This window comes from Patella vulgata, chromosome 8 (genome assembly GCF_932274485.2).
Source record: "Patella vulgata chromosome 8, xgPatVulg1.2, whole genome shotgun sequence".
Lineage (NCBI taxonomy): Eukaryota > Metazoa > Mollusca > Gastropoda > Patellidae > Patella > Patella vulgata.
Genome location: NC_065886.2, coordinates 4,620,325 through 4,692,413, shown reverse-complemented (window position 1 = coordinate 4,692,413; position 72,089 = coordinate 4,620,325). Strand labels below are relative to the sequence as shown.

The 72,089-nt window shown below is 37.1% G+C and overlaps 3 protein-coding genes and 2 long non-coding RNA genes across 7 annotated transcripts in view; all 5 read right to left on the bottom strand.

The window, feature by feature from the left end:
• LOC126830588 (progesterone-induced-blocking factor 1) overlaps positions 1-1,799 on the bottom strand; it is an 8,342-nt gene extending 6,543 nt beyond the window's left edge. Inside the window, exons 1-2 of the mRNA XM_050560987.2 lie at positions 1,148-1,799; positions 69-188 (exon numbers count right to left, since the gene is read on the bottom strand). Coding sequence (XP_050416944.1) covers positions 69-188; positions 1,148-1,693 — 666 coding nt within the window. The 5' untranslated portion in view covers positions 1,694-1,799. The remainder of the gene's footprint in view (positions 1-68; positions 189-1,147) is intronic.
• Positions 1,800-33,474: 31,675 nt separating this feature from the next.
• Positions 33,475-36,598, bottom strand: LOC126829930 (uncharacterized). The gene is made up of 4 exons (XR_007683591.2): positions 36,496-36,598; positions 35,121-35,239; positions 34,342-34,514; positions 33,475-33,692 (listed from the first exon to the last, which is right to left on the bottom strand). It is a non-coding gene; the product is annotated as an uncharacterized LOC126829930 (long non-coding RNA).
• Positions 36,599-37,441: 843 nt separating this feature from the next.
• Positions 37,442-44,497, bottom strand: LOC126829913 (zinc finger protein 30). Of its 2 annotated transcripts, XR_008789019.1 has the most exons (3): positions 44,458-44,497; positions 39,299-43,256; positions 37,442-39,257 (listed from the first exon to the last, which is right to left on the bottom strand). XR_008789019.1 is itself a non-coding variant. In XM_050560083.2 (2 exons), exon 2 carries the CDS (start codon positions 43,096-43,098, stop codon positions 40,135-40,137), a length of 2,964 nt encoding a protein of 987 aa, XP_050416040.1. In that variant the 5' UTR covers positions 43,099-43,256; positions 44,458-44,497; the 3' UTR covers positions 37,442-40,134. The 2 variants fall into 2 exon arrangements, 1 of the variants encoding a protein (XP_050416040.1); XM_050560083.2 differs by having other exon boundaries at positions 37,442-43,256.
• A 1,716-nt stretch (positions 44,498-46,213) lies between these two features.
• On the bottom strand, positions 46,214-51,890 carry LOC126829911 (uncharacterized). 2 transcript variants are annotated; one of them, XM_050560077.2, is made up of 2 exons: positions 51,779-51,890; positions 46,214-51,004 (listed from the first exon to the last, which is right to left on the bottom strand). In XM_050560077.2, exon 2 carries the CDS (start codon positions 50,639-50,641, stop codon positions 46,877-46,879), a length of 3,765 nt encoding a protein of 1,254 aa, XP_050416034.1. In that variant the 5' UTR covers positions 50,642-51,004; positions 51,779-51,890; the 3' UTR covers positions 46,214-46,876. The 2 variants fall into 2 exon arrangements, with proteins under 2 accessions (XP_050416034.1, XP_050416035.1); XM_050560078.2 differs by having other exon boundaries at positions 51,769-51,873.
• A 7,776-nt stretch (positions 51,891-59,666) lies between these two features.
• LOC126829932 (uncharacterized) overlaps positions 59,667-72,089 on the bottom strand; it is a 15,338-nt gene continuing 2,915 nt past the window's right edge. Inside the window, exons 2-4 of the long non-coding RNA XR_007683596.2 lie at positions 62,385-62,606; positions 61,312-61,488; positions 59,667-59,806 (exon numbers count right to left, since the gene is read on the bottom strand). This is a non-coding gene — a long non-coding RNA (uncharacterized LOC126829932). The remainder of the gene's footprint in view (positions 59,807-61,311; positions 61,489-62,384; positions 62,607-72,089) is intronic.

Below are 72,089 nucleotides of genomic sequence, written 5' to 3'. Positions count from 1 at the left end.
TTTCATTTAATTTCATGCCTCTGTCACCTGTTAGGACCGTATGTCACATGGTAACTTTGTTATCTTACCTCCTGTAAATCTATTGTTTGTTTAGATGAAGATTTTTCTCCATCGTCCAGCGTTTTATTTCTCATACGTAGCTGATCAATTTCTGTTTGAAGAGGTTTTGTTTGTTCAAATAATTGGACCTAAAAATAAAAATGGATTTAAATCTACGTGTATATAATTATAAATCACTTCAAAATATTATTGCAGTACCAGTTAACAAACAGACGATATCCTCTGTAGGCCATATGCAAGGTTCCAGTAAAAAAGTTACCGGTATTGAAAAGTTTAATCCCAGACATTAGTTTGAATTTACAGTTTAAATAATTGTCCAATAATAATATCAGTTTTAAAAATCTAAGAATTGAGATTCAGTTAGGTTTTAAAAAAGTCTCGAAATTGATCAATATTCATCTAACTAATTTTTCTATTACTGCTTATAATTTATAAACTAGAATGGCTGCTTTACATCAATTAAGAACATGGCAGTGGATATTTTGCCGTCCGACGGTGGCTTGGCTCTTTCAGCTTGTGGGCTATTTTACCGTCTCACATTAACACATAACCTAACCACCAGACCGTTCTATTCGTCCTTTAACATTGCTTCTTTCTCCGTTTCTTATAGTTATAAGGAAGCAAATAGCCATACTTAATTTCTGATGGTAGAAACTGGAGAATTATTGTTAAAAGAAAATAAGATAATAAATATAAATTGCAGAAAAGCATTTAGAATATTATTCTATTTTGGTCGAGGTTTATGTTTTTCCCGTAAAATCGTGCTTCTGGACCGAACTTGAAAGACTAGTTGTTTTTAATGTTCTAAAATGGTGGAATATATCAGGAATCGACAACTGCACATGTCGAACGGAAGTACGGCTAAATAGTAAATAAAGTAAAGAACTGTCGGACGGCAAAATATACACTTCGTAAGAACATATTCCATATCATTCAAAACATGTCCAAACATGTTCAACAGTTCTGAACCTGGGATGGTCACATTAAAACTTTTCACCTAATATAAGCTTTGGCATAATTTAAATAAATGTCATTTATTTTGTTGTTTTTTGATCTCATACAATAATATATTTAGCCCTAGACTTACAGCAACATAGTCTCTGAGAGAAAGTTCATCTTCTTTCATGGCTCGTAGTTCATAGAACTTCTCTTCTGATAAATTCAGATCTTTCAGACTTCTCATCACATCCCCTGCTTTTTCTCGCAACCTGTTATTGGCCGATTCTAACTGTTGTTGTCTCTGTCGGACATCTAATAACTCATGTTTTATCATATCCTGACGTTTCTTGGCATCCTCTTCTTGAATTGCCAGCTGAGATTCCAGTCTCGCTTGTAAAATTTGTTTTTGATGCAATGTATCGTTCAATTTCTCTTCCAATTCATCTACTCGTTGTATACTTTCCGCTTTCATATTTTCAATGGCAAGATTTTTTTGTGATAATTCTATTCTGAGTAATTGTAAATCATGAATTAATTGTTTTCTTTCGATTAAATGTTTCGTGATTTGACGTTTATTCTGTTTACTTTCGCTCGGTTCGGGCGACATGGTAAAATCAGTTGGAACAGACGTCTCTAAGCTAAAGTCTTCCGACTCAAACTCTTCAAACGTTTTCGATAAATCCCTGGCTGCCATTTTCAAACACGTCAGATATTTCTATACATATGAAATTGTGAATTCTTTCAATAAACAATGACTCAACTTTTACAACTCATCGTTATTTTCAAAATGCTATGGAAGCCACATCCGGGTACTCTTGGAATTTATTTAGAGTTACTTCCCTTGAATATTTTTTTCACGGATTGACTACGTATATCTGGATCGACGGGTCTTCACCAGGTCCGGTTTTTGGCACATTTGACCATTTTCCCCAAATGGGCCCCGCACTAGAAAGGGACGCAGAAGCTCACCAACATAAAAAATTTCCGGGCAATTCTGACAGCAGGACTGCCAGTTGTGGCTATTTTTACATGCTGTAACATCGGGCCTCATAGGTCAGCTCTGAACGTAAGCCCCATTACACTCGGCCTGTACGTTCAGGAACTCTCCCATTGAATCCTGAGTTTCGAAACTGATCGAGATCCGCCCAGTTAATCGTACTGGTTAACTTTTTACTGCTAAACGGTCGCGTGTCAGTCCCTGTGAACGCCCGAATAATATAAATACGTACGTATAATTTCACACACCGTCTTCTTTATATTATATATTATCAATGGCATACGTATTCAACAAGGACGTTACTCAAATACCCGGTTGTACGTGACAAGGAGTAGGGTCGCCTGTCCAACCTCGTGGGTTTTCTCCGGGACCTCCGGTTTCCCTCCCACTGCTAAAGACCCCTACGCGCAAGCGAATAATTGAAATAAAATTAAACCAATGTTAGTCCCGAAATGACCTAGTTTGTGGACGTTAAACCCCATTTCTCTCTCTCTCTCTCTCTGTTACTCAAATATCTATTTTATTTTTACACATGTGGCGGCGTTAAGGAGCATAAACGGTCTGACTATTCATTTTATTCGTGCAAATCAGTGAGGTGTTACATAGAAATAGAAGATGTAAATACAACAGTCTAAACGCTAGGTTCCCACTATCACGATTCGCGCCATGAAAACGCGTTTGCGGCCATCAAATTTTCCACATTTTCTTTTGGGGGTGGGGTGGGGGTAAGGTCCTACTATACGGCAAGCTCCGCGGAATTGTTTCGGGCATTTCAGGTTCTGCCCCCCTAACATTCATCGAACCTGTACGCCTATGCATGTGGTGTGGGATGGCAAACAGCCATGTTACGGGCCATTCTCCAATGTTGTACAAAATGATTTCCAGATAAACACAAACGATCGAAAAAAAAAATAAAAGAATATTTAAATTATGTGTTCAAATGTTATTTGTCAAAACTTTATGATTTTATTTGTTTGTAACAGAATATGAAAGAAAAACAAAGGTCAGACGGGACCCTGCTTTTGGCGGGTGTCTAGGCTTCAGCGTTTAGGATAATATGCCGGTCGGGAAAATAATTATACAACTGGCGGTAGTTTTCCCTTTGATGTGCATGGAAGTTATATCTCATGCCAACCTGTCATGACGTCATCATAATTTGGTTCATATCAACCGCTGATGACATCATGACAGGTTGATATTTCTTTCATATCAACTAGTCATGACGTCATCTCAGGTTGATACGAACCGGCTCATATCAAACGCTGATAACGTTGATGATCGGAATCATACAAAGCACACAGAAATCAATTTTTATTCTTTTTACAATTAAAATTTTTATGGTACAGTTTGTAGCATTCAGCACCGAAATAGACGGCGTACTTTATCGGCATATTTAGATCAATTCTCCATGTCTATTATATCTTTCAGAATTTTCTTTTCGTCCACATTTCGATTATTTCTGCACATACTCCAAGACTTATAGCCCCCTAGTTTGTTTGTAAAGTATTTTTAGGCACAGCCCATTTAACATACGGGCATATGGAAAACCCTCAAGGGTCACTGTCAGAATTATCGGAAAAGATTGTCCTGAAGGCTCGGGTAGGTTAATATCCTATACTTGTAACGGAGAAAATCTGTGGTGGAAAATCGTGATGAGGAAGTCTAAAGTAGGCTATATAGAAAGTCGAGTCAAAAGTTGACAGCAGAAATTCTGTCAATAAAAATATAATTCTGACGATTTAAAGTTAAATTGTTTAGGACGATTTAATATATATATTATATATATTGTCTTCGGGAGTGTTTGATTGAAGCTAATCCGGTCGAATCTGAATCCGGTTTAATTTATTCTCATTTGATTTCAGGTCTGATTGAAAACCCAGTTCCGGATTCTTCACTATTTGAATGTAACCCTGCAACTTCAAATTTGTTGAGTTTTTATTAGTAGCTCGTACCGTGGGAAATGAAATGAAATGGGGTTTAACGTCCTACTGTTCTGCTCCTATACTGGGCTAATGAAGACGGGCATACGCCATACAGTGTGCTATGAGGGAAATTTTGCCCGGGCAGCGGCACTATCGCCTACTCTTATATCGAATTCCAACTGCATTCCAATGTTTACACGGGACCTCGGTTTTTCGTCTCATCCGAAGGACTAGACAGCCGTCCTTGTCAGGCCCTCCGTCCTGCATCACTGACAAGGGGAAACCACGTCGGAAAATCGGGATGAACTTTCTCGGCCAATGCAGGAATCGAACACCCGACCTCCAGGCTAGCGAGCCAGCGCCTTACCCACCCAGCCACCGTGGCTCCCTCATACCGCGGGATGTTTTAAAGTAGACCTAATGTATCATTCCCAATTCTCTCCACGTCTTAAATGACAAATCACGTTTCATTGACGAAGCACGGTTTCCGAAACGTACGGAACTATCGATGGAACTAATGATAGCTAATTCTCGGTAGGTAGCGCGACTCTTGCAGGGCCGTAACTAGCCCAGAGCAACAAGGGGGGGGGGGGGGAGTGTGCTCAGGGGTGCTGTTGGCGGACAATGTACATGTATATTTATTTTTTTATGGTCGAAAATTTTTTCACGGGGGGGGGGGGGCAAACTTTTTGCTGTCAGGCATTTTTATGCAAAATACTAAACTGTTGAAACATAAAGCGAAAGTGAAACGGCATCATGAGACTGGAAGTCAAACGGTGATCCTAATGATTACTGATGGCGCATCTTTCAATTTCCTCAAATAATCTTCTCAGATTCTCACGGTACATACAATTTTATTAAAGCACGGATTTCTGATTTTCAATGCATAGTTTTTCAGATGTTCAACGCATGGCTTTTTCATAAGACCCGTATAAATTAACCCCACACCCCTGTACTCTAAAATTACAGACAAGATGATATTTAATTATCCAATATTGTATTTATTTTAAAATTTATTCAGTCTTCACCATAATTTACAAATAAAACAACGACCATTAAAGGGACATACTGTCGTCGTTTTCTTTCTTCATTCTAGTTTAATTAGAAAGCCCATTCAAGAAAACTCAAACTAAAATATTTTAGGGTTTCCGGACTTCTACTGATTGCGTGTTGAAACCTGATCCATGAATTTCAAAGATCAGCAAATGAACAGATAGTAACCATAAAATATTATAGTTAAAGGTTTCCTTAATAAGGGTGCTGGTTCTTCCTAATTTCTAATACTGTTTTTTATAATTTACATGAACCAAAGCGCTTCATTAGTTGCTGAGGACAATATTTGAATCACCATGGATATCAGGCTTCAGTCGCCTTGATCATAACATGCTGGATATCCTGTGACGTCGACTAACTTATTGACCGAATCCCGCTGGAAATGTTTTACCGTTGATTCCAACACCAGTTGGATCCAGTAACACGAACATGAACAGGATTCTGTAAAAAAACACACCTAAGTTAATAGTTTATATAACATTTCAGGCCTAAAGAAAGACCCGCAATAGGTAGGTTTAGCTCTTGCATAATGTACATGTTAACTGATTTTTAAAAACAACTGGTTTTTAAAGGTAAAATGTATGTTTAACTAATTTTTAGAAACAACTGTTTTTTTAAAGGTAAAATTTTATAGTCGATGCAGATGCTAAACATATTTCATTAGTTGTTTATGGTAAATAGAAAACGATATGAAATGGGGGTTTAACGTCCTACTGTTCTGCTCCGAACTCGGCTAATGAAGACGGGCATATGCCATACAGTGTGCTATGAGGAAACTGTTGCCCGAACAGCGGCACTACGACGAACAGCGGCACTACGGCAAACTCTTATTTCGAATTCTAGCTGTGTCAAGGGTTCTTTTACATGCAAGTTAATGTGAAAACGGAACCTCGGCTTTTTGTCTCATCCGAACGACGATACATTATCTCTAGCCCGCATTGCTACCAGGGCTCCGATCTCGAGAAGGCTGAGTTCATATGGGACTAACAAGAAGCCCGCCGCGTGTTTAAGTCGGTTGTTAGAGAAAATGCGGTTGGATTTGAAGGGGATAAATAAACCCAGGTTATTCCCCCTACTGTACATCGTTCCATCCACCTATTTTATACGTACCGTTCAGCTGGTATCCTCGATGATTTTCATCACAACGGGGGTAATTTCAGCATTTTTTATCTGGGTTTAATGCACTGAGACTCTCTATAACAACTTGAACAAATGGAATGGGTTTACCGCCAGTAAACATCAACTGATCGGGTACCATTCGGACTTTCACGCACAGAAATAAAATAAAACTTGGGTTTAATGTCCTACTGTTCTGCTCCTACTGGGTTAATGAAGACGGGCATACTCCATGCAGTGTGATGCGAGGGGAAATTTTGCCCGGACAGCGGCACCGAAAACCTACTCTTATTTTGAATTCCAACTGTCAGAGTTTTTTTTTATTTTACTTGCATGCCAATGTGTACATGGGTCCCCGGCTTTTAGTCCCATCCGAACGACTAGACATTGTTTCTTGTCAGGACCTCCGTCCTGCACCACTGAAGTACTGAACATAAACGGTAAAGGTCTGTCTCTATAACTGTCTTTCTAATCGATCCCGGTGTTGCACGAGACCGTTCCCGTGTCAGTGGTACAGGACGGAGGGCCTGACAATCACAGTAGTGTCTAGAGTCGTTCGGATGGGACTCAAAACCCAGGTTCAGTGTACATATTGACTTGTACGTAAAATATCTGTTGAAAGTTTGAAATTCCCTCACATCACTGTATGGCGTATGTCCATCTTTATTACCCCCCACGGCTCCCTACCTACTGTTCAATGGCCGACATGTATAGCCTAATTATATCGGAGATATTGAAATGCAAATACCTATTCAGGTTGTGATATGATAAATAGTCATGAACACTTGACATGCTTTGAAAGTATGTTCACAGATGAAGAACTTATCGCCCCAGCAGAACCATTGAGCTGCACATTCGACACGCAATAGCGCCATACACGTGGGAGGGGTTCATTGTCAAATTTGACACTTCAAGGAAGGGTTGATGAAAACTGCCGCGTGCTGGTTTATCTATCCATGTTTGCTTTCCTATCGGTTCTTGCATAAGATTTACTGTTTAGCGTATCTTTACTTTAGTGTGTTACGTTTAATTTGATCGGGAGAGGTGTTCGTCGACGTCGACGTCAACCGACAACACTGCAAAAATTGGCCGTGGCACTGCAAGAGGAGTGGGCAGATTGCCACAAATCGTGATTGGACGCTTGATTAGGAGCATGCCACGACGAATTGCTGAATGACTGAGGATTGGTGGAGCAATTATGACATCTTTCTTGTTTAAGAGTTTGTCATTATTTTCAAAATAACTGAAAAAAAGAAACATCTATTCAAATCCATCCTCATATTATTACAAAACTTTTATATAAGTACTTTGATGCAATATATAGGTATATTTCTACACAAAATGATCAAGTCAGTTAAGTAACAGATATAGCCTTTATAGGTCAAAACAAAAATTTTCAAAATATAGAAACTTTAAAAACTTTCATTTCAGTTTATTTTGTCGAAAAGTTGAGTGATACTGCAAAAACCATTAAGCATATTATAGTATAGGAAGGATGGGACAAATTTACCTTTGATTAAATTTTGTGAACTGATTGCTATACACATACTTCTGCATTTCAGAATCTAAAATTAAGCCAATGACAAAACTGACTAAATTGGTTGTTAAGGATGAATCGCCGACAGGTATTCACGGTTGACTTGATGAACTCTGCTGTATGGTCAGATATTATATAATTTGAGAATCTGCTATAGTCATTAAAATCTAACTACCAAGATACCTACCAGCCAGGCTGTATTCATAATAAATTTTAGTAAAAACCGGTCCTGATTTCTTTGACTTTTTTTTTAAAAGAATAATGTATTACGATTCTTTTGCTTTAAAGCTCTAGAAAGACTGGCATTTATTTTGAATGGTAGAGTGAAGTACATATTTCTTACAATGAAAATAAGTATCAGAATTTGATTCATAAACAAACTCTATTTTTTATTCATGGTAAACTTATTATAGTCTGTGATAAGGAGAATTCTGTTGTAATCTGTTTACTCTCTGCAAAGTACATAATAGTGCATCATAATTCTATAGTAAGCTATAATATTAATAAAAGATCTCCAAATTGTTTGGATTTTAATTTTATTTAAAATATATAACAAATTTCAGTACGGTAGTAGAATAAATCATCTACCTAAGGAGTACCTATTTATATTGCGCGTAAAGGCGTTAACAGCTTTGCAAGTATGGCTTCATAATATAATATACGTTTTGAAAATTAATCTAGGTGATCGAATTTAGGACAAGTTTACAATAAAATAGATAAATCCAACAGTTGTTACTGGTTTATTTCTGACCCAATGCGATATTTCTACTGTTAATTTGTGATGGCCTACTGGAAAATGTATGAGCAAATGCGATATAATTCGCTTGAATTAAATGCTACCATGCGAAGTGATAAGTTTGTTCAATATCGTCAACAACCAGGTCTTGCATAAAGATATAGTAGTCAATTACAAATTCTACATATCTTATAACGATACAGGACACTGTAGTCAATAATACATTCTACATATCTTATAACGATACAGGACACTGTAGTCAATAATACATTCTACATATCTTATAACGATACAGGACACTGTAGTCAATAATACATTCTACATATCTTATAACGATACAGGACACTGTAGTCAATAATAAATTCTACATATCTTATAAAGATACAGGACACTGTAGTCAATAATAAATTCTACATATCTTAAAACGATACAGTACACTGTAGTCAATAATACATTCTACATATCTTATAACGATACAGGACACTGTAGTCAATAATACATTCTAAATATCTTATAACGATACAGGACACTGTAGTCAATAATAAATTCTACATATCTTATAAAGAACCAAACGCTCAAATGTGGTGTGACCCCAAACAAATTACAAAAGAAACCAACGCAGTTTGGTTCAATCATACTTATATTAGACCACATCATACTCAAATTCGGCCAAAGTCTGCCAAGGCGAAATGACGTAATTAACATAATTCAATATGGCGGTGTCGAGGATATTTTTGAGAGTGATATCTTTAACTAGTGCGTTTCAGTGGTGGGACAATAAATAGATTTTTATTATAACCTTACAATACAAAGTGGTAATAGAGGCGAAATGTTCCGGTAATAACAAATTGGACCAAACCAATTTTAAAAAATTTCTTTCACATTTTTCAAAATGACTGCCCAAATTGGTAATAAAATGGCATTGTTCCCGTATATAACCAGTCATTATCTCGTAAGATATGACCTTTACTATGTCTTTTATATGGTTTTCAATGTCTCTGGATTTAAAAATGAATTTTGAAAATCCAACATGGTAGAAATTCAAAATGGCTGCCAAAATGGAATCCGAATTAATCGGTTTTTTTTCCTTTTTGGATACGACATGTAACATGTCCTTCACGTGGTTTTAGATATCATTTGGTTGAATTCTGATGTCAAAAAATTAATTTCGAAATCCAAAATGGCCGCTAAAATGAAGTCTAAAATAGCAGATTTTTAATTAATAATCATTTTCGTCCGTTGTATATGGCTTGTAATATGTCTTATATTGAGGTTACTGGATTCATTTCCGACTCCTAAATCTAACTTTGAATAGTCCAGATGGTAAAAATTTAAAACGGCAATCAAAATGGAAGTCATAATGGCGATGGTTTTTTTCTATGTGGATATTGCTTATAAAATATATTTAATAAGGTTTTCAGGGTTACTGAATTCTACTTTGGGTTCAAAATTAAATTTAAGTATTCCAAACATCTGTTTAGCGTTCCGTTTTCAAGTGCAGTTTTCTTCATTTGGTATGTCTTTGCACCATCGTCACCGGGGTCAGAAATGGTTATGCGATCCGTGTTTACAGCTCTTGTGGTATCAATTTAAGGGATGGACTGAAAAGGGGTATGGTAGTTTCAAGTGTCTCTAAACTGGTTAATGTTCTTGCGTAGTTTAGGCCCCCTGTCAGTCATGAATTTACGTTGTTGTGGATGAATTGTTAAAAATGTCACACATTAAATATGTGCATAAGCCCGAAACACAATGATATACCATAGAAAGTATCATTTCCATACAGTTTTTCAAAAACATTTCGAGCCCGTTTGGAGCAAGGGCCAGGACCCCTAGTCCGCCCCTGGTATCTTATAGACCGATGGTAACCACAGGTTTATTTAAGAAAAAACGCATTGAAACCACATTTAAATTTGGCCTACCACCTATAGGATTTTCCCCTCGAACTAAAAATAAGTTATTTATTGGTCTGTTCCGTATAGGAATTAGCTGAGGCGGGACAAATATAATTTACAGAACGAGATATTTGATATTTTTGAACCCATCTGTTTTCAGGACACCTGTTTCACACAAAATCTTATTTTCTATCCAGGCGCACCTTCCGCATAATAATCTATCTGCATACAAAGGTTATGAAAATACACATTTAAATAGCTTTTAATATGTCCTACCACTTGTAGGACTCACCTTCAACCTAAAAATAAATTGTTTATTGGAATTTTCGATTAAACGTAAACTTTCTTGCAGCTATAAAATACTCGACTAATATACCAGTTGTTAATTGGTAACACGTTTAACACCATATCTTTCTACTCGAATTAACAATAAATATATCTTTCTACATGATCTAACAATAAATTGTTCATTGGATAACACCATATCTTTCTATTCGAATTAACAATAAATATATCTTTCTACTCGAATTAACAATAAATATATCTTTCTACATGATCTAACAATAAATTGTTCATTGGATAAAACGGAAACATTTTGTATACCTGTAAAATAATATACCAATTGTTAATTTATATGATAAGATAAGTCATTCTTGCTATAATAATTCAAAAATAGATAATGAAAAAATACTCGACTAATATACCAGTTGTTAATTGGTAACACGTTTAACACCATATCTTTCTACTCGAATTAACAATAAATATATCTTTCTACATGATCTAACAATAAATTGTTCATTGGATAAAACGGAAACATTTTGTATACCTGTAAAATAATATACCAATTGTTAATTTATATGATAAGATAAGTCATTCTTGCTATAATAATTCAAAAATAGATAATGAAAAAAGAAAATATTGAAAATTTCATTCAAATTACTTCATTCTCAGCCAAGTTATCATTGTTAGTAGTTTTAACAAGATGTGTGTACAGTGGTAACCAGGGCACTGGTATAATCGGGACTTAGCCTCGTTTTCCCATTTTTAAATTAAATTTTTAAATGGCGAACCGTTTTAATCTAGTTAAAATCTCTAGTATCCGATGCCATCGAGAGTCGATTATGGTCTTGTTTTGTTAATAAATGTCTAATTAATAGTTTATATAACATCTCATGCCTAAATAAAGACCTGCAATAGGCAGATTAAGCTCTCGCATAATGTATGTTTAAAGTAATCAAGTAATGCGGGAATTTGAAACACGTTTAACATCCTTTCCTTTTTCATGGACAGACTAAAGATGAGTAGCCTATGGTAGTTTCAGGGGCCCCTAAACGAATTGATAGTCATGATTTTACGTCGTTTTTCATGAATGGTTAAGATATATGCATAAGCTAAAAAAACACCAGGATATACTCGAGAAAGCGCCCTTTATTACAGTCAGGTTTTTTTCAAAAGAAATCCTCCGCCCCCCTTGAAAATCTTTGAGAAATAACATGGTCTCTATGGTCATTTTGGCGTGCAATTGGGGTAACTAGAGCTCACTTTGACAAAACACAGAAACTGGGATTTTACATAAAAACATACTATCCAACATCACGTTTCACGTCAATTTGTGTTATGAATTAATACGATGACATTGTGATTCAATTTCATTGATACAATTTACACCTTTTTTATATAGCTGGGGTTATCCAGTTATCCATGCATAAGAATGACTGAACTGTTATTTAACTAAAAATGCCAAAAAAGAAGGGAAAATCACAAAAATTCCTTTAGTCGCTGATGCATGATTTTGCGAACGACAGCAGTTACTTTGCGACCGTCTAATTGTTGACTAAACAATCCCCCCCCCTTTTTAGTTATGTTATCTCCCTTGCCTGGGATGGGGGGGGGGGGTACATATTTAGGAGGTTAGTGGGGGTGGGGAGGAGTTTATATGTTCACATAATTGTATAATACTAATTGAATGATAAGGGTATGCGACCAGTCTAGTTCTACATTAATGTGTTGCTTTCTACATATTTCCATTTATTTAGGGAGTAGATATTTGATTTAAAAACTTCCAATTCCAATGATATTTTGCTCATTAGAAAACCATTATTTCGGGATAGTGATGGCTTAACGTTTTCTAATTTAGATCTAAATGTATAGTATTTGGTTACGAATATTAAATGGTTTGTAGTCCCATTCACATAAATTATTGAAACTTGTTTTTTTCTGGATACCCGAAATGGATACTTTTATTTGTTAATGTTATATTTATGTTACTTTTAAGGGTAATTTCTAGAATTTTGCTACAGATTTGTTGGGCATAACTGTAGAAAATGAATAAGTGGTTTACTGTCTCAATATCGGATTGACAGAAGGTGCAGAGAGTGGATTCGGTTAACTTTAATTTACATAGTAATTCTTTTGTATATATTATTTTATGAATATATTTGTATTGGAAGTTTTGAAGTTTGCTGTCTATATTTATATTATGTGCAAGATTAAAGATCTCTTTCATTAGTTGTTCGATGTTAAGTCATGCTTATACCAAGATATTAGGTTAGCGTTTATTTCTTCTAAATAAGTGATACTCTTACAGTTCCGTGTTCGTTGTCTGGGGTAGTTTTCAGATATCTTCTGACAGCTAACGATGTAATTTTTATAGAATTTTTACAATATTCGTCAGTTACCTGTTCATTTAAATTATTGTCAAAAAAATCATGCATATACAATGTATTTTTATTTTTAATTTTTTCTCTAAAAATATTATTATATAATCCTATATATCTATTATTCCAGAAAATTTGATTTTTCGGGTGTATCAAATTATCAATAGTTTGGTATATATAGCGTACCAATTTTGAAATAATTCGTGATAAAAGGGAGATAAGTTTTTAAGTTTAGGATCATAGTTGCACGCGGGAAGTATATCGCCCCCATACATGTCAAGAATAAAATTATATGTTGTTTTCCAAGTCTGTGTTGCACTAGTATAAATTTTCTTTATCCAAAAAAATGCTGCGAGCTATCATCATTTTATTCAAATTTATCATATTTAATCCCCCCCCCCCCCCCATATTATTCATTTGACTGATTACATTTCGTTTAAGTTTATCTGGTCCATTCCATAAAAACGCAAATATCTTAATATTAAATCTTTTAATACCATACTCTGGCATTGTTCAAGCTGACGCTGGATACAGTATTTTTGATATACAGTAAGTTTTAATTATTTTAATCTTGCCGATTAATGTATTTAATATTTTATCTATCTCAATCAATCTATTTTCATAGTTTAATTTCTCAGCCGTTTTTGTGTCTTAGGAGAATACTATACCTAAGATTTTTATATTCAAATTTTGATATACAAAACCAAACTGATGTATTTCAGATGACAGATTAGGTATTCCACTATTTAGATCAATGGCTTCAGTTTTTATAACATTAATTTCTAATCCTGAGACTTTACTAAAATTTTTAAATACTTCATATAAATGTCTAGCTGATTTATAATCTTTTTAAAAAAACATGTTACGTCATCAGCAAAAGCTATTAGTTTTAGTGTGACCCCTATAATATTAAAATCATTTCTTATAAAATTACAATTACAAGGGGGGTGGGGGTGGATGGATGACCGATTGGTTAGCACGCGCGCGCTGTATCATACGGTCTGTCATTGAGTCATCTGGCGGGGTTTCGATTCCCCGGTTGTACGTGACAAGGAGTAGTGTCGCCTGTCCAACCAAGTGGGTTTTCTTCCGGTCCTCCGGTTTCCTCCCACTGCTAAAGACCCCTACGCGCAAGCGAATTAATGAAATAAAAATTAAACCATATGTTAGTCCCGAAATGACCTAGTTTGTGTCGAGTCGACGTTAAACACCATCTCTCTCTCTCTCTCAATTACAAGATTGAATAAGTTGTTGCTGATCGGATCACTCTAACGAACCCCCCTTTCTATTGGAAAATGTGGCGTAGTGAAATGAAATGAGATGGTGTTTAACGTCCTACTGTTCTGCTCCTATACTGGGCTAATGAAGACGAGCATACGCCATACAGTGTGCTATGAGGGAATTTTTGCCCAGGCAGCGGCACTACGGCCTTCTCTTATATCGAATTCCAACTGCCAAGGGATATTTTACGTGCATGCCAATGTATACACGGGACCTCGGTTGTTCGTCCCATCCGAACGACTAGACAGCTGTCCTTGTCAGGCCCTCCATCCTGCATCACTGACAAGGGGAAACCACGCCGGAAAATCTGAATGAACTTTCTCGGCCAATGCAGGGATCGAACACCCGACCTCCAGGCTAGCGAGCCAGCCATGCAAGACGTACATTGTGCTATATAAGGTATGTAACAACAGGTGTAACAGTGCATGAATGTGTATTATATAAAATAAATGTATAATATGACGTACGCGCAGAAATAAATCATATATACCATACAGACTACAGACCAACAGGTGTAACAGTGGATATTATACAACATAATGGACGGGAAAAGTATTTTGTTATTGGCACTGATATATACTGCTGTAATTCAAGGTAACATTACATCCATTGGTTTATTGTTTAATTAGTTCCATCAAATAAAATGAGGTTGAACGTCCAACTTTTCTGCACTGACTGGGCTAATAGTATGCTACGGTATACTCTTATATCAAATGCCAACTGTGTATTTCTTCCCATCCAAACGACCAGATAGTTGTCTCTTGCCAGGGCCCCGACAACCCCGCCGGCAAATCCCAATCAATAATCCCGGCCAAGTCCCGGATCGAACACGGGACCTCCAGGTTACTCACTGAGTCACCGCGGCACCCAACTACCAAAGGATTAGTGTTTAATTAGTCCAATCCTGGTAACTCATCCGGGGGATTAGCACGTCCGTTCTGTATCATAAGGTCTGTCATTGAGTCAACTGGCGTGGTTTCTATTTCCCGATTGTACGTGACAAGGAGTTGGGCCTCCTGTCAAACCTCGTGGGTTTTCTCCAGGTCCTAGGGTTCCCTCCCACTGCTAAAAGAAATTGAACCACATGTTAGTCCCGAAATGACCTAGTTTGTGTCGAGTGGACGTTAAACATCTCTCTCTCTCCCCCCCCCCCTCTCTCTCTCTCTCTCTCTACAAATATAAAATCAGTTCGTCCAGATGTAACACCTTCACAGACCATTATAGACTATACAGTTATACACGTGTTCTAATAATTTAAAAAAAAATTATGTTCTGAAGACTGTAATAGTGTCAATATTATTCACATTATGTATCAGATTCATAAATGACGTATTTACAACCCAATCCGTACAACCTATTACCTACACTATACTGTAGTTGATATATATTTTCAGATGTCAAGACTGCTAAGCTTACAATAACACCATCCCAGAATCTACAGGCAGGTGCTACATCTTTGACATTACGGTGTTCAGCTGATGCTAACTCAAATTATACTAAACTACGCTCTGTGGAGATACAGAAAGAGGAAAAGGTGTCATCATTATCAATGGCGTACACAACACTTGATTCGACTGGGCCGTTTACGCGTGCAGTTGGAATAGCAGCACCTAAATATGTAGTGAATTTTGTTTCAAGCCCAAAACTAACCAACAACGCCCTACAGGTTATCATACATCATCCAGATTGTCACGATGCTGCTAAATATTCATGTGAAACAAGTGGAGAAACTGATACACCATTGCATATATCTCTTTCGGACGACTATAAATATGTGACAGTTCAAAGTAAGTATTTTATGTGTATAATGTGGGGCAGTGTGAAGTTAGCTCGATTTTCGTTTTTCGTTTTTCGATAATGGCGAATAAAGAAAAACAACTAGCTCGTTTTCGATATTGGGGAATGTCGAAAAAAGGGCGACTCGTTTTTCGACATTCGCCAATATCCAAAAACAAGGAGAAGGAGCATTTTTTATGTGAATCCACTGCTCAGGCATCCTCATTTATGATATTTTTAGAAAACTTATCTAATCAAATGTGTTTGGAGGTATTCTGAGATATAAATCCATCAAATCTGCTTTTTTGATATTCAAGTTTAAATATAAAAAAAAACCGAGTAGCTCGTTTTTCGACATTCGTCAATATCGAAAAACCGCTAATGAACCGCTAATGACGTCATCTCAGGTCAATATATTCGGCTCATATCAACCGCTGATGACGTAGATGATCGAAATAATACAAAAAAAACCACAGAAATAAATTTTTATTCTTTTGACAATTAAAATTTGTTATGGTACAGTTTCTAACATTCAGGACCGAAATAGACGGCGTTCTTATCGACATACATGTATTTAGATCGGTTATCCATGTCTAAGACATCTTTCAGAATTTTCTTTTCGTCCACATTGCGATTATTTCTCCACACACTACAAGACTTGAAAGTATTTATCGCCCAAGAGTTCCTTTGTAAAGTATTTTTGGGTACAGTCCACTTAAAACAGTCGGTCAAATCCTTCTCTGAACATACTGAAAACCTTCAAATTCAATCATGGTTCACTGTCAGAATTCTGGGAAAAGAATGCCTTTTGGTCCAAATTTTCTGCAGGCTTTGGATTGATCCTCGTCGATATTTGCATTCACATCTATTCCATCGTTAATATGTTGGCTAAAAAGGATTGATTATTCGTCTGACTTCGTATTACTATCCATTTTGTTTTTTCTTTCAATTCAATAGTCCAAAATGGCGACGTATAAACAAAAACATGCACGTAATTGCACGTGATTACTTCGGTAATTTTCGCTATTTGGCGGAAACTAACGAGCAATTATCCAATCGTTGTTGCCTTTTACTGGAACAGCCCATTAAATTTAAGGGTGAAATGGCGTTGTATATGTCGGATATAAACCTACTCTCCCTCGGATTGATATGGTAGAGAACGCGTTCTCTACCATATCAACCTCGGGTAGGTGAATATCCTATACATATCCGTATCATGTTGCGAAGATATTTGTTAATTTCCTTTTATATATACTCTTAAAAAAAGTAGGAGATATTCAGAAACAATACAAAACTGCGGAAATGCACTGCTGTTTTATTAGAGGTAACCAGTGTATGTTAATAACAGGCCAATTGCCTACACATGAACATAAACAGTTCATATGGGCGGCTTATCTAACGACCCCATTTCACTCACAAAGAGATACACTGTCAAAAGTGAAAATGGACGTTTTTGATTTTTGTCAGTAATTGCTCCACCAATCCTCAGACATTCAGCAATTCGTCGTGACATGCTCCTAATCAACCGTCCAATCACGATTTGGGGCAATCTGACCCAGTCCTCTTGCAGTGCCACGGTCAATTCTTGCAGTGTTGTCGGTTGACGTCGACGAACACGTCTCCCGGTCAAATTAAACGTAACACACTAACGTAAAGATACGCTAAACAGTAAATCTTATGCAAGAACCGATAGGAAAGCAAACATGGATAGGATAAACCAGCAAGCGGCAGTTTTCATCAACCCTTCCTTGAAGTGTCAAATTTGACAATGAACCCCTCCCACGTGTATTGTCGCACATGCAGCTCAGTGGTTCTGTTGGGGCGATAAGTTTTTCATCTGTGAACATACTCGCAAAGCATATGTCAAGTGTTCATGACTATTTATCATATCACAACCTGCATAGGTATTTGCATTTCAATATCCCCTACCTTTTTTGAAGAGTATATTATCTTTGCTCGAACTAGAGACGCAATAGAATTGTAATATTTGTACGTAAGTTTCATTAATCAGAACATTAATCTATTTATAAAAAAAAACTTGAAAAGAAGGTCTGTCTTCAGATACAGACCTTCAATGACCAGGAATAAGTTTATTCACAAGTTCGTTCCACTTCGTCTGCAATACACAAGGCCGTGTTGACAAGTTAAACCGAAATGTATTTTATTTTAATTCGGTCCGCACGACTGCCTTTCGTTTCTTATTTGTAGGGATAACTGACATTTTGATAAGTGGGCTAATATCAAGAAGCAAGTTAGAACTACAATGACTTGGAACTTGGACTGTGTAAACTATTTATAAAACTACAGACAAGACTGTGTGATATATAGATTGAATGAGAATTAAGGATAATATACGGGTTGTATATCGACATGTAACAATATAAGATACTACTTATAATATCTATATTGTTACGTTTAGATTAATGTTAAGGGCAAGGTAAAGTGACACCATCTTGTTGCATAGTAGTCTCAAGACCAACAAGGCTGAAGATATTATTTCCCAACACAGAATAGTGGCCCTTGGATACAAACGTCCAAAATAAACTCTATTACTCACAATACACTATTTCACTGTCAATACCCCTTTAATTCGTACATTCGTGTGATATCACGTAAACGAAAATTTCAGTTTCATCACATTCTTGCCCAATCGCGGTTACACCTACAGACAAAACGATAAAACTTGGGGACAGCTATTATCTCTCTATTTATACTCTGATCTATGTAGTACAGTAGTCGAGTCTTAGATTTTCGAGTTGCTTTCCTATTTCCTTGTAGTGTGAGATTTCCACGTCTTGCTACCTCGGGTTTGGGATCCGCCATTTTCTTTTTCAATCTTGAAAATGACCCTTCATATCTTTAGACGAGTGATGCGAATAATCGTTAAACTGACAACGCTTAGCGGAACATTGTATAGATATGCAAAGGTTTCATTTACATCACAATACATATAATTATGCCGTATCCCCTTTAGTAATAACACATTTCGCCGTTGTATAAATGTAAACAATGTTTCGTAGATAGCTTTCGTGTCCGAATATCTGGTATGTCCTTGACCTTATGCTAATATCAATGAGCAAAGTGTTAATTTTAAATACAAATTGTTAATTTTTTAATTTAAGTAACTACGGAATACGATTAATTCATGTCAAAATACAAATGAGGTGTCATTTACAGGATTTGATATTAAAAAAAAAGTCATGCATGAACTCATTGATGCGAGCAAGGTAAATAAAAATGCAGTAAATACGTTTTGACTTATACTATCACAAGTATCCTTACATCAGGTGGTAAATCGTAATATTGTAGACTGTTGCGCTTCATTTGCAAGACATGTCACATCTTTTAATATCAACATTATTCATATCGACCGTTCTGTAAATTGATGAAAACAGAACTGTCAAAATCTAAGCTATCATGGCTGCCGTTGTCAAGTGTTGGTAAATGTTAGCAAAAAGGCTTGTTTCTAAGTTTTGGATAGATTATTATTCATTTATGTTAGAATAATAATCATTTTGAGAGTCTGGTATAGAATTTGTTACCTAGATATAATTTTTGTGGGGCAAATACATTTCTATGGAGTACCATTTGAAACACATCATATTTTCCAATCAATCATTCAGCTGGACCTTTCCACATTCAATAGTGGACTATTAGTGTACAATCTAAGATTAAACATTGTGTTGAGTGTGAATAAATATTGAATAAAGTTTATAACAAATTATTTTACTGTAAAACTTAGTAAAAATGTTCAATCTTTAATTGTCAGTGCATCTTTATGCTTCTTGGCATAAAGATTCAAGGGGTGAATTAAGAATTAATTCAAATGATAACAATGTGTATTCATTATAAAAAATATTGCTGAAAACCAAAATCAGTTTCAAGGAAATTGTGATGCAGTATTTACAATATTCCACACAGACCCGAAACATTTAATCCAAATGTTTATGATGGTACTCCATACACAAAGTCTGAAAGTAGTCCCTTGGAAAAATGGAGGATATTTGAAAATTAAAAGTTTAATTATATGGACGTGGTGTGCTAAAACAAAGATAGTTTTCAAACTTTGAAGTCTTGATGGTTGTAGGTTATATGCAGGTATCTCTGCGAGACTTTTTGATTTCCCATGTTGAGTTGTTTACCCTGTAGCTGCGCAGTACTGAATGGTATATTTGCTTAATATTTTCCAAAGTTACAAATTCCAAAGTCATTATTTTTGATTTTCATCCATTTTTTATTGTTCGGTATCATCTCAAGCACGTCTAGACACCAAAAAAGGCACTAAAGATGTTGTGAATGATTTTTTGAGGACGCCCCATTTCAGGTGTTGTGACAATTTTTGTCACTTTACCTTGCCCTTAAAGGAGATACAACATTATCCATAATATTCGAATAAGAATTCAATTTTGGCCCATTTCACTCAATATTGATGTTCATATCTTACCGTAACAATATGGGATCCTCATATCAGCATTTTAAAATCACTACACGAGTCGTGTATTCTATATAATGGTTTCGAGTGCCATTTGTGATGGCTGATTCACAATCGACAAAATGATTTAAAAAACGTGTAGTATGGATTAACCAGGCGCAAATGACTATCGTTAAATTTTGACTGTTGCTTTTTTTCAGCGAACGTAATTGATTTGAAATTACAATAACAATTTTTAAAATTACATAAATATTAGCTTATAAGACCCCTTTAATGAATATAATTTCAAAATTACACCTTCTATCAAATGAATGTCTCCGTATAGAATCAAACCTGATTAAGCCGCTTACCAATCATTTTATTCATAATGTGGACGTTTTATGCCGTCGCCCCTGTCTGTCGCCCATTTCTTGTATTTGTTTGTTTGTCGTCTACAGGCGGCATTTCTTAACGTATTATCTTGAAACTTTGCGTACTTATTCTTTGTACCCTAAGGAATACCCCTATTGTTTGGGGCGCATGCCCAAACCCCAGGGGCAGAGCCACGCCCATTTTCTTTTTGTGTATCTATGTGTCGTCTACAGGCCACAAATCTTAAGTGATCATCTTGAAAATTTACATACGTATTCATTATACTCTAAGGATGATCCCTATGATTCTTGGTGCATGCCCAACCCCCAGGTACAGAGCTACACCCATTTCTTGTATTTGTTTGTTTATCGTCTATAGGTAGGCCGCATTTCGTAACGTATCATCTTGAAGCTTTGCATACTTATTCGTTGCATCCTAAGGAACATCCCTAGCGTTTAGGGTGCATGTCTAACCCCCAGTCACAGTACCACACAAATTTTCTTTTTGTGTGTCTGTGTGTCGCCCGACCCCCTGGGACAGAGCCACGCCCAATGTTTGTGTGTCTTTTGTTTCGCCTACAGGCCGCAATTCTTAATAGATCCTTTTGAAACTTTGCATACTTATTCCTTATACCCTAAGGATTGCCCAACCCCCAGAGGCAGAACCATACCTATTGTTTCTTTGTGCCTGTGTGTGTTGCCTACAGGCCACGATTCTTAATGGGTCGTCTTTGAACTTGGTATATGTATTCCGTATAGCCTAAGGAGGACAACTGCTTGTTCCGACCCCCAGGGACAGAGCCACGCCCAATTTTTGTTTTTGTCGTTTACAGGCCGCAATTCTGAATGGATCAGCTTGGTACTTGGCATATGTATTCCTTATAAGCTAAGGGTGTCAACTAATGATTTTGGTGAATGCCCCGACCCCCAGGGGCAGAGAAACGCCCAATTTTTGCCTTTAGCGCCCGAAAGTCACAATTCTGAATGAATTATCTGGGTATACTTACTTATTCCTTATAGTCTAAGGACGGCAACTATTGGTGTTGATGCACGACCACCTCCTCCACCCCCTGCCCTTTCGGTCGTGCCACACCCACATTTTGTTGATATTTTATCTGTAAATGATATACAGATTCCAATTAATAACAGATTTGGATCCAATTCGGAATGATCCAGCATAGGGTTGTACCTATATATATTGGTTCATGTGAAACCCCGAGGGGCAGAGCCACGTCCAATTTTTGTGTTTTTTGTCTACTAGCTGGAATTCTAAATGGATTATCTTGGAACTTGGCATATATATTCCTTATACTGTAAGGATAGCAACTATTTATTTTGGTACATGTCCCGAGCCCCCAGGTTTGTGGTACCACAACCACTTTTTTGTTAGTTTTTATCTGTAAATACTCTACAGGTTGCAATAATTAACAGATTTTGTTCAAATTGAGCATATCGATCATTTCGATAACAGGGTGGTACCTATTTATATTGTTCCATATCCAACCCCCAGGGACAGAGCCACGCCCAATTTTTGTATTTATCGTCTTCAGGCTGCATATTTAGTCCATATACCGTAAAGGCAGCAACTATTTATTTTGGTGCATGCCCCGAGTGTGGACGTATATTGCAGCCTTGGCAATGCTCTCGTTTTGTAAAATCATCAAAATTTTTAAAATGATATGTCGATCACTTTTTGCAATACTTGGTTGGTAGTATTTGGTGGTATTGGATAGTATTTGGTGGTATTGTGTAGTATTTGGTGATATTGGGTAGTATTTAGATAGTATTTGGTGGTATTGGGCAGTATTTAGTTAGTATTTGGTTGGATTGGGTAGTTCTGGACAGTATTTGGTGGTATTGGATAGTACTTGATAGTATTATGTAATACTGGGTAGTAATGTGTAGTACTGGTTAGGATTTGGTGGTATTTTAAACTATTTGTTACTAATTAGTATTTAGTACTGGATAGCATATGTTGGTATTTAGTTAGTATGTAATGGTGTTTGATAGTATTTAGTTAGTATGTGATGGTATTTGATAGTATTTAGTTAGTATGTAATGGTATTTTATAGTATTTAGTTAGTATGTAATGGTATTTGATAGTATTCAGTTAGTATGTAATGGTATTTGATAGTATTTAGTTAGTATGTAATGGTATTTGATAGTATTTAGTTAGTATTTGATAGTATTTAGTTAGTATTTGATAGTATTTAGTTAGTATATAATAGTATTTGATAGTATTTAGTTAGTATGGAATGGTATTTGATAGTATTTAGTAAGTATGGAATGGTATTTGATAGTATTTAGTTAGTATGTAATGGTATTTGATAGTATTTAGTTAGTATGTAATGGTATTTGATGATAGTATTTCGTTAGTATGGAGTGGTATTTGATAGTATTTAGTTAGTATGTAAATGTATTTGATGATAGTATTTAGTTAGTATGTAATGATATTTGATAGTATTTAGTTAATATTTAGTAGTATTGGGTAGTAGTGGGTAGAATTGGGTAAATTAGTCCGTTCTGATTGAGGCTGAAGATTTTAACGGGAAGTATTGGTGTCACGCGATGAGATGAACCCTATTGATAATCAGTGGCTGCGACTTTGGGTCATGCGAGGATTAAAGGTAGTAATATTATATCTGCGACTTTCCAGAATATCAAATTTTCTCTACATCCAAGTTTTCCTTTTTCATAAGCTGCAGTTGAGACAAAGTTGTTGTGTGAGGGCGTATTTCCACGCCCTGTGTGGCTATCTTTGGGATATACATATACTGCTCGATTGTACAGTGTACACTACCAGACGTAGTATTGTTAGCCTAGTTCTTGTTGTCACTGGTACTAGCTAACGACTTCAATACGTTAACCAGAGCATATTTACAGAACCTAGGTAACCTCTACTGTATATAGACCCTATAGTATTATATTTCTACGCTCTGTGTGACAATCTTTGGTATATTCTACAGCATCTATCTGTGTGTTATGTGGGTTACAGTATATGTTGGCTGGATGACTTTGTTGTGTTTGTGGGCGTGCCAGTGACGGTGTGGGCGTGCAAGAGACAGTGTGGGTGTGTCAGAGACAGTGTGGGTGTGCCATTGACAGCGCGGGCGTGCCAAAGACAGTGTGGGTGTGACAGTGTGGGCGTACCAGAGACAGTGTTGGTGTGCCAGTGACAGTGTGGGTGTGCCAGGGACTTTATAGTACGAGGGGTGATTGATAAGTAGTGTGTCTAACACAGAAAGAAACAAGAAATTGAAATCAAATGCATTTATTTTTCAACATAGTCCCCCTTTAATGTAATACACTTCTGCCATCGGTGTTGCAAAGCCTTTATTCCAGTTCTGTAGAAGTCTTTGTCTTGGGTGTGTAGAAAATCATCCACAGTGGCAATGACGTTTCTTCAGAGCAGGAAACAGATAGAAGACTGCGGGAGCTAAATCAGGAGAGTAGGGTGGATGCTGAAGAAGTTGAAAACCACAGTCATGGATTGCTGACATGGCAACAGCTGATTTGTGCACTGGCGCATTGTCCTGGTGGAAAATCACACCTTTGGTCAGCTTTCCTCGTCTTTTGGTCTTAATTTCTTGCCTCAACTGCCTTATAAGTGCTGCATAGTATCTACCGTTAATTGTTTGACCCTTTTGGTGGTAATCCACCATGAGAACACCCTCAGAATGCCAGAATACTGAGGCCATCACCTTTCCTGCCGATGAAACAGTCTTTGCCTTCTTTGGGGTCGGCGATGGCACATGTTTCCACTGTTTTGACTGCTCTTTTGTTTCTGGCTGAAAGTGGTTTCATCCATAGTAACAATTTATCGGTCAGGATAGGTTAAGGCTAGATTCTCTTCTGACATGATGTGTCTTGAACGCTTTTGATCAGGCGTCAAAAGCGTTGGCGCCCATCGTGCTGAAACCTTTGTCATTTCCAATGTTTCAGTGATAATAGAATGAACTCTTTCCTGGCTAATACCAAATATCCCAGCTATGAATCGTTCAGTAACTCGCCGGTCATTCATTATCAGATCATGGATTTTTTGTACCGTTTCAGGTGTTGACACAGTTTTTGGTCGACCAGGGCGTGGTTCGTCTTCAATGCTGTCTCGGCCACGCTTGAATTCAGCTGACCACCTTTTGATTGTGGCATATGAAGGAGCATCATCTCCTAATGTCTCAACCATATCATCATGTATGGCTTTCGATATGGTCCATTTTCTGATAACAACAGACACTACTTGATTATTATGACCTGTCACAGAGCCCGAGCAACATAATAGTGCACGTGCGAAACGTGGTATCATTGTGTTGCACGGTTTTCCAATCGAGGCTCACTACTTACCAATCATCCCCGTACCCTTTTTTGCCAAGAGGTTGATTTGCCTCTTTGTTTGTAATTATTTTTACTAAAAGGTTCTTCAACATTTCTAAAATGTATTTGGTAGTGTATCCTTTTTAACTAAAACGTTCTTCAGCATTTCTAAAATGTATTTTGAATTTTGTAGTTTATTCATTTTGACTTAATGAAATACAATAATTATTTATGTTTTACATGAATAGAAATTGATTAACAAAAATTACGGCGAATGTGAATGTATTGCTAAATATAAGTGTCCTTACTATAAATTAATTTCAGGAGAAACAAGAATAACACAAAACGTATTTTGATGTCATTGTACTAACATTTAATAATATAATATTTTATAGGTAATCCTGGAACCGTAGAAATGAAGAAATCTCCACACAAGATGAAGTATGATGTTGGTGAAACGATTGATATTACCTGTCAAACAGGTGTTGAAAATCCTGAAGCCACCTGGACCTGGGAAGCCATGCCACGTATTGATTCAACCAGGGACCTTATGCAACATGATGTCCATGATCCATCATATGTCGTAAGGACAGAAAATATAAGAAAAAGTCAGGTTGATCCACAAACATCAGCTCAATGTGGCTATAATACTAGAAGTACATTGAAGCATGACGTTGGTATGGGGGATGATGGACTGAAAATCAGATGCATGGTTGATAACTCAGAACTGTATAGTGCCATTACGACTATCTACATAACACGTAAGTAAATATTACAGTGCAATAAATTATTTTATTTTATGATCAGTAGTGGAATACCGCGTTTTATCAGTGAAATAAAAGTGTTATTCCACTGGCTAGTTGTTTTTACCTAAAATGATTGTACAATCATAAAATAAATAGAACATTTGTCCTTTTGTCGTGAATAACATATTTTATTTCATCTCTAAGCAAGAAAACGTTTATATTTTCACGAATGCGTAGCATGAGTGAAAATATAAGTTTTCTTGCTTCTCGATGAAATAAAATATGTTATTCACGACAAAAGGACAAAAGGCTGTGAGTATGCCTTTTAAGAAACCACCATGTTGTCTTCCCTATGACCTCTTAATTATGTCTAAAACCCGGCCGCTAAGCTTAGCCGGCTACACGTCCCTCTAGTGACGACAATGGTGTCTAAAGGGAAATTGTACCCCGCCCTTTTTTTATTTAGACAGTATAGACACGTCAGCTATCAGGGCCAAGAAATTATCCGCTTGAAACTTTGCATACCTATTCCTTAAGCCCCAAGGATGATCCCTATTGATTTTGATGAATCCCGGCAGAGCCACACCCATTTTTCTGTGTGTTGCCTACATGAAGCAATTCCTAATGGATCGTCTTGGAACCTGGCACATCTTTTAACATGTAAAGAAATAAGACAAAAGAAATATGTACACTATTTACAATATAATACATACATAAATATAACTACATTCATTCAATCAATTGGATGAATTCCTTATAGCCCAAGGACGGCAGCTATTATTTTTGGTGCATGATCCGACTCCCTTGGGCAGTGCCACACACGATGTTTGGTTAATATTTTGACAGGACAACGTCGCTACGACCGACTCTTGTTTCGAATACTAATTGTAAAGGAATTTTAAATGTACGACAATTTGTTTAAATATAGTTTGTTAAAAAATTATAAATTGAGGTAGAGGTAAGCTGTGTTGAAATAAAACAACATTTATTAAGTCGGTTTAAAAACAAAATTATCTAATTATTGCGTTTTTCTAATTTTCCAGTTGATGACGTCAAGAAAAGAATGCTAATTGCTGACACAGAACGGATCAGTGCTGACACAGAACGGATCAGGTTAGAACAAGAAAAACTGAAACAACAAATGTCGTGTTTATCAAAGAATACAACAAGCTGTAACTGTTGATGTAATTAGTTACATATATATTCATATTATATATGCGACCAAACTGTAACTGTTGTTATAATTACTGACATATATTCATATTAAATATACGATCAATCTGTAACTGTTGTCATTAGTTACAAATATTCATGTCAGATTAAATATTTTACTTTTACTCTTAACATTCCTCATCCTTTTAAACATATATTATGCAAGATCTAAATCTTCCTATTTAAGGTCTTCTTTAGGCCTGAAATGTTATCTAAATTATTAATTAGACATTAATTAACTTATCCAGATCATAATCAACTGTCGATGTCGTCGCTATCCTGCGATATTTACTGGATTTGAATCTGATCTGTTGTTCAACATTCATTGATGATTAAATCCAAAAATGGATAATCGAGACTATATTTTTTTTATCGTACTGACTTTAATAATGATGATCGAGGCTAGGTTTTAAAATTCAAAAGCTAATATCTCTGTTCAAATTGAATTTCATCTAGTTTGTAACTATTATAGTGAGAACTCTCAGCTCTTTATCTAATCTTCCATAATGCCTCTTTAAGTTTTTGCATCATGCTTTATGTTTTCTTTTCGAGGGTGGGGGAGGGGTGTAAATCGTCTCGGGAAAACCTTTGTTGAAATGGGATAAAAACTTAAACATACATTATGCAAGAGTTAAATCTGCCTATTGCAGGTGTTTCGTTATGACTGAAATGTTATATAAACTATTAATTAGACATTGATTAACAAAACAAGACCATAATCGACACTCTATGGCATCGGATACTCGAGATTTTAATTAGATTAAAACGGTTCGTCATTTAAAAATTTAATTTAAAAATGGGAAAGCGAGGCTAAGTCCCGATTATACCAGTGCCCTGGTTACCACTGTGCACTCATCTTGTCAAAACTACAAACAATGATAACTTGGCTGAGAATGAAGTAATTTGAATGAAATTTTCAATATTTTCTTTTTTTATCATCTATTTTTGAATTATGAAAGCAAGAATGATCAACTCTTTATTAAACTATTAACTAATGTATCTTTAATAGTAATAATAATAATAAAAATAACTGTAATATTATAGCAATAAAAAACCTATACTAAGTCATTAGTTTGTTTATTGATGCTCAGCTTATTTTGTAAAAACTATTCTCAAAAGATTTAATTGGGGGTAATTCTCTGTTGATTTATGTGAAAATAATGGGTTGAATGGAGGTAATGTGACGTGCATGATGGGATAACGATAAGATTGAGGTGGTACGACTTGAAGATATATATGAGAATAACATGACGATGAATCATTCATTACTCAGGTAAAAACAGTAATTAGTATTCCAATGACTTGGATCCTGTGTATCTTCAGTTCAATGACTCGAGTGCCGTGTATCTTCAGTTCAATGACTTGGGTCCTGTGTATCTCCAGTTCAATAACTGAATATCATTAACCCAAATTATAAAAAATGTATTTTCCTGGACACCAGTGACGAATAACTAGATTTCTTAATTTTAATTAGTAGGTGGGATTATTCCGCTTTGATTGGGGCCACGATTACCACACCTGACGTCATTAATTAAAGGTAATACCTGTACGGGGACATCTAGAAAGATGCTCCGCGAAGCTGTCATCATTATCGTGATATAAAACAAGATTGATGACTTAATTTAAGAAGATGTAGGCTGATGTTCCACGTATATTAGCACTACATTGCTGAAAGACTCCATAATAAACATTCAAACCAGGGGCAAACTATTCAAAGATCCGGGTTTTAAGTCGAAAATAGTTGTAGTTGAGACTTTAATTAATACCAGAACATTACGGTCCAATGGTCACGTGTTGATTTAACATAGTTTACATGAATGGGAGAGTAAGACATCGATATACTTAAAGAGTCTAGATAAATATAAAATAACCAATTACTGACATGGGGGGGGGGGGGGTGGCCATGTGTCCAGTGTGTGACCGTCCATACTAAATATCAGATTGAAATAAGTCCCTGAACGTTATCCAATTCCAAAGGTTGGGAATGAATGAATGAATGAAATGGGGTTTAACGTCCTACTGTTCTGCTCCGAACTGGGCTAATGAAGACGGGCATACGAACTGGACTAATGAAGACGGGTATACGCCATACAGGGAAAGTTTGCCCGGACAGTTTCCAACTGTCAAGGGACCTCGGTTTTCGTCCCATCCGAACGACTATAGCCAGCTGTCCTTGTCGGGCCCTCCGTCCTGGATCACTGACAAGGGGGAATCACGCCGGAAAATCTGGATGAACTTTCTCGACCAGTGCAGGGATCGAACACCAGACCTCCAGGCTAGCGAACCAGCGTCTTACCCACTTAGCCACCGTAACCCCCCCCCCTCCCGCCAAAGATTAGGCGTGGATTTAACATAATTTGGTAAGACAGCGATATACTTAGCTTCTAGATGCATATAAGACAACCGATTAGTGGCTTAAAGATTAGTCCGGCGCCTGCCCTTCCTTACTAAATACAGTGTAGTAATTCAAGGTATTAACGTTGTGACTGTCCAGCGAACGACAGCCACGGTATTAACAAGGAAATATTTAAGTACACTGTAAGTTATCAGATGTAGAAGGGATTACCTTGTATTATAATATCACGAATATTATAGTACATGGGTTACACAGTAAGTTATCAGATGTAGATGGATTACCTTGTACTATAATATCACGAATATTATAGAAGGCTATGAAATGATGCGACTGTCAAAGGATTATAAAATAAATCATTCGCGAAAGGTTTAAGTGATATGCCCTGGCGTATCTAGTGCCACATTTACCTACAGGCTTGGCATCCTGACCAGAACCAAAGAAATGAAATGAAATGGGGTTTAACGTCCTACTGTTCTGCTCCTATACTGGGCTAATGAAGACGGGCATACGCCATACAGTGTGCTATGGGGGAAATTTTGCCCGGGCAGCGGCACTATCGCCTACTCTTATATCGAATTCCAACTGCCAAGGGATCTTTTACGTGCATTCCAATGTTTACACAGGACCTCGGTTTTTCGTCTCATCCGAAGGACTAGACAGCTGTCCTTGTCAGGCCCTCCGTCCTGCATCACTGACAAGGGGAAACCACGTCGGAAAATCGGGATGAACTTTCTCGGCCAATGCAGGGATCGAACACCCGACCTCCAGACTAGCGAGCCAGCGCCTTACCCAACTAGCCACCGTGGCTCCCATAACCAAAGAAGTTGCGATCTGAAGAAGACCAAAATCCAACTCCACTAAAATCGTTTGATCATATGTTTGATCTAAATCTGACCAACAAATGTGGGCTCTAGAGCAGATTAAAGGAGCTAAATCGCTAACATTTGGGACCTAAAAATTGACAAAAGTGGGTCGCAAACCATATAATACTGTAATATGAATGTATATAAACTGATTTACATTCAATGATTTCCGTTTTTACTCCAATTTCAAATCAGTTATGTTCGGCGAAATAAGCCAGCAGTCTCAAGGGTGTGCAAATTTCTAGCGTCTGGTTATTCCAGTCTACATACGCTGTTTGATTTGGTGCAATGTGTCTAGCCTCGTCCCTCGAGTCTCTTCACACAACTGGGACTGAAGCGCATTATGGTACACGATTCGTGTACCAATGGTAAAATGTTTATTTTGTCTTAAATATTGGATATCAGAAGCCCATCTTTTCCGGGTAAGATCACAACATCAATGTTGATTTAAACTGACAAATAAATCGTGTTTTCAATCTTGAAGATTTTGGATGATATTGAGTTAGAGACTTAGCTACTTTAAATATTTTTTCAATCGTTTTCTAAACTGCTTTAACAATCACCAATCAATTGTCGTCAATAATCACAACTCACTGAGCAGATTGGGTTTCGATAATCAACACCAGGTTAAAGTTTATTATTTCAATTTCTTTCAACAACATATAGATTTATTTTAATTTCTTTCAATTTATTTCAACAACATATAGGAAAAGGTACGAATCAATTTGAGGTACAAATCACGTGTGTATTATTATTCTCGTTCGGCAGCCATTTTTATAAATTTAGCGCAGCCTTTGGATTTAGGAGAAGGAACTAATCAATTTGAGGTACAAATCTCGTGCATATTATAATTCTGGTTCGGCATATTCAATTTCTTTCAACTGATTTCAATAACATAGGAAAAGGTGATCAATTTGAGCTACGAAGTGAGGTACGAATGAACTAAGTATGAAACAGCCAGGTTACGAAACAGCCTGCACCCTTTTGACATACGGTACAGGCATTATCAATCAACCAACCAACCAACCAACCAACCAACCAATCAATCAAGCAAGCAAGCAAGCGATCGATCGAGCAAGCAAGCAAGCAAGCAAGCAAGCAAGCAAGCAATATCAATCAATCAATCAATCAATCAATTAATCAAGATATAATTTTTATCGCACAAATAAATTTCAGCCTAAGTGTTTAATTCGCGTAGTCCTATATGTTATGTATATCTCCATGTCTTCACCAGGTCCAGTATTTGATACATTTGACCATTTTCCCCAAATGGACCCCGCACTAGAAAGGGGCCTAGAAGCTCACCAACTTAAGAAAAATTCCAGGCAATTCTGGTAGCAGGGCTGCCAGGTGTGACTATAATTTTTCATATCCTGCAGCTGCAATGTATTCATATCCGGCAACTTCGGGCCCCCCATGCGACTACAACAGGCCCTGATCTTCGCAATATAACATAGAAAATATATAAATAGACTTTCTATGGGGCGAGGGATGACAATTGTTAAACATGCTGTCAAGATAAACAAACGATCTAAAACGATAAATGAATATGTCCCAAAAATGAATTTTGTAATATAAATTATGTGTTCAAATAGAATTCTGACGATTTAAAGTTAAATTGTTTCGGACCATTTAATATATATTTGATGTCAGTTAAACTGGCTTCGGGAGTGTTTGATTGAAGCTAATCCGGTCGAATCTGAATCCGGTTTAACTTATTCTAATTTATTTTCCAGTCTGATTGGAAACCCGGTTCCCGATTCTTCACTATTTGAATGTAACCCTGCAACTTCACCTTTGTTGAGTTTTTATTAGCAGCTCGTACCGTGGGATGTTTTAAAGTAGACCTAATGAATCATTCCCAATTCTCTCCACGACATAAATGACATATCACGTTTTATTGACGAAGCACACTTGCCGAAACGTACGAAACTATTGATGGAACTAATGATAGCTACTTCCGAAGAAGTTTTGCAGGGGTATTCGAGACAGTTTCTAAAATTTGACTGCCGGAAACACAATTTCTTGAACTCGGGGCAGAACTTGATATATTCAATTCACCCATCCTCATCACCTTTTTTAGTCCTACTATCCGAAGGAGCCTTCTGAAATCAAGGGGACAGCCTCCCTAAAAGTGGATAATAATTCGAGGATGGCGCAGACGACCCTTCATTGTTACCTGCACTTTTTATCGGAGGCATCCGTTAATTTCCGGGCATTATTCATGGTGGTGCATCACGTACTTGGGTCATCTAATGCTGTCAGGCATTTTTATGCAAAATACTAAACTTTTGAAACAGAAAGCGAAAGTGAAACGACATGAGACTGGAAGTCAAACGGTGATCCTAATGATTACTGATGGCGCATTTGCTTAATTTCCTTATAAAATCTTCTAAGATTCACACGGATACATACCATGTTATTAAAGGACGGATTTCAGATTTTCAATGCATCGGTTTCAGACGTCATAGGACCTGTATAAATTAACCACCACATCCCGGTACTCTAAAATTACAGACAAGATGATTTTTAATTATCAAAACTTGTATTTATTTTAAAGTTCATTCAGTCTTCACCATAATTTACAAATAAAACAAAGACCATTAAAGGGACATACTGTCGCCGATTTATTTCTTCTTTCCAGTTTAATTAGCTTAAAGCTCATTCAAGAAAACTCAAACTAAAATATTTTAGGCTTACCGGACTTAACTGATTGTGAGTTGAAACCTGATCCATATATAAAATTCAAAGATCAGCAAATAAACAGGTAGTAACCATAAAATGTTATAGTTGAAGATTTCTTTAATTAGAGTGCTGGTTCTTTCTAATTTCTGGGGGGTTGGATGGTTGAATGGTTAGTACGTGCGCGCTGTATCATAAGACCTGTCATTGAGTCAACTGGCGTGGTTTCGAATCCCCGGTTGTACGTGACAAGGAGTAGGGTCGCCTGTCCAACCTCGTGGGTTTTCTCCGGGTCCTCCGGTTTCCTCCCACTGCTAAAGACCCCTATGCGCAAGCGAATTATTGAAATAAAATTAAACCATATGTTAGTCCCGAAATGACCTAGTTTGTGTCGAGTGGACGTTAAACCCCATTTCTCTCTCTTCTTTAATTAGAGTCCTGGTTCTTCCTAATTTCTAATAAATTTTTATAATTTAAGCATGAACTAAAACGTTTCATGAGTTGCTGAGAACAATTTAATTTTATACAAAGGATTATGCATCACCATACAGTTACATCATTTGAAAGCGTGACATATTTGATCACGTGTTTATTTCACTAAAACAATAATAATCAATATTTGAATCACCATGGATATCAGGCTTCAGTTGCCTTGATCATAACATGCTGAATATCGTGTGACGTCGACTAACTTATTGACCGAATCCCGCTGGAAAAGTTTTACCATTGATTCCAACATCAGTAGGATCCAGTAACACGAACTTGAACAGGATTCTATAAACAAACACATCTAAGTTAACTAAATTTTAAAAACAACTGGGCCCTTATTCACGAAAACTTAAACTAAGATACAATCGAAATTTTAAGAAATACTGCAATTCGATTGGCTGACCAATATGCAAATTGGATTTATGCAAATTGATTTTACTGGTCAGCCAATCGAATTGCAGTATTTCTTAAAATTTCGATTGTATCTTAGTTTTAAGTTTTCGTGAATAAGGGCCCAGGGTTTTATGGTAAATATAGTCGATGCAGATGATAAACATATATTAGTTGTTTATGGTAAATAGAAAATGAAAATGATATGAAATGGGGTTTAACGTCCTACTTCGCTGCACCGACTGGGATAATGAAGAGGGGCATGCGCCATACAGTGTGCGATGAGGAAAATTTTGCACTATGGCCGAATGTGTACACGGCCCTCATTTTTCGTGGTCCAACCGAACGACTATATGTTGTCTCTTTCTAGCCCCCCCACCCCTCCTGAACTAGCAATTGGGACTAGGGGCCGACCACCAACCGGACTTCTGGCGTGTTTAAGTTAAAAACAGTCGGTTGTTATAGAAAAGGATTTGAAGGATATAAATAAACCCAGATTATTCCCTCTACACTACATTGTTCCGTCCACCCATTTTATACGTACCGTTCAGCTGGAATCTTTAAGTTCTCCTCGATGATTTTCGTCACAACAGGTGTAATTTCAGCATTTTTATCTGGGTTTAATGCACTGAGGCTCTCTATAATAACTTGAACAAATGGAATGGGTTTACCTCCAGTAAACATCAACTGATCGGGTACCATTCGAACTGTCACGTACTGAAATGAAATGAAGTGGGTTTTAACGTCCTACTGTTCTGCTCCGACCCGGGCTAATGAAGACGAGCATACCCCATGGAGTGTGCTATGAGGGAAATTTTGCCCGGACAGCGGCGCCAAGGCCTACTCTTATTTTGAATTCCACCTGTCAGGGGATCTTTTACGTGCACGCCAATGTGTACATGGGACCCTGGTTTTTGGTCCCACCCGAATGACTATACACTGTTTCTTGTCAGGCCCTCCATCCTGCACCACTGACTTACTAAACACAACAACACAAACTCGAAAGACTGGCTATAGGTCTGTCTCTATAACTGGGTATCTAATCAATCCCGGTGTTGCCCGAGACAGTTCATCGTGATTTTCCGACGCGGTTTTCTCTTCTCAGTGGTACAGGACGGAGGGCCTGGCAATTACAATAGTGTATAGTCGTTCGGATGGGTCTCAAAACCCTGCGCCAGTGCACACATGGAGGTGCACGTAAAAGAACTCTTAGCAGTTTGAATTCTCCCACAGCACTTTATGGTGTATGTCTTTCCTCATTATCCCACCACGGCTCCCTACTCACTGTTCAATGGCCGACCATGTATAATTATATATTTGTACCTGTTCTGGTCGATCCAGGAAATCACCTACAGTTTTACCAAGTGTAGCTGCAAACGTGTCTGTGATAAGAGACGCAGACGCGTTGGTGGTAACAGTTACAAACGGCATCTTTATTTAATCTGTAATTAGAAACATCAGTTAACATGTCACATGACAGAAGGTCAATAACAGGCTCGATTTAGGGGTTCCGGGGACCGAACAGTCAGACATGACATCTTCCATTTTTTCCAAATTTTGAAACTAAATGAAGATGTTCATTAAATGCCTGTCTCGACAGAGTTCGAGTAGGCATTTTCTGTTAAGGCCGAGCAGTTTGATTTGTTAATGCTTTGGAGGGCGATATATCGAGTATAATTTATTAAGTCGAGTGATGGAACTTGGTGTATTGTCAGTGGCCCGTATATACCGATTTTGTTTGGGCCCCTAAAACGAGCACCGCTGGTGTGAGTTTTCTTGTTGCAGGGGGCATGTTCCCTCAGAGAAATATTTGAATCTAGTCACTGAAATACTATTTCCTGGAATTTTGGGAAAGATTTTACAGAATTCTGATGGCCAGAAAACTCTTATAACATGAGTACAATTGAGTACTACGCATGGGAATTCATATTGTTGTGGTGAATTAATATACATAATAGCAAAGATAAACTATTATAGTAAGAACGGCCAGCTGTTTATCTAAATCTTACATAATGTATCTTTAAACTCCATTTTTTTTAAAGCCCCAATTAGATAGTATGCAGTATATGCACAATTTCACCTGAGATAAATATGTCAAATCATCGTTAGGATAAATAGATGATTTATCTGTAAGACATTTACGAGTTGCTATACGAACTTTTGTTTGTTTGTTTGGTTAGGAGAGTGGGGCCACGGTGGCTCAGCAGGGAATAAGGACACCTGCAACACCGGGAGGTACGGATGTTCATGATTGGTGTGGTTTCCTCTTGTTAGTGGTACAGGACGAAGGACCTGGAAAGAATAGCATCTAGTGTGATGTAAACGGATGGCCAGTGTCTAGTTGTTCGGCTGAGACGAAAAACTGAAATACACTTTGATGTGTACGTTAAAGAACCCGGCAGTTGGAAGTCGATGACAAGTAGGCGGAAACACCTTGTCCAGACAAAATTACCTTGATAAGATAATGCATGACGTAAGGCTACTTCTATGTCCGTCGTCATTTGACCAATGTCGCAATGGAGTCCCCCAATCTCATTACATATTATGTCGTTTAAAAGCACGAGCAAAGTTTAGCCTTGTAATCCACGTGGTGGAGATAAAAAGTGACTGTTTTCCATCCTGATATCATAATGCACGATGTGAACCCAAGTATGTCACGGTTATTGTTCAAATAGTTCAACAAGCTTCTAAAACTTACCTAGTGAGGTCTAGTTATTAAAATCTCGTAACCTCTATAACCTTCTATACAATCAGGTGATCTGAATAATACAATATGTACTAGCCTCTCTTTGTGGATTAAAATATGGGGTGTTGTAGTTGTACTCATTGTTGATAACTACGACACCATAGTATGGAGCGGAATTCGCGGCATAATTTTAAATCTTAACCTAACAAGATTTGTGCCAGTAGGGGGGGGGGGGGGTGGATGGCCAAATGGTTAGCACGCGCGCGCTGTATCATACGGTCTGTCATTGAGTCAACTGGCGGGGTTTCGATTCCCCGGTTGTGCGTGACAAGGAGTAGGGTCGCCTGTCCAACCTCGTGGGTTTCTCCGGGTCCTCAGGTTTCCTCCCACTGCTAAAGTGAATTATGGAAATAAAATTGAACCATATGTTAGTCTCGAAATGACCTAGTTTGTGTTGAGTGGACGTTAAACCCAATTTCCCTCTCTCTCTCTCGCTTGTGCTAGTGTGTATACTTTACTGCACGCATCTTCTTAGTTATAATAATTGAATATTTACACAATTTACAGGTAGTTTAAATTTGAATTTAGTTCTATTTCCATTATTGCTTTAAATTAATTTGTAAAATATCGGAAGACCTGGCTATTAAAAATGTGCATGTGGATCATGGTTAAAATTGTGTTGTGAATTCTGCTCCATATATAATATCTAGAGCAAATCTACGGCTTTAGACACACGTGTTTTCACTGCTCGGCTTTGTGTCAACAAATGAGTAGGCCTAACCGGCTCTGATATCAACTAACACACTATTTATGGATAACAATTACTATGGTTTATTTCACTGCGACGTTTCAACAAGATTTCACAAGTCGTCATCAAGTATATAACGACTTGTGAAATCTTGTTGAAACATCGCAGTGAAATAAACCATAGTAATTGTTATCCATAAATAGTGTGTTAGTTGATTATGTTCCAATTACTAAATGCCATTCAAAGAATAACGGCTCTGATATCATCCACATCATCGCCGTATACCCGTTTACTCTGGTGTCTTTATATCATATCACTTATTATAATCGTTTGAAATTCTTTATTATCAGATGGTGGGATGGGATTGGCATTCAAAGCGCGAAATAATGATATAGAAATGGGTGATATCACAATTAATGCTTTGCATCAATGAAATTGAATCACAATGTGATCCTATTAATTCACTATAAATACTGATATCAAACAGGATGTTGGATTTGTCTCCTTAAAAAGCTCAGTGTGTATGTATGACAATGTATGCCTACTATGTAATTTAGAGACGATGATGGCATCATGCATTGTCAACTGTCAAATTTCCTTAACAGGAACCTGGCAAACACCTTATTCCTGCGAAAATTCCTGGATCCGCCCCTGGGATCTTTCACCGCTGCCCCAGGACAATTGAAACCTGAGAATGGAACCCTGACTTAAATGGACAAACATGATGATCAAGTTTTTTTTAGGTGCAATAACTGTGTGAATATGTCATGAATCGTGGTCAAATGCAAACTCATTTTCGTAAAACATTTGTTTAAAATGGTACAGTAGATTGCATGGCTTCCCAAATTTTTCCCCTGTTGGCCTGTCCTAATTTTAATAAATAAACATGGGTTAGAACTCAGAACAAAATACATTTCTCAACAAAAATATATATTTTTTTACCATAAATTAAATTAATATTGAATTTATTTTTAGTCATTAGCCTTGATTAATTAAATAAACATGTCATGGGTCAGAACTACTCAGAATAAAATACATTTCTCAACAAAAATATATATATTTTTTACTATAAATTAAATTAATATTAAATTTATTTTTAGTCATTAGCATTTGATTAATTCAATTAACAGACATGGGTCAGAACTACTCAGAATAAAATATTTTTTTCAACAAAAACATATTTTTTTTACTATAAATTAAATTAATAATGAATTTATTTTTAGTCATTAGCATTTGATTAATTCAATTAACAGACATGGGTCAGAACTACTCAGAATAAAATACATTTCTCAACAAAAACATATTTTTTTTACTATAAATTAAATTAATATTGAATTTATTTTTAGTCATTAGTACTTGATTAATTCAAAGTATGAGTGTAAAATAAGAGAAAGCAATATTTTATTTGTTTGTTTTTGATTTCACCAACAACAAGAGAAAATATGTCAGCACAAATTTAGATTCTTTTACTGGAACACAATGTGTAATCAGGTCAGAATGGTTTTTCAAATTTAAACAAGTGGTTGCCATGCAAGATACGCCCAGATTTTGCAAGAGGACAGAGAACAAGCTAAAAAAGTGATTTTTCGAATAATCAGGGATACAAACATATATTTTAAGTTTCATCAAAATCGGATAAAAATTGAGACCTCTAGAGGGTCCACACATGCTTATTATACTATTTGCATAAAGGGGAGCGCCCAATTTTCAAAAAATTCAAACTTGACCATCATTATGGTGTAACAGTAATATATTTGAACGTTTTTTAAAATCAAAAAAAAATTGTGAACTCTAGAGGGTCCACAAGCTAAATTAGTGATATTTCATACAATCTGGGGCCATAATCAAAGAAGTTACAGTTAGATATGTGCCAATATAGAAGGGAAACGAGACCTTTGGGATATAAACATACATTTTAAATTTCATTGTGACGTCTTGAGTGTCCACAAGCTAAAAAAAATGATTTTTCGTACAATCAGGGGCCATAACCCGAGTAACCAAGCAACCAAGATCTTGGGATATAAACCTATATTTCAAGGTTTGTCCAAATCGGATAAAAAGTGTGACCTGTAGATGTCCACCAACAAATGTGAACAGACGGACACACAGACAGACGGACAAGGGTGTCGACATAATACGTCCACAAGAGAATGAGTGCGTACAAAAAATACCCAGCCATACGTTATTTATATATGTTAAAGTTTGATAATTCAAATCTGAAAACATGAATCTTGATTTAAGAATTAAAACCTGCTTGTAACTAAGAGAAAGACTATAAGTTGGATTGCATAATTCTTTTTATAAATTCAATTAACGTAAAAAAATTTAAATTTCCTGATCAAATATGCATAGTGACTGAGAGGACAATTTCTGCGCCAGACATTTTTATTATCTATTTTTGAACTATTATAGCAAGAATGGCCAGCTCTCGCTCTGTCTCTTACTTAAAGATACATTATGTAAGATTTAGATAAAGAGCTGACCATTCTTGCTATAATAGCTCAAAATCAGATAATGTAAAATGAAAATATTGAAAATTTCATTCAAATTACTTCATTCTGAGCCACGTTATCACTGTTTGTAGTTTTGGCAAGATGTGTGCATTGTGGTAACCAGGGCACTGGTATATTCGAGACTGAGCCTTGCTTTCCCATTTTTAAATTAAATTTTTAAATGGCGAACCATTCTAATGTAGTTAAAATCTTGAGTATCCGATGCCATTGAGAGTTGATTATGGTCTTGTTTTGTTAATAAATGTCTAATTAATAGTTTATGTAACATTTCAGGCCTCGATAAAGACCTGCGTCCTGCAATAGGCAGATTTAGCTATTACATACATGTAATGCATGTTTAACGGATCTTTAATTAAGAATTATGGTTCAGAATGAAACTTTATGTAGGCACTAGGTTTTCTTCCTGTGTTTTTTCGAATGTATTTTAATATGTTGAATCATGTTTCCTTTCTGTGTAAACGTTTTACCACACACATCACAGCAGTGAGGTTGAAGACCCGTGTGGGTATTGTGGTGACGTTTTAAACTTGCGTTAATACTGAAACATTTCCCACAATCCTTACACGCGAACGGTTTCTCACCGGTATGGGTTCTCATGTGACGAACCAAATCACCATGGATACGAAATCTTCGTTCACAAATATCACACTCGTGGTGTTTAGAGGCGTCGCCAGCGTGAACTTTGGCATGAGTTTTTAAAATCTGAGCAGAATAAAAACTTTTATCACAATCTGCTTCAGGACATTTGTAAATTCGACTTTTATCAGATAAATGTACTTTGATGTGTCGCAGGAGATACGATCTTTTAGCAAATTTTGTACCACATTCGGAACAGTAACACGTCTCGACTTTATCATGAGATCTAATATGACAATTGAAATATTTATGACTCGTAAAGTTTTTGCTGCAAATGACACAAAAATAAGGATTGAAACCTGAGTTGATGGCTACTTCAGTACCGTCCACGGACACCAGTTTCTGAACTTGTTGATTTTTTTCCTCATTGTGGACTCTCATGTGCGAAACAAAATCCAGCGCTTTATTAAATTGCTTCTGACATTTAGAACAGTAAAAAGAATTTTCTGATATTTTGATCTGAACTGGAATTTGTTGATCATGGTTTTGGTCAATGGAAAGGTCTTGGTCTTTTACTGGTGGGGATTCTTCTGGTGGAGCAGGATTCACATCTTCCTTAGATTCCTCCATGCTGTGAGATTTCACATGTTCTAGAAACTGAGTTGTTTTCTCTTCGGTGAAACATTCTCCACAAGCAGAACACTTTAAATTCGATCCTAAGATAAAAATCTTTACCCCGTTCTTCTTGATGTCTGAACACTCTGTTGGTTCTACTGTTATTGAAGAAATGTCCACATCTGCCATATCATTTAGAAGATGATCTGTATCTGGTTGTGAAAATGTTTCTACATCTTCAGATGTTTCCTCCGTTGAGACCATCTGTACTGTTGGTCCGAGAGTCACCGAAGAGCCGATTTCTGGTGGTGGATTATGGTTGGCAAGTTCTGGTGGATTATGAATGGTGGTTGGAGGGGTTGTGAGGTGCTGCATGCTATTTGAAGCATCTGTTGTTGGATGTTGAGTTTGTTGACAAACAACCTGTTGGGTAACATTTGATCCATCTGAATAGTTGATGAAGTCATTCTGATAACCAACTGTAGATGATTGGTAAGTTATATTGTATGAGGTTGGTATGTTTACAGATAATCCACTGGGTTCCATGATCTGGGAAACCAGAGAAGCAGCCATAGTGGTATTTGTAGGTTGGATGGAGTAGTTAGGGTTCCAGACATAATCAAACTGATTACCTTGCTGGGGACATTCAGATATTCCATTCAACTCAAACCGATGATCTGTGGTTTGTTGGTTCTGATGACTTCTCTGTTCAAAATTTACAGAATTCTGAATCTGGTTGGAATAAATAGTTTGATTGTCTTCTCTAGAAGAAAGATTCATGTGACTTGGCGCAATCTGTTGATGGAAATAATTGTTAGCGTTCGAGTAATTTTTGCTGGCTGGCTTGTCGGATAAATTTGGAGCTAGTTGGAGTGTATTCGGAGCTGTAAAATGTTGATCAGCAATCTGATTTCCGATGTTAATGAACTGAAACTGTTCATTATAAACTATATTAGATTGTTGTTGTGGATATTGAGGTACACCGTTTATATTTGATACCTGAAAATTTACATTGTTAGTCGGGACTGAAGTTGGAAAAGATACATGTGGTTTTTGTGATGGTGTTTGTTCGTTGTAATGGGGTGTTTGTGTAACTAAAACAACGCCGCCTTCAGAGTTTTCCACATTCACAACTTTCTGATGCATCTCTATGGCAGGATAATTTCTCGGTGTTGTAATATCAACTGTTCGACTGTCAGCTATTTTCTCTGTTCTTCTCTTAAACAGTTTCTTATTTTTTCTCCTTTTTTCCACTCCTCTAACTTCTCCATTTTGAATTCTGTCTTGTCCGTCTGCATGTTGTGTCATTTTATGTCTCCGTAAATTACGCCAGGCTTTAAAACTTTTATCACAGATTTCGCATGTAAATGGCCGCTCTGTCGTATGAACCAACGAATGTTCCTTCAAGTCCCCATTATGACGGAAAGTCTTACCACAAGTTAAACAGCGACTTGGTTTCTCCCCCGAATGAATTCTCATATGTTGACGTAGATTCCCGTTTTCGTAAAAACAACGATCACAATCTGAACATTTAAATGGCCTTTCCCCCGTATGCTTACGCATGTGTATTTTAAGATGGCCGCTCTCCGTGTACGATTTCCCACAATCTGGACAGATGTACGGTCTGTCGCCACTGTGCGTTCGATTATGTTTGGATAGACTTGATCTTTGTGTGAAGGCTTTATCACAGACTTTGCAGGCATAGGGTCGAATACCAGTATGAATTCTGCTGTGTTGTTTTAAATGGCTGCTCGTATCACAAGTAACGGGACAAACGTCACATTTAAATGGCTTCTCTTCAAAATGAGACAATCTGTGACGTTTTAACGACCAGTTCTGTGTATACACCTTGTCACACAGGTCACAGGAGAATGGAGCAGCTGTGTGGCTGATCAGATGTTGTTGAAGTGATTTAAGTGACGTAAAACTCTCTCCACATTGATGACAAATATTTTGGTTTTCAGTCATGTGAACTTGAATATGTTTAGATAGAAGTTTTTTCGTATAGAAGAATTTACCGCACTTCAAACATTCGTTAGATTTTTCACCAGTGTGACGTCGTAAATGTGAATCTAATTTCTCAAGAACTGGAAACCCGATTCCACATAACGGACAATTGTATGTTTTATTTTTTGCATCATTTTCGTCATCTGGCTCCGACATTTTATCACATTTCTTCAACAGTTTTCTTCCTCAGGTGTAGAATCGAGATGATTATGCCCGTCAGGCTGGTGAGACGATCGTTCTTTTGGATGTCTGATTCAAATATTTCATCTGATTTATGTTTTTGTTTGTTGAGTTTAGTAGAGAATATTAACAACCTGAAAAACAGAACAAATATTTTAATTGAAGTATGATACCTGACACAGTTTTCTACTCTACATCCTAAATTGTCAATGAAGAAGGGGCCCTTAAGAGAGGAGAAGAGAGAGAGAGAGAGAGAGGGAAGGGGTGGGGGGTCATGTCCTCTCGACACAAACTAGGTCATTTTGGAACTTACATATGGTAAAATTTTATTTCAATAATTCAGTATTGCGTAGGGATCTTTAGCAATTTGAGGAAACCGGAAGACCCGGAGAAAAACCAAGAGGTTGGACAGGCAACTGTACAGCTTATCATGCACATGCTGGGAATCGAAATCCAGACCATAATCAACCATAATCGATAGCCTGCGATCTTTAGTGGATAATGAGCCAATTTACTGCATAACTTTCCTTCACGATTTAACGATTAAATGGATCATCGAGACTACGCTGTTTATCGTACTGACTTTAGTAATGATGATCGAGGCTAGGTGGAAATTTCAATCGCTTAGTTCTCGGTTCATAGTGGATCAATTTGAATGAAATTTTCAGGAAATTACCTTTACATTATCTAGTTTTTAGCTATTATAGTGAGAACTGCCAACTCATTAACGAATCTCCCATAATGTATCCTTAACAGTCAAACAGACCTTCTGATCTAAAAATAGACCATATTCGGCTATCCAACCCCTCAGAGTACTACAGACAATAGTGAACATTAGAAGTACCAAGATAGAGTTTTGTTTTTAATTTTAATACAGAAACATAATAGTAGGCTACTTATAATTATTTTACACTTATAATTATATTACATTTATGTAGAATCCTGCGAAACTTTCAGCTAAGTTCACGTTTACACCGAAAAACTAGCGTTTAGCCGTGCATACTGTGTCCACATGGAACTTCCTACTTTCTATTAGGGATAGGGTCAGGGTCAGGGTCAGGTATTTAAGATTAAAACCTATAACACAAAAATGGGAGTCACATCAAACATAAATCCCCCAAAAATAGACGGGATTCATGAGTTTTGAAGTGTTAAATTTTGAGTTCTTCTTCGACTGTCTACAGAAACTGCATAAAGTAAAAGCATATAAAATCATAGAACCTCGAGATATGGCTACTTAAAACATTCGTGAGACAACGTGTAAAAATTTCACCATGTTCGGAAGATATCAGGTTTCTAATATACATATATTTTAAAAATAAATATGATGTTTACGTGTTGTTTACAGCTAGCCTCCATTTTACCGGAAATCTTGTGCAGACGGTATAAGGGGGGTAACTCCATTTAATCTCGATTGTCATGACACCAAAAAGTGGTGATGAAGACCACAGGGGTTTGTTATAAATGAAATGAAATGAAGGTATACGTTCTCATTTTCTTCTCCACCTCGGCCAATTGAAAAAAAAAAAAAAAAAAAATGTGTACTATGTATCAGAAACTCGCAAAACTGTGGTGTCTGGGAAAGAACATCGGACGATTTTATTTTCCCAATACAATAGGCTGCTATTCATCGACTGAATTTCTAATCGACCAATAGGCCTGTCTTTATCTCGACAAGTCGACTATCTGGTGACTTGGTTCAATCCAATCTCGATCCCAAAGATAACTTTACCCTTCGTTTACCTCTGGTAAAACTCGTCGGCCATTAATCAGCGTGAATTCGGTTGTTTAGCTCCCCCCCCCCCCCCCCCCCCGTGACTAATAAGCAGGATTTGTTACCGATTTCAAAATTCAAAATTGCCGGCGAGTTTTACCAGCGATACAGGAATTGTAAGCCCATCTCTGGGATCGAGTTCAACCTTCGAATGTACTTTGGCTGGCTATATTACCCAGTGTACAATCTTGACTATGCAACTCCTGTCTGGTTTGTGGCACAGATCCTATTTCGTTTCGTTTTTTATAGTTCAAAATTTCTTTTTACTTGTCTTTACTACACTAGGATCTGGAAGAGTTGTTATATTACCGGCGCTTTGGTTGAAGTGAGGGATAAGCCAATGAAACAGCCTGTTACAGCGACTTCTTGGCGTGCCATGCAACGGAACTGTTGGTAAACCACTAGAAACGCCATTAACGCTGATTGATTAATCAATGTCTGACGTCATAGGGCCAAAAGCCGCTCGTACGACCCCTAACACGACCTTCGAGTACAACTGGTCAGATCTTCATGTAGTGTAAGCCATCGATAGTATAAAAAAAACGAAATGAAATATAGATCTGTATTCTAATCAGATTGTTAGCAACGTTGCTTTTTAATCCTTCGATTTCGCGGCTATCATTACGATGCATAATTCATGCACCAACGTGGGACAAACTAGTTTCAATGTACTCGTCGAGCGGTTGCGACTATATAGTACGACAACAACACTGTGCCGTTGGCCTGGGATTGAAAGCGTACGTCGGTGCTTAGTGGTATGTTTATTGCCATTTTGGGCGTTGCTGTGTGGCAGTAACTAATATACACACACACACTATCTGTCTCTATGCGGTCAAGGGCTGTGCTAGCTCTGTAGCGACGGGTGTGCGTCAGAGTAGCAGTCTCAGAGCAACCGGTCTCTGAGTCTGAGAGAAATGCGAGGAAAAGACGCCAGGCGAAATATGTTCGATTTGAAAATTCCTGCAAATTAATACCTCTATTTTCTTTTCAAACTGACCACGAAGTACAAAATGTACTAGAGATAAAATAGTCGAAACTGATTTTGTTTGTTGAATTATACGCTCACCAAACACCGGTAGACGGTAGTTAGCCTATACATACAGGCGACAAGGAGTAGGGTTGCCTATCCAACCTCGTGGGTTTTCTCCAATTCCCCCCCACTTCTAGCCAAAGACCCCTGATGACATTCAACCATATGTTAGTCCCGGGATGCCCCCCCCCCTCCCGGTAATTTGCCTAATGCCTAATTGAGAAATAAGCGGGAATAAAAACTGAGTTTGGTAGAAAGACAAAAAATAACTTTATTTGTTACAATGAATGGTTACAATTTATTATAAGATAATATAACTTGATCATATCTATAATCAATGAATGGTTAAAATATAGAACCAAACAATTTCCTTGTAATGTTCCATGTCACACTCTCATCCTGCATGGAAACAACACAGGAAATTCTCAGTAACTTTCTCGAAAAACACCGGGATTTTAGCTATAAATTGAATCCCTTGCAAACTACATCAACTTGTCTGCGATATCACCTCGATGAAAGCATACGTAAAATACAACTAACTCACACACACTACTGCATTGTGACAGATGAATCTCCACAGGAATTTCTGTACAAAAATGGTTCAATTCCGTTGAGAATTCATCCATCTATGCTGCTTCCTTGATAACAAGAGCACCGCCATTTGTTTCGCCGTGAACTGATTGACTTGTTTTAAAACCGATTGAGAACTCAAGACAAGTGGCTATATCTGGTGTTTATATTTTGATTTTTTTTTTTATTAATTTGAGTATATATTAGCCGGGATTAAATGACTGAATGAAATTTGTTTTAGCGTTACTTTCCTGCATCAAGTGCATCGACTGAGCATTCCGTGGATCAAGTCGTGATAAATATATTCTCCGTAAAAATTCAAATCACGCATTATTACCATACTGTACCCAGTGTTCCATAGATGCCCGACTTGGTTACAACTATTCTGATATTCTATGTGTGCGCATGTGCTGATGCATGTTACCATTTTGTGAGAAACACCGTCCACATATATTACATCTGTAAGGTAAGGCACCGTTGTGGGTTCTAAAATGTCGGTTTAACGAGGAATTCAACGAGAAAGATTTCCCACAGTGTGAACACAGGTATGGTTTATCTCCAGAATGGATTCGAGAATGATTCACTAAATCTCGTTGAAATTTAAAACCCCGACCACATGTTTTACACGAGAAGGGTTTATCCTCACTGTGAACTTTCTGGTGTGAAAACAGCGAGCGTTTTAATAGGAAACTTTTACCGCAAGAGTCACAATTAAACGGTTTGATTCCCTCATGGATCTTCATATGCTGGGTGAGATTCGATTTCTTGGAAAAATTCTTGAAGCAAATCGTACACTGTATTAAACTGTTGTTGAAATCATCCGTGTGGGATCGAAGATGCTGAGATAAAGAACCATTATGTTGGAATAATTTACAACAAACAGGACACTTTAATTCCTCAACACGGACGTCTGGTTGTTCTTCTATCTGTTGACTCGATTTATTAGTCATTTCTACCTTTTCTAGAAACACGTCTAACATATCAACGGTTAAATTATTTACATTGGTAGATTCGGTGGTCTTTATTTTTCTAGAACGAATTTTTCCACCTTTAGTTTTGTTTTTATTGATATCCGAACACAGTTTATTCTTTAATTTTTTATTAGACGACGTCTGGGAACGTGTTATTCGACTGGGGCATCTTGCACCTTTAGGACTTCTCGCGACACTCTCTGTATCATCATTACTTGACTGGGTGTTATCTTTTCTGGTACAATGCTTGTCATCCTCATCGACACCAACAGGAAACGTAAAAGATTCGTCCACGCTCTTTTGGTCGGTTATAAGCTTGCTGTCCATCCCTGGATCAGAATCCCCACCTTCATCTCTAGAATTCATCGGGGAAAGCGGGAAAGGGGATGATACTTGAATAACTGAATTGTTATCCTTACTTCCATTATAAGAACTAGCAGAAGCAGTACCCGAATCACATCCTTGGAGTTTATCATATCCTGGCAAAGGTGCTATTGCCAAAATGTTATTCTTTAAAGATGTGTCAAGATCTTCCATTGGTAATGGTTTGGCTGTTTCACTAGCGACGTCATAATGGGGTGTGCCAGCAGGAAATAAATCAGAACTCTGGGACTCCTGGAGACTTTTTACATGATTTAGCAGTTGGTTAGACGATGTGATGGCATGGCATAGATTATCGCCTTTTACTAATGTGTTTTGAATATGGACAGACTCAAAATTGTGATGTTCGTTTTCATGATGATTCTTCTCTAGTCCATCTACTGGATCTGTTGCTTGACTTGATACAAGAAGCTGAGCGTCTTCATTTTCGTATAGCTTACAAGATGAATTACGAGTAGCTGATGACGCACCGATATCTGGGTTATTAGTAAATGATGTCAATGATGATGCAGTTATGCCACTTGTTACAGTTAGTTCTGGTGGATTACCTCCAGGAAATGTTTGGTTCACTTGGTACCCATGACAATAGACATTTGGCACTAACTGCGATCTCAGACAAGACTCTCCAACATTCAATAAGGCTTTAGCTGACTGTAGTCTAGTCAGGTATTCTTCATCTAATACAGGAACTTCTGGAGGGTGGGTGATATGATGAGAGGTCTGGACATAATCCGGATTACCAGGATCATCAGTATGAATATTTGTAGACAGAACCTGGGCTTGTGGATGAGGTCGCTGATGATGATGATGCCCTGGATTAGAGATGGAAATACCCTGTAGATGAGGTAGATGATGGTGCTGGCCTGGGTTAGAGTTTGAAATATCTAATATAACATGGTCATTAACCTGAAACTGTCCATAACTTGAATGAAGTAAAATGGGTTGCTTGTTGGAAGAGTGGTTATAATCATCATACACCGATACAGATATTGGGTAACCTGATCCTGTAGTTGTAGTAGGGAAGATCTGATTGGATGAAACTGGCATTGTAGTTGTAGTAGGGAAGATCTGATTGGACAAAACTGGCATTGGGTGACACGATCCTGTAGTTGTAGTAGGGAAGATCTGATTGGATGAAACTAGCATTGGGTGACACGATCCTGTAGTTGTAGTAGGGAAGATCTGATTGGATGAAACTAGCATTGGGTGACACGATCCTGTAGTTGTAGTAGGGAAGATCTGATTGGATGAAACTAGCATTGCGTGACCCGATCCTGTGGCTGTAGTAGGGAAGATCTGATTGGACGAATCTGGCATTGCGTGACCCGATCCTGTAGTTGTAGTAGGGAAGATCCGATTGGACGAAACTGGCATTGTAGTTGTAGTAGGGAAGATCTGATTGGACGAATTTGGCATTGGGTGACCTGATCCCATAGTTGTAGTAGGGAAGATCTGATTGGAAGATGTTGTACATTGAAGATGAGTAGGATTGTTATCTTGGGAAGAAAAGGAGTCAAAGTTTTGGCCAGAGTTCATTAGATATTGCTGCGGGTGTTGCTGAGTCTGGGAAGTGGTTGTCCAGGGACATGGTGTTGGCACTAAACTAGAACTGGACTGATCCAGACAAATAACATCTGATACTGATAACGATGGCTGATTGGAATTGGATGTAGTAAATTCCAAAGAAGAAGAATTTGTTACATGGTTCGAAACATCAGTAACTGAAATATTCCGGACTGGAGGTGTCTGGGTACCTAACACAGTACTGGTTTGAGCTTGAGCAAACTCGTCACTTTTACCAACATTTGGTGTCGGGAGATTTATTTTATCATCCCGGACAGTCGATGTGGACTGACCTTCTGTCGGTGCACCATGTCCAACTATTGAACTACTACACAATTTTTCGGATTTATGTAAAGTCTTAATGTGTGTTTTTAGATTTCTATTTGACTTAAAGGCTCGTCCACAAACAGAACACAGAAAGGATTTAATTTCGGTATGAACCAATTTATGTTCCCGTAAATCACTGATGAATCGAAACGAGCGGTCACATGTCACACATTTGTGTGGTTTCTCCCCAGAATGAATCAGAAGATGTTGCGTTAAATTTCTATTCTCTGCGAATTGTTTACCACATTCTGTGCATTGATAGTTTTTCAGTCCCAAATGAACTCGATGATGTTTTGTTAATTTGCCACTTTCTATAAATGCTCGGCCACAGATTTCACATATATAAGGCTTCTCCCCGGTATGAATTCGCACATGTCGAGTTAAATTTGGTTTTTGGTTAAATGATTTATCACAAACATCACATTTATATGGTCGAACACCAGAATGGATTCTCATGTGTTGCCTTAAATGATTGGCCGTTAAACTCACATGATCGCAAATTGAACATGGAAACTTTTTTACCACATCAATGTTCATATGACTTTTCAAATGCTTCTGAAGCAACGAGTTACTCGTAAAAGATTTTGTACATTTTGAACACTTGAAGGATTTGTTAACATTGTGTCTCTTCTGATGATGGTTTAAATTTCTTTCACTTTTAAAATATTTTCTACAACCTTCGTAAGAACATTCGTATCTTGTTGTAGTATCTTTATCGTTATTTAAATGATCAACAATGTGCTTATGTAAAGTTTGTTTATTTTTGAAGGTTTTTCGACAGATTTCACAATAATTGTTATTGAGGTGATTTTCTAAATGAGATTTTACGTCGGATAAAGATGAGAAACTTTGACTACATATTTTACATTTGATTTCTTCTTTTGGCAGATTTTTTTTCTCCATTTCTAATTTTGATGCAATTTTGACCTCATCAGAAATGTATTCACAAAGTCATTTTTACATGGCAAGACTAAAACATTTGTTCTCAGTTGGTAGCACTGCCATTTTAAAGTTAGAAATAGCCACTTTTTTCAAGCTATACATGAGCAATTTACTAAACGTTCCACAGATGATGTGTTTATACATGTGTATTACAAACTTGTACATGACTGTATTTTTTATGTAGCAAACTTGTATCTATATTTTGAACAGTTCTAGAGCATCAGATACCATTTCTCATGTATTTTGAATTCTGTAGATCTCCACGGATTTCCTGATACGTTATTTTTATAAACCACTATTTGACTTGTGTGATGACTGCTTTGTCTAAAAAAAAAAGAAAAGAAATCTGATATTATAATAAAACATCATCAAAAGTTCACGTTGGCATGTTGTATCTATTTATGGTTCCCAAACAATCCAAACAAGATGTTTGAGTTTGACATGCAATGTTGACATCTGGCCTAGATAATCATGATATCACTATAGTCAATTACTGAAAATTAATCAAATTTATAAAATTGAAGGGGAATTCAATATTATAATAAAAACTTTAGCATTGCTGCATTGGTACAAGCCACGCTCTACTAGTTCAAAATTTCAGACCCTTCATTACCGTAGATAGTTTTTTTGACAAATGTTAGCCATGTGAAGCCATCAAAAACATTTGAATGAAATCTGCTCACTGAATTTATATGCAGACATCCCTCTGCAAATATTGTTTGTCACTCATGGGGATGGAAACGGTTACCACACGATTAGAGTCATTCATTAACCACTGTTTTAGAAATAATCTTTTAGACTAGACTCTAGAGGCATTTAGTAACTGGATAGATAGAATAATGAACTATAATATATACTTATAGATAACAACTACTAATTTAGCTTGAAAACGTTGAGAGAATAATCACAAAATTCTACTTATAAATAGTGTTGAATTAATATAAATTTGTGTCAGATGTGCCATCATGTGGCGAGAAATGATTCCTTTTATTTCAGTGACAATATCATCGCCTGGCGCATAACCGGAGAGAAAAAATAGAATATAATTTGACATAATGAATACGATAACCTCGCGTCAGTAATCTTACATGTACTCACATCTTTCTTGACCGCCATTAATCATAAATAGGAACCAGATTTTACAAATTCGTGTTTTGTTTACGTTTTCACTGCAATCGACGTCTTTTGCAACCTTTCACGGAAAGGGAAGTAACTCTCATTTTGCACTGAAATATAAAGGACGGATCGGAAAATGGAATAGACGTAATTGCTGTAAAATACGTTAAAGGGACTTTCCCGATTTGAACAGAATCTCAAAAATAAAAGTCCGAGTACGTATGAAATTTAAACGCCAAAATATAGAGGAATGGTGTATTTACCTTGTCTCAAAATTTTAGCTCAAAATATTGAGTTGTTTGGACGCGAACGTCAAAACTGCTTATCCGGACACGTAACCCTTTTAAGATTTCGGGTCAATTTTTTCGATGGGTGACCTGATAATCTATTCCCGTTCCTTTTGAGGTTTATACAGTGAATGACACATGGGCTATACTTGATAACGAAGGTAAATTTCACCGACGCATTATTTTTTATAAAATAAACGTATGGTTTTATCCAGACACCGCATAATACAGCTTTGGACACTGGTCTCCATTTCCAGATGAAGACTGACGGGTTTAAGTTGTTTGAAAACGTATCACATATATTGAGTTAGTTGCTCGGCCCTAATGTAGAGGATTTTAAGGGATTTTAACACAAAATTAAGCAGTTTTATTCTCCAAAATATTATCGGGATTGGCCCTTTAACCCAAGATATACTTATCCACTTTACTAGACCACATCAATATAGCGCCATGTTAAATTCAAAATTTGTTATTTCTAACTTCTCATTCTAGGCCGATTCATGTAATTATTCTAGGAGCTAATTCTTTTTAAAGAATTTGGCACCTAGCAGTAATCTTTTACGTGCACGCCAATGTGTACACGGACCTCGGTCTTTCGTCCCATCTAAACGACTAGACAGCTGTCAGGTCCTTCCTTCTGCATCACTGACAAAGGAGAACCACGTCGGAAAATCTGGATGAACTTTCTCGGGCAGGGATCGAACTGTTCGTCGAGTTAAATAGATCTAACCAGATACCGCCAGTCGCCTGAGCGGAAAGTGTCATGGGGCAAACAGAGGGCAGGCCAGAATTTTGGGAGGGCAAATGCCCCCTTCCCCCTTGGCGCCGCCACTGCTTGGACTGTAGCCTACATACTTGCAATTATGGGCTTCTTATTAAGGTCTTCACATTTTTTGCCACTAGTTTCGATTGGTCTAGGACCCAGCTTTAGACCTCTCAAATTACCCGATAGAGGATATCATCGCGAAAACCAAGTCTAGCGCTTTTCAAATGAAAGTTACAAAGTTCAATTTCAAGGTTGCTGCACTTCACATTTTAGTCAAGAATTTCTACTTTACTTATCTTTTCTTCTATCTTGCTGGTAGGTTTGCTTTTTTGGTTTTCCGTGAGATTTTAGACTAAATGAAAAAAAAAAGGTTCCAACGGCTCTAATCCTTTAGGTGTTTGTATCACGGTCTCTGATTGAACAACGTTATGGTTTACATTTCCTGCGGTAAAAGGTGATAACGTACCTAAAAGTTTGGGAAATTTCAGACTTATTTAGCAACGGCTAGACGTTGTAAAACTCGAGATCGTTGCCTCAAGAACATGTTTCAGAATTGGACAACTTTTTATATTTAAAACAATAAGTCCGCATGTATAGTAGATGCTGAGTTATTGAGCCATTTAAAAGTTCTTGGCGATTTTCCTGCGTGTTTACCCCTTCTCATTGGTGCAGGGCGGACGGTCTGGTAAGGAATTGCGTCTATCATAACGTCCCATCGACACAAACTTGTTCATTGCGGGACTAACATATGGTTCAATTTGATTTCAATAATTCGCTTGCGCGAGGGGGTCTTTAGCAGTGGGAGGAAACCGGAGGACCTGGAGAAAACCAACGAGAATGGACAGGCGACTCCTTGTCACGTACAACCGGGGAATCGAAACTACGCCAGTTGACTCAATGACTGACCTTATGATACAACGCGCACGCACTAACCATTCGGAGACCCAACCCTCGATAAATGAATGACCACATGGTTAAAATACTGCCGACTCGTTAATATAAGTAAAGATGGCTATTATCCAAAATACTCACAATACAACTATATTAATATACGTTTAATTAATTGACATTTAATTAGTGGACAATCATACATTTATTATACATCAACAGTGAAAAGGCAGTTTGTATACAAAAATATACAACATAATAAATGACATCTTTATTTATGGCACAAATTGCTTTTAAATGACATCTTTATTTATGGCACAAATTGCTTTTAGAACTAATTGGGGGGGGGGGGAGCTTTGATATTGTGTGGCCTTGGTTGCAGCCTGGTCACCCCTATCCCCTTCCCCCTTAATCTGATCCTGCACCTTGTTGCCTTGAACACCATAAAACTGACTTAAACGTCCCAAACTTTGGTGTAAAATGTCATATGTCATATTAGTGTCTTAAAATACCACAACATTTGGCTTAAAACGTCATATAATTTGGTTTAAAACGTCATACAATTTGAATTTAAACGTAATATTACTGGTTTAAAACGTCATATAGTTTGGTTTAAAACGTCATATATGTATATAACGGACTTAAAACGTCATATATGTATATAACGGACTTAAAACGCCATACACTTTGGATTCAACAAACGTCAAATAACTGGCTTAAAACGTCATATAATTTGGTTTCAAATGTCATATAAATGGCTTAAAACGTCATGTAACTTGGCTTAATAATGCCATAAAACTGAGTGTGGGAAGCTACACAACCAACTTAGCCATATGGCACAGCCAGTCCTCGGTTATATTACAAAAAATATGTCATACACTTAAAGGAGGTAAATCGCTAATATTTGGGACCTAGAAATTGACCCAAATGGGTCGCAACGCATATAATAATGTAATCTGATTGTATATAAACTGATTTACATTCAATTGTTTCCGTTTTGACTCTTAATTTCAGATCAGTTATTTCCCTATAGCAATTTCTAGCGTCTGGTTATTCCAGTCTATTGAGCAGGCTCTCCAGTTGAATATGTCTAGCCTCGTTCTTTCTGGTCAATTGTTGCAAATGACGCTAAAACGCACTATGGTACACGATTCGTGTATCAATGGTAAAATGTTTATTTTGTCTTAAATATTGGATATCAGAAGCCTGTCTTTTTCTGGTAAGATCACAACATCAATGTTGATTTAAATTGACAAATAATTCGTATTTTCAACGTGTATGACTTTGGATGATATTGAGTTAGAGACTTAGCTACTTTAAGATACACCAAGGCCAATTATATCTCTACAAAATGTATAATGTGGTGACCCCCACACAACATTTTATTACAAAAAATTCTACAAAAAGAAATATAAAAAATATGACATGTGTGATTTCTGATGAGTTGACGGTCTGGGAATACTTGGTGGCTGGATAAATACAGATGTAGTCTCTGTCTTCTTGTCGTGAAAGGAGTATTTATGCAGAAACTATTACAATGGTCTGAAATATAAATCATATATATGGTTGTTGAGGCGGAAGGATCGGGAGGTAAACAGGCATAAATTAGAAATATCACCTAGACATAACACATGGATATAACATGGGTATAACACATTTATATAATACATGTGGTAGATATCATGGATATAACACATGGATATAACACATTAGATATATCATGGGTATAACACATGGATATATCATGGGTATAACACATTCATTTAACACATGTGGTAGATATCGTTGATATAACACATGGATATAACACATGGATATAACATGTGTATAACACATTCATATAACACATTCATATATCATGGGTATAACATGGAGTAGATACACGTGTTATATCCATGACATGGTTAATCCATGTGTTATATCCATGAAATATCTACCCCATCTCATGTAACCATGTGTTATATCCATGTGTTATATCAATGATATCTACCACATGTGTTATATGAATGTGTTATACCCATGTTATATTTAATGTTTTATACCCATGTGTTATATCCATGATATCTACCACATGAATTATACGCTATGTCATGAATATAACACATGGATATAGCACATATGTAGTAGATATATATCATGGAGTGGGTGTAATTATTTTATTCAATAATGTTTACCTGATGTATTTATCATCTTCACGGCAACACTGACAGAAGGCAGCAAAAATCACAACAACCTGAAAATATTCACAGCAAATACAAACCAAACACAGGTAGACCTTAATTTACTAATTAAATAAAAGCGTAATAGTGTAAGGGAGACAACCCAAAGGATCACGCAATGGCTAGTATATTACAGGCTTATGGTGCAAGTGAGGCATATTATAGGGATGCTTGATTTTCAGCCCGGAACGTCCCGAATTAACAGAATTGCCATAGAGTGACGCGGAAATAAGAACTGTAACATTTATGTTAGATCGTGACGTAATTAAGCTCAATGCATCTGTTTCAGCTGTCCTGGTTGAATGGAATCTGATTAAAACACCGTTTCGTTTTTGTAGTCCAAAATTTCGTTTTACTGGTCTTCATAACACTAGGGTCTGGAAGAGTTGTTATATAACCCGCGTGCTAGTTGAAGTGAGGAATTAGCTCATGAAACGATATGTTTACGGCGACTTCTTGGCTTGCGATGCACGGAACTGTGGGTAAACCACTAGAAAAGTCAACGCTGATTGATTAATCAATGTCTGACTGACGTCATAGGGTTAAAATCAGCTCGTACTACCCTTGACGCGACCTTCCACTACAACCGGTCAGATCTTCAGGTAGAGTAGGCCATCGAAAGTATACAAAAACGAAACGAAATATAGATCTGTATTTTAATCAGATTGGGTTGATTGATCGAGGTGATTTTTTATGCAGTCGACGCATGCGTTGTAGCCCGAAATTCCCATTTTCACTCGATTACCACTATTATTTGAATTAATAGAATATTCAATAGTGCAAGGGAGAAAACCCCTGATACCTGACAAGAGTTAGTAGCCTCTATATTCTAGTATTATGGTATAATAAAAACAACCTGTGGATCCTGGCAACGGATGCTATATTATACTAAAGTCAAGCACAACTTACCTCAACGATAAGGATAAAGACACCAACACCTATTGCCACCGAACTGAATTGATTGAGTGTATCTTTCAACTCAGAGTAACATCCCTTTAATAATAAAATTAAAGATACATTATGGGAGATCAGATAAAGAGTTGACAGTTCGCACTATAATAGTTAAAAACTAGATAATGTAAAGGGTATTTTCCGTACATTTCAGTCAAATTGATCCACTGTGAACCGAGAATTTGCGATTGAATTTTCGGCCTAGCCTTGATCATCATTACTAAAGACAGTACGATAAAAAAACATAGTCTCGATTATTCATTTCATGATTAAATCACGAATGAAAGTTGAGCAGCAAATCGGATCCCAATCCAATAAATACCGTAGGCTAGCAATGCCACCGAGAGTTGATTATGGTCTGGATAAGTTAATTAATGTCTAATTAATTTAGATAACATTTCAAGCCTAAAGAAAGACCTGATTTAGCTCTTGCATAATGTATGTTTAATATGATTAATACAATGACATCATTATTAATGTGACGTCATAATGTATGTTTAATATTTGGTAAAACAGAAGGGTAAAAATGGACGAAATTCATGTTAATTAGCAACTAATCAAATTAAATATATCTGAATGATTACTTATCCTTAAAATAAAATTTGAAAAAGAAGTAGAATTTAGTATCACTATTCGGTGATAATAGCCCCTCAAAAGTATGTTAATAGCTAAAATTTATTTTTTAGATTGTAAGAAAAACTGTTTTGTTTGTAACATTATTATATATATCGTATACGTGTATAAATAAATTAAAAAATTATGTTTTTAATGAATTCATTAAATATGTAGGAAAATTCAGTTAATATTTTCGATAAAATTCAGACCTTTATAAATGGTCTCAGCATTTTGCCAATTTCAAATGTGCTACCGGTTTTTTAAAAAGATATGTATGCACACTGAAATTTCAAGGTAAACATATTTAAAAATCATCTGAATGGGTGTCTGTTTCTAAGCCCTCTTTTAATATTGAAAACATTATCATATTCATTCAAATTCAGTTATATATAGTAAATACTTGAAAGTAGGCTCAGTAGCTAAAATGTGTATAATGCTTTGTCATACTTTCAAGCCAGATATAGTGTGTTTAGATTTTTTATGCAAGTTAAATATTGGTTGTATTGACATTATAAAATTTCCATGAATGTAAGTCTAAATATCGGATAGTGACGCTGGTTTTTTTGCCTTCTAACAATATTTATTTAATCAGTATTACATAATCTAAAGATACATAATTACTGGATCTGAAAACTGTTAGGATTATGTTGAATATATTAATACCCCTTTAAACTCCTCAATTTCTTTATGAAGATGTAAATACCCCTTTAAACCCTGTACTTTCTTTTGTAGGCCTCTGAATATAAGATGAGCTCTACCCTGCTACAACCCTCCATGAATAAAAGACTTTATTGCAAGTCAAAAGACTTTACTGTCAGTAATTTCGGACGGAGGGCCTGGCAAGGACATTGTCAATTCGATTCGTTGGAGTACATGTAAAAGAATCCTTGACAGAAATCGAAATAGGAGTAGGTAATTACCCTGCTGTTTGGGCAGCCAAACCATGCAGAAAAATAGGAGATAAACCCTATCTGTTAAAAGATGTAGCCCCTATCGTGTTTGGAGAAGGAGGGGGGGGGGGATTCAGGAACACCACATTTGATATAAATCTGTTGAAAAACTGTAGCCTCTATTGCTTTTCTTAGGTTTTCAGGGGTTAACTCCGGAACAGAGTTTTGTGGAGCACTGATTATTGATGGAGTTCGTCCTCCCATGAACGTACAATCAGGGGTAATAATCCAGAAATTTAAGGTTCGACATGTGTCCGAGTTGTTTGGGAAATAAACATATATTGTGGGCTTCATCTAGATTGGATAAAAATTGTGACCTGTAGAGTGTCCACAAACAAATGTGAACAATGGTAACAGCATGATACGAGTTGATTATTGGCTTGTCATGTGAATAAATGTCTAATTAATACTTTATATAACATATGTTCGTTAAAAAAGTATTAACATTAGTGTTACTTTGCTCTTATTTTTTGAAAAATTTTCACAAGTTGTTTTCCTTTATTTTGTTAATGTAGAATGGCAATGAACTGCTCTTTTCATTTTCTTTGTTTTATTTGTTTCGTTTGAATTTGATTTATCTGTTTAGTTTTTGATTGTTTAATTTTTGTTAATGAAGTTGATTCTTTTAAACTTCGTTTTTTTATTTTTGAACTCTACTTGGTGTAGGTGTTCATCAGGTAATACCTCGACTGAGTTCAATATAGAGATTAGCCGGTTGATTTATTGGATATAAACCTTTGAATAATAGCGCCTAACAGGCAGCTGTGTTTAATTGTGTTTAATAATGTTCTCCTGATTTTGATTGTTTCTGTGTGTTTGAAGTAAATGTTTGTGATATGTGCTTAGAAACACTTCATGTGTAATGAAGCGCTATATAAATCGAACAATAATAATCAACGACCAAAATCATGTGATCTGGTATTGAGTCAAGTGACGTGGTTTCGAATCCCAGTTTGTAGAGTAGCCTGTCTAACTACGTGGGTTTTCTCCAGGTCCTCCTGTTTACTCCCACTGCTTAAGACCCCTACGCGCAAGCGAATTATTGAAAAAAAATTGAACCATATGGTAGTCCGGAAATGACCTAGTTTGTGTCGAGTGGATGTTACCCCCCCCCCTCTCAATATTGTACTCACAGTAAGATACGCGTTGTCCTCTGTTGGGTTACTTAAACATTCTTCATGTGCCTCAAAATCAATTCTAGGAGCTGCTTTAAAGTCGACATTTTTACAGCAGCCAACAGGAATCTGTTCGTGGGTATTTTTAATACGAAAACAAAAGTCGGTTATATTCCCGTCTTTAAAATCCGCATAGGAATCAATGCCACAGCATCCAAACTAAAAAATAAAATATAATATTTATATCTGTAATAGTATATTTGTTACAGCGTCGTGTAGAGGTTTGGTAATGTAGATGACCAACTTCCTGGTTGTGAGTCCCCAAGGTTCAACTATGAGACAAGGGAAGATATTCTAAATAAAAAACAAATGAAATTCTTTTTTGCTTCAAATAAAGGTAGGGCCGGATTAAACTTGCATGGAGTCCTTCCATCAACAGTCAGAAATGGGGCATATTCTAGTCATTGTCCTTTTCACCATCAGGCCTATGTTACGCCCCGGTCCTAGCTACCCTTATAGACCAGATGACAGCCTCGGGACACAGCTGTGTAGCTCGGGACACAGCTGTGTAGCTCGGGACAGACAAACAAACAACAGTCACAAATATCAGTACATTGTTAATTGTACATCTCTAGGTAATTCCGGATGGTGACCATTCAAATCAACCGGGTTCTGATATATTTAAGATTCGGAGAGGCGCCGAGTAAATCGCTGGCTCGCTAAGTCGACGTTTCGGATTCGATCTCGAAATTTTCAGCGTGGCCCAGCCTTGTCACTGGGTGCAGCACGGAGGGCCTGGGATGAACAGTGTCTAGTCGTTCGGGTGGGATGAAAAACCGAGGTCCAATTTACACATTGACGTGCACATAAAAGAAGCCTAAGAGTAGACCGCAGTGTGCCCAAACCTACACTGTATGTCGTATGCCCGTCTTCATTAGTTTAGCCAGTACAGAAAATTACAATCTGATTAAAATACAGATCTATATTTCGTTTCGTTTTTTTATACTTTCGATGGCCTACACTACATGAAGATCTGACAAGTTATAGCGATAGGTCACGTCAGGGGTCAAAAGACCGACTTATGACCCAATGACGTCAGACATTTGATTAACCAATCAGCATTGATGTTACTAGTGGATCACCCACAGTTCCGTGAAAAACACGCCTAAAGCTCGCCGTAACAGACCGTTTCATTGGCTTATCCCTGACACCATTCAGAACACGAATTAAATAACAACTCTTCCAGATCCAAGTGTAGTAAAGACAAGTGAAACGAAATTTTGAACTATAAAAACGAAACGAAATAGGATCTGTGTTTTAATCAGATCCAAGTGTAGTAACGACAAGTGAAACGAAATTTTGAACTATAAAAACGAAACGTAATAGGATCTGTGTTTTAATCAGATCCAAGTGTAGTAACAACAAGTGAAACGAAATTTTGAACTATAAAAACGAAACGAAATAGGATCTGTGTTTTAATCAGATCTAAGTGTAGTAACGACAAGTAAAACGAAATTTTGAACTATAAAAACGAAACGAAATAGAATCTGTGTTTGAATTAGATTGAAAAAATTAGGACGTTAAACCCCGTTTCATTTCATTTCTCATCTGCACTATCACCAGAGGAATCATGCTGTCAATAGTTGATATCGACTGATTAAGATTTCGTGCCGCGACGGACAATCTAGAACTTTCCCCAAACAATATTTAGCTTTAATATTTACCATAGACCAGATGGTATTGAAAGCCTTTGATGACACATCAAAGCCATTTTCGTTATATTTTCCCAAAGATTCCCTCAGTCCATCCTTTATTTCATTTTCTGCGTTGGTTCCCTTGGTTACAGCCACAGTAACAACAGTAATCTCAGCCACCAGTATTGTCATCACAATTATAGCGTACTGAAATAAATGTCATTAAATATAGCGTACTGTAACAAATGCCATTTATTATAGTGTACTGTAACAAATGCCATTAATTATAGCGTACTGTAGCAAATGCCATTAATTATAGCGTACTGTAACAGATGTCATTAATTATAGCGTACTGTAACAAATGCCATTAATTATAGCGTACTGTAACAAATGTCATTTATTATAGCGTACTGTAACAAATGCCATTAATTATAGCGTACTGTAACAGATGCCATTAATTATAGCGTACTGAAATAAATGTCATTAATTATAGCGTACTGTAACAAATGCCATTAATTATAGCGTACCGTAACAAATGCCATTAATTATAGCGTTCTATAACAAATGTTATTCATTATAAAACAAATAGAGCGTGTAATAAACGTTTTCTATTGTGTTTGGGAGTCGCGGTGGCTCAGTGAGCAAGCCTTTGTCTTACTAACCTGGAGCTTCTATGTTCGATTATAGTGTTCATCGGGGTTTTCCGGCGTGGTTCCGCGCCGAACGGAGGGCCTGGAAAAGGACAACGTATAGTCGTTCGGATGGGACAAAAAGCCGAGGTCTCTTGTACACATTGACATGTGCGTAAAGAACCCTTGGCAGTTGGAATTCAGTTTAAGAGAAGACCTTGTTGCTGCTGTCCTGGCAAAATTGTCATCATTAGACACTGTATTAGCCCAGTCTGGGCTGAACAGTAGGACGTTAAAGCTACATTTTGTTTCACTTTCTGCTTTTTTTTTTACCTATCTTATATTTGTTAAAAATATTATTTTCGTCATATTGTAATAAATGTAATTAATAATTAAAATAAAGTCATATATTGTAAAAAAAAATGCAGTCATATATTGGAATAATCAAAATAAAATTAAAATAATTGTACTTACTGCAACAAGAATTATTTTTGATTTAAAGAAAGCACCGGAAAATCCCAGCAGCGCTACCAGGATAATAAATACACCAAAGACAATCAAACTATAGGTCAGCGTGGTAAAAGCGTAACTCAGATTAAAGTCAGTTTTTTCACTATCATCAATAAAAGCATATTCTATTGGTTCAAAGTTCACTTTAAACACTATTCCTATTATCAATACGGCTAAACCTATTAGCTGAAATAAATAAATAAATAAATAAATATACCAATAAATAAATAAATTAATAAATGAGTAAATGTATGAATGAATGAATGAATGAATGAATGAATAAATAAATAAGACGGATAAGACAGTGCAGGGTCATAATTAATGGATCACAAGAATTGTAAAATTCCAGCAATCTGATTAAAATACAGATCTATATTTCGTTTCGTTTTTTTATACTTTTGATGGCCTACACCAGTGTAGTAAAGACAAGTAACACGAAATTTTGAACTATAAAAAAAACGAAACGAAATAGGATCTGTTACCTACCGTTATATCGAATTTCAACTACCAAGGGATCATTTACGTGCACGACAATGTATACATGAACTTTCAAGGCCATTGCAGGGATCGAACACGCGACCTCCAGACTAACGAGCCAGCGTCTTACACACTTAGCTCACTGTGCACATAACGTCCATTACAGAAACGTCAAACATAGGTAGGGTGACCCATGTACTCACAGAAATACAGTCCACCGCTGATAGTTCGAGACTACCACTGAAGCGTGCACATTCGCCGTGCCGAGACCAACTTTCTGACAGTTTGATACTATAAATAGCCATGGCACGTGCATTTCTCTACAAATCTATCAACTATTACAGCCGTAAAAAATTTATTGTTGACGATTTTGAATAGCAGTTAAATTAAGCTTCTTGGTTATTACAGCAGATTTAGAAATTACGTTCGTTTCATTTTTTAAATCGCTTTATCATTAACTGTACCGTTAAGAGCGGCATCTTTTGGTTTAGTACAAATAATATCTCTGAATCACTCGGGTTAGGCAGGAACATGATACTAGCAGTAGTTTGATTTTACTTTTACAAGCTTCTTAAAACGATTGTTGAGCTACCTAACGTGCTTATTTCTAAATTCAATTTCTTGTTCTAGCTTTCTGTTACGTTTCGTAAAACAGTAGTCTTGATTATCCCGACCTGTCAATCAGACGTAGAATGGTCGATAGACTGGTTAAGCGAGACTAATTTCAAAACAAGGGCACGTAACCTATCTTTTACTCAAAAGTGTCTGGATGTTATGGACGACTCTTGGAACCAGTTTTCAGTCTATTATTTATACATGATTAATGGTCATAGCTTATTAAGTACAACATGATCGTTTATTTAGTGACTATAATTGTGTGAAACTGATTTGAGGCTTGGCATATATATAAATATTGTGGCGTAATTGTCGAGATATATGGAGATATTTATTTATGGTGGGTCACCCTAACATAGGAACACCCAGCGAAACCGCTCACCAGATATATATAACCGTGCGATAGTGATCGTGATTCATCATTATCGAACATGAGTAATGAATACAATATGTAATATGAAACGCTTTAAATCGGATTCTATTAGAAGTTATAATGCGTTTGTCAACATCTAAACAAAGGAAATATTTCCATTTCCTTTGAAAGATTTTATAACATCTAAAAAAAAATCAATATATTAAATTTGCTATATTTAAGTGTTGGTTGTATCTTATGAAAGTATACTGTTTTAGAATAACATCTCACACTTGTATGGAGCTGGATTTGAGCTATAAACCTCTGTACACATCACCAGTATACTTATTATATACTCTTCTAAAAATAGTAGGGGATATTCAGAAACAATACAAAACTGCGGAAATTCACTGTTGTTTTTATTAGAGGTAACCAGTGTATGTTAATAACAGGCCAATTGCCTACACCTGAACATAAACAGTTCATATGGGCGGCTTATCTGACGGCCCCACTTCACTCGCAGATGGATACACTGTCAAAAGTGAAAATGGACATTTTTGATTTTTGTCTTAATAATGAGTAATTGCTTCACAAATCCTCAGACATTCTGCAATTCGTCGTGGCATGCCACTAATCAAAAGTCCAATCACGTTTTGGGGCAATCTGACCTACTCCTCTTGCAGTCTCCCGATCAAATTAAACGTAACACACTAAAGCAAAGATATGCTAAACAGTAAATCTTATGCAAGGACCGATAGGAAAGCAAACATTGATAGGATAAACCAGCAAGCGGCAGTTTTCATCAACCCTTCCTTGAAATGTCAAATTTGACAATGCAGGCGCGGATCCAGGATTTTTTGCAGGGGGGGGGGGGTCTAGGTTGGATAATTGCTTAACTAATTGCGGTGGGGGTAGCCCACCGCCGCGAGCGACGAAGACGCTAAACGTTGTAACGCGGGGTCGGGGGGCCCTCCCCCAGAAACATTTGGTAAATTAGATTCAATTTGGTGCATTCTGACGTATTTCCGGAAGGTAAATTCCAAAATTACAGGTCTAAACATCGTCAATAAAATCGCCAATAAAATGTCCTTAAAATGTTGATGGGATGCTCCCTTCACAGGTGAGGAACACAATATCTTCAGATGGTTGTTCTTAACAAGCTTTATTAGCAGTATCAATTTACTATTAGAGTAACCAGTCCATTTAAATATAGGGAAGTTGGTCGGGGTTTTCCAGAGCACAAACTTTCACAGACGAAAAGTCTATAGACTTGGTTTACTGTTTTCACTTTCAGCCCATAAAAATTAATAATATAGCTTGTAGTAGTTGCTTGGTGTACGAGAAAAAGGAGAAACGAAGGGAGAAAACGAAAGGAGAAACGAAAGGAAGGGAATTCGACGGTTAGGATCCTTGACAATTAGGCTAATTGAATAAATCGATTAATGATGAATTTAGTTTATTGTTAATCTCTAATTACCCGATTTTAAACACACTTGGTGTTACGTCCCTCGCAGCAATTGTGTTAAATGCGCGTATAAAAAAAGTCTTACGAATGACGACCTTTCGGAAGTATTTTACCTGCACTCTCCATCGCTGTAGTAGGCCTACCTTCCACTGTTTCGCGGTAAGGGCATGTTCCAAGTTCACCTAATAAGACATTCTCTTCAGGTATAATAATAATAATAATTATAATAAAACATAAGCGGTGAATATATTATGTATCAATTTTTTTTAAAAATCTTATAAATTCCGCTAGCATATATTTTTTATTTTTTTAAAATTTGATAAAATAAATGACTAGGTTTTTTTTTCTTATCTACGCTGCCGATAAAATTAAAAAGCAAACACAACAATATTCAACGTCAACAGTACGGTATTAAAAAATTGCCGTCGTCAATAGGCGATTTGCCGTGGGGTCAATTAGTCCCGACGGCAATTTATGTGACTATTTGTTTTTGCCCACAATGGAATGAAAGTCATGACCCAACTCAATGTATACAAACTCGCAATTTTTGGGTCAGATTCAGGCTTTTAGATTTAAGTATCTCGGACCCTTCACATTTTTTAAACCTGAGCAGGGGGGCCTGGACCCTCCCCCCCTCTGGATCCGCGCCTGCAATGAGCCCCTCTCACGTGTATGGCGCTATTGCGTGTCGCATGTGCAGCTCAGTGGTTTTTTGGGGCGATAAGTTCTTCATCTGTGAACATACTCTCAAAGCATGTCAAGTGTCCATGACTATTTATCATATCACAACTTGCACAGGTATTTGCATTTCAATATCCCCTACTTTTTTTTGAAGAGTATATTATCCCATGTATACGTCTCCCATCAACACCACTGTATTCATTAGCATCACCGTATACTTCTCACATCAACATCACTGTATTCATTAGCACCACTGTATACTTCTTCCACTAACACCACTGTATTAATTAGCACCACTGTATACTTCTCCCATCAACATCACTGTATTCATTAGAACCACTGTATTCATCTCCCACTATTCATTAGCACCACTGAATACTTCTCCCACTAACACCACTGTATTCATTAGCACCACTGAATACTTCTCCCACTAACACCACTGTATTCATTAGCAACACTGTATACTTCTCCCACTAACACCACTGTACACACCGTCCACTAACACCGCCGTATACATCTTCAATTAACGCCACTGTACCACTGCAGATATATTCCATTAACACCACTGTACAACACTTCCAGTAACACCACTGTAAGCACCTGCAAAACATCCCGGAAATAGTTACATTTTCACAAAATGTAAAAAAATGGAGTTACCTTATCGATATTTTTGTGATATAACCGTGAAAACATGGGCGCCTAATATACAATATTTAATACACAGTTTTAAAATCACTTCCTGGCGTCAGGTTCTGTGTGATCTTGAGTGTCATTACACAGCAAAACATATTCCACAAGGCGGAAGTAATTAAAGTTATTGATTCATATATTACTAAAAGATAAACGTATAGACTGGACTAACCAGACGCATATGACTCCCATTCAAGTTGGTCTGCTCACGTATTTCGCCGAACATAACGGATTAGAAATTAACAATAAGATTTATTTTGAAGATTGAATGTATATCAGTGCTTTTCGACCAATTTGTCCGTTTTAAGGTTCCATAGAATAGAGGTTCAGCCTCTTGAAATATATATTTACTTTGGCTGACTAATCAGGAGTTATCGGGCTAGATTCAGGTACACGTTATAAAACCCTTGCTAGTTGGAACACTAGCACACTGCATGTATCAATCTGTTTCACAGAGGATTACGAAAGTCTTCTAATATCTCTGTAAAAGATGGCTACCTTTAACATGTGACGTCTCATCACGCGGCGTCAATAATTGGCTCAATGGCGCGTGCATTGTTTACATAAGCCCTTACTGATTCGGGCAGAATGGAACCTTTTACTCATTTTAATACCAATTTACACTAAATAGGAAATAATTTTTACCTACAAATACGTCAAACCTCTTTATTCATTTTTCTAACACATAAAAAATAATGTTATAGAATTTAATTTGTCGGAGGAAAAAAATTAATATTTGTGGCTCATTAAGTCGCATCGATGTCATCCTTATCAGTGATTGTCGCGGCCTAGCGAATATTCACTACTGAATACCAGAAGGTTGTACCAGAAGGTCTGTCATCGAGTCAAGTGACGTGGTTTCGATTACCCGCTTGTACATTACAAGCGTGTTTTCTCCGGGTCATTCGCCCCTCCCCACCGCCACTGCATTGTTAAAGACACCTACGCCCAAGCGAATTATTGAAATAAAATTGAACCATATATGTTAGTCCCGAAATGACCTAGTTTGTGTCGAGTGGACTTTAAACCCCATTTCTCTTTCTATATATATATGAATATGCTTGTATTCATTAGCTCAGTCGGTACAGAAAGGTAGGAAACTAGTTAATTGTTTGTCTTTATTTATTTACCTCGTTCTCCACGTGTTTGTCAGACTAGATATAGACCAACCCTTTAACACCCGGGACCTGACTGATTGAAGAGATTTCGTTATCCTATTAGGCTCATATTTGCTTCATGTCAGAGTGTGAATTGTATGCTATAGTGTAGCTTTATTATTTGAAGTTTTTTTTCTTGTTTATTTTAGTTTTTAATTATGTGTTCTCTGTGTGTGTGTAAATATTGACCTTTAAAGTCAATTATTCGTGTTACTAAAGACATACCGTCCTTGGTGGGTATCCTATGCTCTGTCGGGTGTTCGATCCCTGCATTGGCCGAGAAAGTTCATCTGAATTTTCCGACGTGGTTTCCCCTTGTCAGTGGTGCAGAATGGAGGGCCTGACAAGGACAGCTGGTTAGTCCTTCGGATGAGACGAAAAACCGAGGACCCGTGTATACATTAGAATGCACGTAAAAGACCCCTTGGCAGTTGGAATTCGATATAAGAGTAGGCGATAGTGCCGCTGCCCGGGAAAAATTTCCCTCATAGCACACTGTATGGCGTATGCCCGTCTTCATTAGCCCAGCATAGGACGTTAAACCCCATTTCATTTCATTTCATTTCATAAAAAGCGTTGTTTTACAATTTTATGTAGCAGAGCCGGGTGGGGTTTGACCCCCCCACCCACGGATCCGCCCCTGCATCTAGAATTAAAGCTATATATTACAATGAAGAATTCCGCGCCATCATTGATTTCGACATTGCGCATTCGTGATTATTATCACGTGAATTTGTGATTTGTCATATTTTAACCGTGTTTAATACCTGAGATTTAAGAGAAAGGAATGTGATGGCGAGGTTTACTAATTGAAAGCAAATAAAGAGGAGTGGGAATGCATTAATTATGAAGTAAATATTTGAAAACCTATGTTGACAATATGATGAATAGTGAAGGGATAAACAGAGTATAATATTAACCTTGAAATGAAATGGAGTTTAACGCCCTAGTGTTCTGCTCCGACTGGACTAATGAAGACGGGCATACACCATACAGTGTGCTATGAGGGAAATTTTAACCGGACAGTGACACAACGGCATATTCTTTGATCGCATTCCAACTGGTTCTTTTACGTGCATTCCAATGTGTACACGGGACCTCACAACGACTAAAGGCTGTCCATGCCAGGCTTTCGGCCCTGTACCACACCGACAAGGGGAAGCCACGCTGAGAACTTCCTCGACCAACACTGAGAGCGAACCGCAGAGACCTTGTTAGAGAGCCTGATGAAGTAACAAGTCGAAAGAACAAACATGTCGATTAGTGTAAATATAGCAGCCATAGACAACAACTAGAATATAATGAGGTCAGAGTAGTCTCGACCACCCAAAACCTCCTAGTCTTTAACGTCGTAGAATTATTTTCGCTACGTAACTACAACATCCTCGTGAAGGGAGGGCGACAGAGTAGTCTCGATCACCCACAACCTCCTAGTCTTTCACGTCGTAGAATAATTTTCGCTACATAATTACAACATTCGCGTGCAGGGAGGACGACAGAGTAGTCTCAGTAACCCACAAACTCATAGTCTTTAACGTCGTAGAATAATTTTCGCTACGTAACTACAACATCCACGTGAAGAGAGGACGACAGTGTAGTCTCGGTCACCCAGAACCTCCTAGTCTTCAACGTCGTAGAGTATTTGTCTGAATGATAGAGACTAGCGACGGACCGAGAGGCATCCAATCAAAGAGTGAAATCAAAATTAATTTTTTTTTTTAAATTTTAAGTTCTCGCTGTTAACTCTGTTAAACAATCTGCCATCGCTAGCCTACGATATTTACTGGATTAGAATCCGATCTGCTGCTCAACGCTCATTGATTATTAAATCAAAAACTGTTTTTTATTGTACTGACTTTAGTAATGATGATCCAGGCTAGGCCTAAAATTCAATCGTTAAATTCTCAGTTCAGCGTGGATCAATTTGACTGAAATTTTCCCTGTACATTATCTAGTTTTTAACTACATGTATTATAGTGAAAACTGTCAGCTCTTTATCTAATCTCCCATAATATATCTTTAATTTGAATAAAAAATATTATTTCATCTACTTTTACATCCTTGAAAACGTCTTCCTCGGAGTTCAACCCGACAGTCAAGGAGTTTGACCCGGGTATCACCAAACCACTGTACACCACTGAGTAGCGAGTGGGGAGATGCCAATGATTGACGCCGCGTGATGTGACGTCACGTGTCGAAACAGTCATTTGTAACAGAGATATTAAAAGATCTCTGTGAAACAGATTGACAATTAGCATCTCCAATAACGAGTAAAACCACGACATCGGTAATATAAAAGTTGTAATGCATCTACATTTATACGAAACGAAAACTTAACTCACCTGGAATATTTCTATCTTCATCAATGATGGTCATCAGACAGATGAGAGGGGCGGAGGCGCATATCATCACATAACATCCAAATTTATATATCAGGGAAGCCCAGAAAAAAACGAGTACACGATTTAAAGTGGAATAATTCAAACAGTATTGTATCTATATCATTTACATTTAACAATAGTCTATATATATAGTCACTAGTGGCTCCTATAAAAACAAAATACTATCTAAAGTGGAATAATTCAAACTGTATTGTACATATATCATTAATATTTAACAATAGTCTATATATCTAGTGGCTTCTATAAAACAATTACACTATCTAAAGTGGAATAATTCAATAAATATTGTACCTATATCATTTATATTTCACTTGTCGTTTAATATGGATGTTTGACAACTTCTCTCCAAATTTTAGGTCCATCGCTCAAAAAGTTTTAACATAGTACGGGTTTTTAAACAAAATATTCAAATCTGAGAAGACACATAACATCCAAATTTATACAGCGTAATGCAAAGTTATACAGTTTGGTTCCATTTCATCCATAGCGTTGTATGAACAGACGAGTTTCGTTCGGGCCTGCCTGTTTTCGTTCGGGTCGGGATCTGTCTATTATCGTTGGCGACTGCCTGTTTTCGTTCGGGTTTGTCTGTTATCGTTCGGGTCTGCCTGGGTTTTTTAGTGAGTGTATGTGTGTGTGTGTGAGAGAGAGAGAGAGAGAGAGAGAGAGGGGGGGGTAACGTCCACTCGACACAAACTAGGTCATTTCGTGACTAACGTAAGGTTCAATTTTATTTCAATAATTCGCTTGCGGGTAGGGGTCTTTAGCAGTCGTGGGAAACCGGAGGACCCTACTCCTAGTCACGTACAACCGGGAAATTGAAGCCCCGCCAGTTGACTCAATGACAGACCTTATGATACAGCGCGCACATGCTAACCATTCAGCCAACCAAGCCCCCGAATTATAAATCACTGTGGAAGTAATTTCTGTTCTGTGTAATTTGTCCGAAAAAAGAAATGGTATACGTCATATACCATGCCCCGGTTTTTCTCTTTACATCATCATGACTAGACAATGTTCTCTGCTGCTTGTGAGGAGTTCCGCCATTGAACGAAGTGAAATATAATGAAATGAAATAGGCCATGGGGTTTAACGTCCTACTGTTCTGCTGAAGACAATGAAGACAGGCATACGCCATACAGTATGTGTGTGTGTGTGTGTGTTATGAGGGAAATTTTGCCCGGGCAGCGGCACTCTGGCGTACTCTTATATCGAATTCCAACTGAAATGGGAAATGAAATGAAATGAGGTTTAACGTCCACTGTTTTTCTCCGACCAGACTAATGAAGACGGCTGAAATGGGGTTTAACGTCCGACTTTTTTGCACCTACTGGGCTATTGAAATGCCCCGTCTGGGCTATTGAGGACGGGCATACGCCATACAGTGTGCTGTGGGGGAAAAGTGTGATTTCCCATCTTCAATAAAGGAATGAATACTCAATTGGTCGCATCAGATTAAACTTAAGCTGCCTCGTGCCACCGGATATTATCGGGCTGTGTGGAACATGCTAGAATCGATTTGTAGTATATCCGACCCACAGTATATGTTTGGCACTGGTTAAACATTATCATTATGAGGGGGCGCAAAAACCCAAAACCATGACGCAAAGCTCGTCATTGCGTCACTCTCATTTAGCCCCTGGTAAAAGGAACCCTTGATAGGAGGAATTCGAAAAATTGATAGTTGTCTAGTCGTTCGGATGTGACGAAAAATCGAGGCGCTGTATATAAATTAGCGTACACGTAAAAGATCGTTTTGCAGTTGGAATTCGATAAAAGAGTAGCCCGTAGTGCCGCTGCCCGGGCAAAATTTTCCCTCACAGCACACTG

Bases quoted from the DNA above. Each gene is read 5' to 3' on its own strand.
- LOC126829913 (XM_050560083.2), bottom strand. From the start codon at position 43,098: ATGTCGGAGCCAGATGACGAAAATGATGCAAAAAATAAAACATACAAT.
- LOC126829911 (XM_050560077.2), bottom strand. From the start codon at position 50,641: ATGGAGAAAAAAAATCTGCCAAAAGAAGAAATCAAATGTAAAATATGT.